The sequence below is a fragment of the Martes martes genome (genome assembly GCF_963455335.1).
Source record: "Martes martes genome assembly, chromosome: 11".
NCBI lineage: Eukaryota > Metazoa > Chordata > Mammalia > Carnivora > Mustelidae > Martes > Martes martes.
This window is the reverse complement of record NC_137899.1, coordinates 77,512,576-77,584,664: the sequence shown is the minus strand read 5'-3', so window position 1 is coordinate 77,584,664 and position 72,089 is coordinate 77,512,576.

Below are 72,089 nucleotides of genomic sequence, written 5' to 3'. Positions count from 1 at the left end.
TTACAGTAACAGTTGAATCTGGGCTTAAATTTTTTTTTAAGATTTTATTCATTTATTTGACCGAGAAAGATCACAAGTAGGCAGAGGCAGGCAGAGAGAGAGAGAGAAGCAGACTCCCTGCTGAGCAAAGAGCCCGATGCGGGGCTCAATCCCAGGACCTGAGATCATGACCTGAGCCAAAGGCTGGGTTTGAATTTTAACAATACATCGAATAGAAATGGAAGATAAAAAATTTAGCTTGTAGAATGCAGTTATTTCTGGAAGAGGGAAGAAAAATTCTTATAAATCAATGCACTTTCATTGAGGCAATTAATGGTTGATGTTATGACAACTGAGCATGAGAGTTTGCAACAGCCAACTCCTTGGATGTTCTGTCTAGTAAATTCATTTATAAAATTTACATTTCACTTATGAAATAGTGAAGAAAAAAAGCAAAGAAAATTTTAAACAAAGTTGAAAGGGACTTGGAAATGATAGGATGATTTCTCTTATTTTAACTATGAAGAAAACTATATCAAGAAAGGTCAGAGAACTTAACCAAGTTTACCACTAATCGTCCATACTGTTTACAGAATAAAAGCTAAACTCCAATTTTCTGATTCTTAATTGAAAATACTATCCAACTAAAAAAAATCAGTATTAAGAAGTACATTTTTGAAATGAGGTATAATTGACATATAACATTATATAAGTTTCAAGTATACAACAAAAAGATTCAGTATTTGTATAAATATTGCAAAATGATCACCACAGTAAGTCTGACTAACATCCATCACTATTCATACTTAGAAATTTGTTTTCCTTGTGTTGAGGACTTAAGATCTACTTTCTTAAGAAATGCCTTTTGATTTAAATACTAATTTTTGATATTAAGTATTAATTATAAATAAATTATAAATAGAGAGGTTTGTCCACCATCTCAAGACTTAGAGCCAAGTCTCTGCCCAGGATAAATAATCTAGGAATCAGAAAAATGTAGTCCTCAAGTTTAGAACTCCCACAGAATTATAGAAGGTTATGAATAGCTGAGGCTTTGTTGAAAACCTGCCTCAATGTCCCAAGTACTCTATTTATGTCTTGAATACTCTATTCATGTCTTTCATATATAAAATCAGATGATTTTTGAGATTCCTTAAATCACTGACACCTTAAGAAATCTATGAGTATTTTAATAATCTTTATTATCTGTGAAATTATGTTCTTTTTATTATTTTTAGAAGTTCAAAAAGAATGACCTTTTTGAAGAGTAAAACCACACAACATTTAAAGTTCCCACCAATGTCAAATTACCCAGTCCTGTTAGAAGCTACTGCAACTATCAGCATTATTCTGGAGTCTGCCTTTACACTTCTCTGGAGGCACTTATCATTTCATCCTGTATCACTGTTATTTATTTTCACGTCTCTCTCCTACTAGTTTTTAAACTCCTTGAGGGTAGAGTCTCTATTTTATTCATTTATATATAGCCCCAGTACCCCCATGGTGTCATGCACATAGAAGGTATACCTTGTCAAATTAATGAATGAATTGCCATTAAAAAGTCTGTGCATCAAAACACAAAGAATAAAAAGATAAATCAATCTGTCATATATGCAATTCTAGGACAGTATTATCTTTTCCTGTAACACTTGAGTTATATATGATGGATCATGATATAAACTGTCCATCCTTTTGGGAACATAATTTCATGGTTCATTTATTTATTAAGCCCTAAATTTGTGTAAGAATGAAATTAAACATAACTGCTAAAGTAGCCAAAAAATATGGCAGTAGTCTGGTTCTATTAATATAGTCTGGATACACTATATAGATCCTTTTTATTCTAATTTAAGAAAAAGGTAAAGCTTACAGAAATTATATATAATTAACACTCATTTATATTGTGGAACTACAGAACAATGTTTTGGGAAGTAAGCTGGTATCTGAGTGACAATTTAGCAGAACCATAAACATTTTTGTATAATTCAATTCCTCCATTTGTATCTAGAAATATATCATAAGGAAACAATTTGTATTAAATGTAGATGCTTTATCTTCAGCATTCTTTTATCATAGTAATAAAACTGAAAACAACCTATGGACCCAGAAATTGAAAATGCTTTTAAAATTACAGCACACCTATAAAATGAGAGCCCAATATGTCCTGGAAAACTCAGCCCTTAGAAATCGATACAGTTGGACACCTTAGTTATACGTAGACTTAGGAGAGACCATAATTAACAAATTACCCAGTTAGGATTCACAACTGGTTTCACCTACTGCTGAGATGAAGAATCTTTGAAATAACTTTGTTAGTTATTTTTCAGGTTGTATAACTGTTATAGATATTCAGCACTACTCAAGTCCAGTATTAGAGGGCTAATGCACTGGGTGTGTATGCTTATTTTAATCCCCGTGAGTGGCCACTATAATGGTAGATTCTGCACACTTTTAAAGTCACTTTACTTCCAGAGCTTTCCAGGATTGTGCAACTGAAAATACATACTCTGAAATCATTTTGTCACACAGGACATAACACAGAGACTATGGTATTTTATTGTCCAGTTTAACAGTCCTACCCAGTTAATGAAAAAAGCCAGTAGTGCTTAATGCTTCACTGTGCAAAATTACAACCTAAGTAAAGAAGTAAACTTTTTTTTTGCATCCACAATGCCTGATATTTTAACAGTGATTATGCTATTACTACTTGGTGTACGTCCTTTAAGAAAGTCAAATATTAGGCTGTTTTCACCTAGTAGGAAATGCAGTATACCTGAACCATCCTCATTTGGAGGTATTTCAAGTTCCACAGTAATATGCTATCAGTGAATCTGACAAACACTATTATAATAGACATTTCAACTGTGGTCCAAATATTTCTTTTTATTAATGATCATCTGATAGTGGCTTCCTGATAGACCCTATTATAATAGACACTTCAACTGTGGTCCAAATATTTCTCTCTATTAATGATCATCTGATAGTGGCTTCCATTAAAGAAATTATTTGTCTTATATGAGGTGTTACCCAACTATAAAAAAGAAAAAATTTGGCAAGCTATGAACTGGGATAAAATATCAGGCCAATCTCCCCAGATGATTATCTTGTATAATCACAAAGAAAATGTCATTGCCTATTAAGAATAACCACTGACCATAGGCTCATCTGTTCCTATAATGAAGGAGGCTCAACAACCAATATCATCTTTGGATATTAGAGACAACACAGTCAATACCTGGATGTGGCTAATTCTATATGATGCACCCAGGTAAGCAGACAAATTTGAGTAGAATTCTGCACCACAGGAAGCCTTGGGGTAAACCAGTAAGTGATAAATAAACTCTTCATTGGGGTCCCCATCAAACTATCAGTGACCAGTGTCACAGTTGATTAATGTGAATTTTGGGGTATGAGCTCTTGTTGGGTTTTTGGACCTGAAGACTTCCAATTCTACTGAAACAGATTTATATTTTAGTAGTAACTCTCAACATATTCATAGATTCTGAAGGAAAATGTTGTCTCATCAAAGGAAGAGTCAAAATTTTTAGGAATGGTGTTTTCATTTTGTAAAAAATTTCCCTTAACCATAGTCCTAGAAGCTGGGACAAACCCAAGAAAATCATGAAAAGAACTGGTTTACTAATAAAGTGTGATGCTTGTCCTCATTAATTAATGTTTGCTGGAGGTGATGTCTATAAGCATTATAATGTGATAAGGAAGCAAAATTCACTAAAAGAACATACCGCCAAATGGATTTTGTTCAATACAGTCATACAGCCAGTGTTTATACAAGCAAATGACTTCTTACCAACTACACTGACCACTGAGCACAATGGTAGCTCCTCATGTGATTCTCTTCACCAGCAAGCATTCTACTCCCGAAATAACTAAATGATAAATTTACATAGTCTTGTAGGCTGTTGCTAATTAACTTATGTAGTTAGAGCATTGGCAGATTCAAGGCAAAAAGCCTCAGTACCTGGTGTCCCAGCACTAATGTGGAATATTTCCTTTATTAAAAATTGGTCTTTCCAAAACTAAAGTTTACATATTTATCAAGCTATTCCTATCAAAATAAGAGAAAAATCAAGTAATCCTAGGCACTTCCTACAGGGAATAAGAGAAAAGCTAAGATACTAAAGATACAGTAAATTTCATCTTAGAATCCAGTCTTAGATCATTTTAATTCTCTAACATTACAGCTGCCAACTAAGTATAACTTCAATAGCCTATCTCTGAAACACTCCACTGAGCCATCTAAATGTTCTCATTCAAATGTCTCTTTCATTATTAATAGACCCTGACTTTGCATTCACACTGTGTACAGTATTGTTCAATAACTTTTTTTCTGGTAAACTCAAAGAAATAAAAATTTTCTTCTGTATGCTAAGTTTGAAATCTTGAAGGTTGTTAAAACATGGCTTCAATATTCTCCAGCAATAGGAAGTGCATTTAATTATTAGGTTACTCTCTCTTGATTTAAGGATCCATTTTTTTTTCTCTATAAATACAAAAGTTTTTCCCCATTTGTTGAAGTCTCTTGCAATCTGCTCTGGTCTAAGACTCTACCCAAAGAAACTTGGTTTTTTGTCTCTGGTGTAAATAACAGCCAAATATTAATATTTAGTTCTCATTATTCTCACTTCACCTATGGCATTGTGACTTAGTGAAAAAAGAAAGAAAGAAAGAAAGAAAGAAAGAAAGAAAGAAAGAAAGAAAGAAAAAGAAAACACTTCTATCTGCGATTACAAAACTTCACTGTGTATCAAAATCTGCTTGGGAACTTGACAAAAATATTGAGTCTTTTCTTATATCCCAAAGATTTAAAATGATAGATACTAGACATCTGTATTTTCATCAAGATTGGCAGCTGATTTGAAGCACATCAAGCCACATATATTTTAGGAATAATCCTGAATAATTTAATAAGTCCATGATGTATGATATAGGATTTCAGCATTTTATAGAATCTTTATGGAAATTACCAACACTATATGGTATTTGAGTTTTCATAGGTTTTATTAATGATGGATACACAATTTAATCTTTAAAAATATCATCTTAAGAGGTAGATATAATAGAGAAGCCACTGAATTCATTTTCTCATCTGAAAGTTTTTGTTTTGAAAATTCTCTAGGTAGATTTGATAAATACAAACTCTGGGTATCTTCTTTCAAAGTTACAGGATGCCCACAGCTTAGTAACTGAATCTGTTCTCCAAACAGCCATCCATTTATTAATGAATACTTTTGGAAAACTATTTTTTTAACATGTGGTGGGTTTTTTTGCTTTGAAAAATACATAACTCTGCTGCCCTTAAATCTATATTCTCCATTTTATTAGCAAAAAGATATTGCATCCTATTCTTTACATGAATCAGCATGAAATAAACTATTTTAGGATACAGAAAAAAAATCAAGAATAAAATTCTGCCTTCAGAGATTAGAATCTATTAGTAGGAGAGAAAGTTTGTGTGTGGTGGTGGGGGGCAACTGTGTATTCTTTCATTAAAAGTTACACATAAATCACCAGGGGATAATTTAAAAAAAATAGAAACCATTTCCAAGTGAGATAGATTAGAAAGAAACTTTAAAGAAGAGAGTTTTATATTTAAGATATAATTTTAAAAACATAAAGGAACTGTGGTAAAGTTATACATGGAAAAAAGCAAGAACAATGTCATAACAATGCAGAATGCTACCGATTACCATGATTGTACATCCTAATTCACATACTCAGCTAACAAATCAAATCCATTTCACTACACAGTTCAAGTTTTCCATCATACTTATTCCCTTTTATATTTCTCATCCTATAACAACTTAAATAAGCATGAGCTTACATTTCTTTTTTATAAGTCAGAGTTTTAACACAACTATAATTGCATGCATTTGTACAAAGATATCTAAAAACATGGATATTTTTCCAGATTATCTTCCTCATTTTCTCAGTTTACATCACACTTTGTTAATTCTCATACTCCATAGTGTGGCAATTTAAAATTTTTCTTAGAATTTTTCTCTAACAATTCTAAAATACAGGAACAAGTCTCATAGTGTCAATCTTACCATATCTTTCTGATGGGCAAGGAATACACTCGATTTTTGTTTGCATTGCAATGTGTTTTTCTAACACAATTTATTTCTTTGTAAACTTATGCCACATAAATTCAAAGACTACAGAGTTCAGAGTTTTGTAGTTCAAAGCTTTATAATTAGGAATGGTGATATTTTTCTCTGTATCATTTTATTATAAAAGCCTTTCAGTCTATTTAAAACAAGGGAAACAAAATTATTGAAATCACTTCATTTAGTTTTTATTTATATAAAGCCAAACGATAGTAATCATATAACTTATGTCTCCAAGAAACTTCTATATTTTACCTTCCACTATGCTCCAGCATAAACTTTTAATTTAATCTTGCCATAATTTTAATTCTTCTACAAAGATCTTGTGTTAGAGACTATTGTTTCTACTCCTTCATTTTTATTGATAACAGAACCTGGACATATTTTCTGATGTTGGAAGAATGCTTTGATTTCATGTAAGGCAAGTCCAAACCAAGGAACAGGCTGTCTCATGAGCCAGTGAGAAATTAAAGTTTGCTAAAAACTTTTGGTAGTGATTTTATTTCCTAGAGTTATCTGAGGGAAAAATAGTAAGACACACCTCACAGTATTTTGGAAAGAATTAAATGTAAAAAAATAAACATAAATAAACAAAAAATCTGGCACATAGTAAGTGCTTAATGGGAACTAAATGTAAATTCTACATACTAAGGTAATGTAAGATGATGGCCCAAGTTCTTAGACATTAAACCCAAGCCAGCAAAATCTGTCCTCTAGATATTTTATGGGCTGAGAAGATGAAGTCTCAATTAAGACATTATTCATTTGATGTCTTTCACAAACAGCTAAAAAGACACTTAACATGTAAATACTTACAGTTTTATAGTTATTCCACCTATTTCTATTAATACCTTTTAAAATTTTTCTTGTCATTGGCTCCTAAAACAATGTTAATTTCAAAAACATACTAAATTCCTAACTCCTTCTCACATACCTAGGACCCTAGAGATAAAAGAAGCCAAAGAGAAAAACGTGATATTCTCTTAAGCCTTTCACATTGTAGAAAATTAGAAAAGTATGATTTTTTTTTTAAGATTTTATTTATTTATTTGACAGACAGATCACAGGTAGGCAGAGAGGCAGGCAGAGAGAGAGAGAGGGAAGCAGGCTCCCTGCCGAGCAGAGACCCCGATGCGGGGCTTGATCCCAGGACCCTGAGATCATGACCTGAGCCGAAGGCAGCGGCTTAACCCACTGAGCCACCCAGGTGCCCCGAAAAGTATGATTAATAAATTCAAATAGAGCTAAAGAATATTTCCTTAGAGAAGACTGATAATACAAATTGCTCCAAGAAAACTTGATATTTTACACAAGAAAGAATGTAAGAGTAAACAAATTATAGAACTTAAAATTAATTTAGACAAAATATAGTATATGTTTATATACACACACAATGCATATATAAATGAATATATGTCAATGCGTGCTATGTGCACGTATCCATATTTGTTTGTACACACATGCACACAATCACATGCCAATACATTTGCAAACCTAAACAAAATACAGTCTTCTGGAAAAATACAATGTGTCAAATCTGGTGAAGTACACAAGAATAAGCATGGTAGTAACTGACACACTACTCAGAGACCTCTCACAGCCCCCACCTCACATACCCCCCACACAATTTTTATCCCTTTACAAGACTGTTTTACATGAATAGTCTACCAAATTACCAACAAATTCTCTATCTTCTATAAGTTTTACCAGAAAAAAAAAAAAAGAGAGAAATGCCTTACTTGCTTGTTAAATATACTTGATTCCAAAAATTTGTAGAGATGGTACAATAAAAGAGAAGGTATCTCTCTAGTGATCAAAGATGTTGCAAATCCAAATGATTATATTATTTGAGTCCATCTTTAAATTTTTAAAATGCATACATATATTTTATCCCAGCAACTCGAAAGTAATTTAGGTAAGAAAAACTTTTGTCAGTGTCTTATCATGAATGAAGATGTAAATTGTAAAGTAATGTAGAAAAAGCATTTGATAATGTTCAACATTTCAAAATGTTTAAAAATCCTCAGAATTAGTAATAAGTGGGAATTCTTCTTACCGAATATAGATCACATACCAACATCATCTAGGAAACAACACAGATAAATGTATATGTAATCCCTTTAAAAACCAGGCAAACACCAGTGTGCCTACTGTCTTTCAACCCTGAACAGATAAACTACAGTTCTTCGACATAATATCAGATGAAGAAGAGAGAAGAAAGTGAGGCATGATTCTGATAATGATAAAACTGCACAGAGAAATTGGGTATCAAGAGCAACCCATAACAAACAGAAGACTTCAACAAGGTCATCAGATTTAAACTCAACTAACAAAAATCAATAGCATTACCATATATCAGCAATACTCATCTAGAAAATATAATAGAAATCAAGATACTATCTACAATAGCAATATACACTTTGGGGTATTCAGTACGATTCTCTTAAAGGATATAAAGAAATGCAAGGATAATTGGGAGATTAATAGATTGAACTACTTACTATCATAAGGCTGCCAATTTTCCACAGTCCATTTTAAACATCTACTGAAAGTTCAATTACATTTGTAGAGGGACTTTTAAGGAGCTTACTCTAATACATGTATTGGTCAGGGTCCAGAATTCATATAGATTGGAAAATTGAACATATTTCCTTTCTCCTTTCAGAATTCATTCAAAAGTTATACAGATAAGAAAAATAAAAACTTAAACAGATTTTTGATAAAATGATAATACTGATAAGGACTGCTAAAAGCAATGATATTACTGATATAAGGAAGAAAAAAGAAATTTAACATGGGTTCCAGGTACTGAACCCAGCTGTAGCAGATCACAAAATATATTTTCTGAGGAGAAAATATAGGCTAAATAAAGGCAATAAGCATTTAGATATAAGAAAACATAAAATGAGTTGAATGTTGCCATTGGAACCCAGTTAATTTTGGAGAAAAAGAGTAAGAGTGCACTAAAATCATATAAACAAGCCATATTTGCAGGAACCAGTATGTGTTTGCAGTTACTAAGAAAGAGAGGACTTTTGTATTGTGAAAATAAGCTATTCAGAAATGTTGAAATTATCAATCTCTAACAGCAAGGGAGACCTAATAAACACCTGGACTAGGAAAAACAAACTCATTCAGTGAGAAATTTAAAAAAATAAATAAATAAATAAAAAACTTGCAAAGTATTTGTAAAAAGATATGAAGAAAAAGAAAAAAAAATTAGCAAAATGAATTACCTAACAAAGAAAAACTGCCAGAAAAATGTTGCCAAATTGTGTCAGTATGTGTGTGTGATTATAGACAAAAGAAATCCAACATATTTGAAATGAATACATTGAAATGTTTTCCATATCTCCCTTTATGTATGGCTTGTTGCCCCAGCTAATGGGATTGTCACCAGAAAATAACTCTCAACTGTCAGTTCCTTTAGAAATTGCCTCAAAAATATCAAATATCAAAAAATAACTGATATCCTCAAAGCCTTGCTTATTCCAGAGAAGCCTATATCTAACAATGAATCAAGATAAGAATAAAAAGGCACAGCCCCTTTGCCCAACTCAGGATAACATTGAAGGGCCTTTCCACCTACAGAGCTCCTCATTAGATAATAATCCCTTCACTGGGATGGTAGAATGACATTTCTCCACCTACCCAAACCTGCTTCATCCATTTCCCTTCCATTACTGAGTACACTCTGATAAAAATCTTTTATATTAATTACTATCTACTCCTGAGATATTGAAATTTTGGCAATTGTTACCAGAAGTGGAGTGGTTTAAGAAAGCAAATGTTAATATTGGATTTTGTGCCTGAATCATCTTCCTTCCAGCTGGCAATGATGATTCCATTATCTCTGGTAGATGGACCACAGATAGTTTCTGTCATTAAGACGGTGGAATGGTTCTTCAAACATTTATCAATGTAAACTGGGATTTTAAACTCTTGGAAAGGAATAAACGGGCGGGGGGGGGGGGCCGAAATAGTAAGGAGAATTATAATGCAGACCAGCAGATGTCCAAACAAGGCCATGCCATCTGCAATGGTGAAGTATGCACTTTTTGAAATACAGCTCCTGGCATGTTGCTAGATGCTGTCAGAGACAGAGCTCTTGACATGCAACAACAAGGGATAATGCAGAAAGTACTATTTATCATGAACTGGATTCCTCAGACTCACTGGGTCATAAAGTTAGGCAAGGCCAACAATATTCCATCATAATACGGGAGTGTAAATGTGGAATCCAACATGAACAGGACTGAAGAATACAAACACACTGCATGAGAAGGCAGTCTGGATAGACAGGACATCCACCAGTATTGCAAAAGAAGCATTCCTTCAGTGCAGTTACAGCCCCTTAAGGACATCCCTTACCACCAGATAACAAGAAAAAAATCCTAACTTGGTTCATGAATAAGTCATCACAGTAAAGCTGCACTAAAGCCCCATTCAGGAGTGGCCTTTAGAGACAGTGGTAAAGAAAATCTTTCCTGTGGGCAGAGAGTTTTGCAGTGTACCTCATTTTCTTCTTTGAGTAAAATGAGTAGCTAAGGCTTTTATTAAATATGTATTTATGAACATGAATGAATTAATTGGCAAACTAGTTCAAGACCTGGAAGGAGGAGGAATGAAAGGTCTAGGGAAAAAAGAACTGGAATTGAGGCATGTGATGGGCATACAAGAGTGAAACATAGTGTGGGGATCTTTAGATTGCATATTAACACCCACCAGAGTGTACCCAGGACAGAACAGATGCAGAATAACCACATAGATGAAAATCGCTCAACCAATTGACCTCAACCTCAGTCCCAATATAATAGCTGCATGAATGAAATACTCATGAAAGGAGGAATGAAGATGATACATGGGACAACTTACCATGTTTCCGAGGTGCCACTACCAAATGTGCAACTTGCCAGCAAGAGCAATCAATGCTGATTCCCACAACTGTTCTCTTTGAGGACCTGTCTCACCACTGGTAGAACATGGACTAAACTGGAGTCCTTCCACCCTGAAAAGTAGAGCAAATCACTCTGTCAGAAAAACACACATTTTGGATACAGGTTTTCCTTTCATGGTTATAGGACCATAGTAAGCCCTATTATCAGAGGAGTTACCAGGAGTTTAGTCCATGGATACAGGGTTTCTCATGGTATCACTTCAAATCAATAGACTTAATTTACAGAAATGAAGAGTAGGAGTGTTTCTATGAGATTCATTTGTCATATCACATATCATATAATCTAAAAGCTGTCAGTCAGGTAAAGCAATGACACAGACTGTTGAATGCATAGCTATAGTGACAGCAAGGAGGTATATCTTACATGGATAGTGTCATCTTCCAGTTCTTACATCAATGACATTCACACACACACACACACACACAGACACATGTATATACATATGTATATACATACACATATATACATATACACATATTCAAATCCCACCTCTTCCCCTTGCTATTTCTGTGACCTAAGGGAAATTACTTAATATCTCTTCTCCCCAGTATTATCATTGATAAAATATTTAATAGTTGAATTATTACTAAAGAAGATAACACTTCCATAACATTGAATATAGCTCCTGACACATGGCATATATGTTATATATGTAAAAACAAAGTAATAAAATAAAATATATTATTAGTTGGGCTATTTGTTGAACTAGTTGTTTAATTGGTGATAATGTGATAAAGATTAAGAACACTAGTTTTTGTGATCCTCCCTGGCATCTCGGACTCTACTGTCTATGCCTTTTGAGGTTGGGATCCTAATAAAGTATAAATGCTATAAATGGAGTTCTATATTTTCACTGAATTCAGGAAATCTTGAGGTACCAACATTTACCTTAGCCATGGTTTTAAAGACATCAGAAGAATCTTTGTTAAAATAAAATAAAATGGAGGCCAGGCTTGACAATCTCTTGGGCAGACAAAACCATTTAAGCCACATAAGCAAAACATAGTCTAGCTTATTTCATGACCATAAAGTGAAAGATAACTTAGATTTTATTGTAAATACCTCGGATAATTGTAAATAAATCTTAACTCATCTTCCTAAAGTGGTATAAATAATCAATTTCAATACTGCTGCCTGGAAACTCCCATTGTTATAACCAATCACGGTAAAGGTGAAAGACTTTCCTCATTTCCACTTTATAAGCCATCCTGAAACACCAGGTGATAGATATTAAGGAGGGTACGTGTGGTGATAAGCACTGGGTGTTACACACAACCAATAAATCGCTGAATGCTACATCAAAAACTAATGATGTGCTCATTATAATATACTGGCTAATAATAATAAAAAACAAAACAAAACAAAAGGCAAAAAAAAAAAAAAAAAAAACATGTTACACCTCCGAGAGTCATACCAGTTTCAGGTTTGAAGCATCCCTATTTCTGAACAGTTTGTTTCTTGCTCAATAAAATATTTATATCAGATAAAGCTCTCTGAATTTTCATTGGTACTTTCCACTGGTATAAGCGTGAATGTTACTGCAGTAAAGTAGCTGAAGCAAGACTATGTTCCTCAGTTCCATATTCAATTTACTAGTCATCTATGATCTTGAAAATACTGCAATGTGGGAAGTTATCAACAGTGCTTGAGAAGAAAATGGAAAATACAGATATAAACATACATAAAATAGAATCCTATTCAGCCATAAAGAAAAAAGAAAATCCTGCCATTTGTGACAACATGATGTACCTGGAGGACATTATTTAAGACACATGTAAAATAAGCCAGACCGTAAGACAAATACTGTATGATCTCACTAATTTGGGGGCATATGAAAAAGTTGAACTCTAGAAACAGTCAAATGATGGCTTCCAGGGTCTGGGAGGTGGGAAAAATGGAGAGATGTTATTCAAGGGGTATACACAAACTTTCCATTATAAGTTCTGAGATTCTAAAATACAAGAAGGTAATTGTAGTTAATAGTATTGTATGGTACACTTGAAATTTGCTAAGGGAGTAGATCTAAAGTGTTCTCAACAACAGAAAGATAATTAAGTGAAGTGATGGCTATGTTAACTGGATTGCAGTAATTATTTCACAATGTATAAAAACATTAAGTAATCATGTTGTATACCTTAGAAATTTCCCTGAAAAATATAAATAAATATACTTTTTAAAAAATTTGTCAGTCATATTTCATTAAGCTATAAAAAAGAGTACATTAATTATTTATCTAAATATATATTTTTAAAAAGGCAGTTAGGTACAGAATTTAATTCAGAAAGACACAACTTTTATAGTTCTGGCATATAGTAATATACATGAAAGGTAAACTAATTTGGAAGAAAAGCCAAAATATGGGCTTTTGGAGGAAAACATGGTTTCAGAATTCAGATAGCAAATGAAAACTGGTTGGAGGAAAAGACGATCAGGCCCTTGCACTAAGAAGAGAAGAGAATTCATCCAGCTAACATGCAAATTCTTCTTCAGTATGTGCTATCTTTACCTGTCTACAGATAAATATGAATCATCCAATAGGTTCCTAATAAATTCTTCAAAACCTGTGTCATAGGAAGAATAACATTCCTATAAATGCTTGCAAAATGCCAAGGGAGGTAGTTTCACCATGGAAATCTGACTTTGTGGCCTCACTGGTTGAATCAACAAACCACTGCATAAATGGAATGAAAATCTAAAATACAATTCTCTCTTTTCATATCCAATAGACAAGAGAAGGTAAGTGTATTTTCATTGAGAATCTGTTAAGAATTCAGCACCTTATAATTGGTAATGCAGTCCACTGGCCTCACTCTGAACCAAAAGTCATGAATGAATATATCTCCTTTTACCTATAAGTAATGACATAAAAATAAATAAATACATAAAGCAAAGTGAAATATTTAGTTTGCAATCACGTAAGTCATAGACATGAAACTTTACTCTAAGAAGCTGGTGGTAGACAGAGTACAAATGGTCCCATGGGTATGTGCAGACATCACCAGGGTATGGATCTGCGCAGGTAATACTGGATAGAAATTATAGCAACCAAAAAAGATACAGCAGCTCAGATTTTGTTCTGCACACAGTCCTAAAGATGGAGGATGAAGAAGCTGAAGGAGAGTAGTACTTTACCTGAAACCAGATGCTATATGGATACAAAGATTGTTTGACACATTAGCATGACATTAGATCTGTTCTGAATATAATAATGCCTGAGATACACACATCAGTAAACAACAACATTACCTGGAAGTTTATAGTTTCCTAGTAAACAGCATACATTTTTTTTTAAAGATTTTTTATTTCTTTATGTAACAGAGAGAGAGATCACAAGTAGGCAGAGAGGCGGGGGGTGGGGGGGAAGCAGGCTCCCTGCTGTGTAGAGAGCCCGACGCGGGGCTCATCCCAGGACCCTGAGGTCATGACCTGAGCCGAAGGCAGAGGCTCAACCCACTGAGCTACCCAGGCGCCCCAACAGCATACATTTTTTAAGTTAAAAATCAATGTTGGAGGAAAAAAGGTATTCTAGAAGAGAGAATCAATTTCAGGAATATCTACTTTAAGTAACTTGATGGCATTACCCTATAGAATTTTTTAATCTATTTGATTACCAATTAAAAATAAATGGTATTCAGTAGGATGATTCTTCCAGTATATAAATAAATCTCTGAAAGTGACGACAACATTTTTTGCAGAAAAACCAATATTTGAATTCACGGAAACGCCCAGTTTTAACACATCACTGTATTGGATTAGTTGGTTTATCCTGATACTTGCTTCAATGCTCCAAGTGGCAAAAGTTGAAATACCTGGCATGCCAAATACTTAAACTGCTCCATTCTTTTTGAAAGAGGTAGGTTAAAGCATTTTACTTCTATTTTTTCTACACATAGTAACTCCAGAGAGCAACATTCACAATCTATTCAGTCAATGAACATGACACAAATGAATAGGAAGCTTTTCCAGAAGAACTAGCCTTAATAATAAAACATATTCAAATGGACTTCTAAAAAGATATGTTCATTAAATGTTCTATAAATTTGGAGCAGTTTCCAGATTTCCAAATCTATAAGATTTATGTTAGCAAAACCTATCAGTGGTCCTCAAATATTGGCAAGCATTAGAACCACCTTAGAGATCATCTGGAATCAGCTTGCTGGGCAAAAAATCCGGATTTCTCACTCAGGAGGTCTGGGATAAAGGCAAGGACTTGCTTTCTAGAAAGTTCCGAGGTGATGCTAATATTGCTGGTCCTGGGACCACAATCTGAGAACTTCTGTATTAACAGGATATGGCTGCACAGAAAAATAATGCAAAAATCCTCACATTCTAAGCAGTTCTCAGAATTTAACAGCATTTGTTTAAGAGATATCCTTTCAGAAAATTAATCATACTGGTTCTAAGTTTCAGACACAGTCTTTCAGAGAAAGCAATTTTTGTGGAGAAAACAATGGGTTGGTTATATTAATTTTCACTAATTTTGTGGATCAGATTTGGAGACTACTGACACAGTTGAAAATAATTTTACTTTCCCAGTCATGAAATACTCTATCCTACTTTTTTCAAATGACATTTATGTTATTAAATTTTATTTCATAGAAAACCTAACTGATGTGGTAGTTCTCCTTAGTTTCTCACTTCTTTTTAAATTGTCAAAAAAAATCACTTTTACTGTCCCATTAATTTCCTGTACTAAAAAATATACCATTTATAACATTTTGTAATATATTTTTCAGTTTCCTATACGCCAAAATACTTTATATCTCTATTTATCTATAGGTCCATCCATATGTAATCCTTCCAGATTTTATACTTTTTCCATAATAAAGTTGGCACGCCAGTTATTACTTTACTGCCTTTCAGCTCCAAATCCATTTTTATTGCCTTTCTGAACTCTCCAAGTAGTTCTCCAGAGCCAACCGGCACAATAGTTGAGCTTGTCACTAGATGGCGCCAGAGGGACATTGGAGCTGGCGGGGACCTTGGAATGTGGAGTGCTGTTTTCCTTTCTTCCTCTGCCATGTACCAGCTGCATGGGAGGCAGCCAGCAGATTCCAGGAGCACCATCCTTGGGAATAGCTTCCCAGTCAGTGTGGAAGCTACCTTACAGGGCACTCCTGATTGCCAGCTTTGGGCTGTAGTTCTTCAGTAAACTTCTCTACCCTCCAGGGCCAAAGCTGTACTCTCTGCAATGAGGCTTGGTTCGCAGCTGTGGGGAGGGGATCTTCCAAATTTGTACCTTTCTTGGGGTCTATGCCTCAGTCCTAAAGATAATGCCCGTTGCTTATCTATATTCTTTATTGTTTTTTATAGCTAATCCCTTCTTGCTACTTAATAATGCTCCATATTATTTATTCCAATTACTGTGTAGTTCTTTTCTCCTCATTAAACACTGACGAAGACAATGGAATTCTGGATTTTCTGCATACCAATGTACGTGTATATTGTATGATTTTTCCATATCATTATATATTACAGGGCATATTTGTAACAAATACATTATAATTAGATATAGAAGTCAACAAATATTTTGATTTGTCAAATTCTGTATTTTCAAATATACTAAATATATCAAATAATTTTAAACTAGCTATATGATTTACAAACTTCAGGAGAATCTATGATAATTTGAGTTAAATCCATGTCCTTTTCTGCCTCCATAGTTTTAAAAATAGGTGCGTTAGCCAAATATGTCAAATGTTCAACTCAATTCTCTGTTTTGATTTTAAAGACCTAGTACCTCTGAGAAAAGATAGTATATAAAAGATATATAATTATAAATGCTCAAATTCCAATTATTATTGTGAATTATAACTTCTGAAAAAGTGATTGCTTCGACACTGTCAGTTGTGTAACAGCTTTAGTCTGTAAGTTGGACTCAATAGGGTACAAACAGAACTTCCCTCTCAATCTTCCCTACCACTCACCATTCAGTTCTCTCTGGATCCATCTTTTCCCACCCCTGGATGAAATGACAGAGTACTTCTGTAAACTTTGCAGCTTTTTAAAGTCATATAAACATATTTCATTAGTTAATGGAATTCAAAGTAATGTCAAAATTTCCAATTTTTTTCCAATTTAAATCTTTCCTGTCCACACAGCTAGGACACTTGCTTGGGAGACTATAGCTAGTCCAGTCTCTTCTCTTAATCCCTGACTCACTGACTGGTGTTTCTGAAACTTCCAGTGTCTGGGTGAGGGATACGAGGTGAGGCTGGGGAAGGAATGTGATGCAAGGGATCCAGTGCTGTATTTGATATCTGGTGGCTGTGCCCCACTTGGTGGGTGACTTCTGGAGATTCCTCTACCATCCCAGCTGAAAAATATCTGAATGTATTTATTTCCTTTGGAGCAAATAATACTTTTTGCCCTCATTCTAGTGCCCTAACCAGTTACAATTCTTATTGTATCCTCTTGGCTTTCAGTCTTCCACCACTCCATTAGGAAACCTTTGTCCTCTTGGATGAGATCCTTTTGAGAATAAGTCACTGCTGGTTCTTTCTCCCCTCTGCAGGGACTAACCCATAGAAAGAGTATTTTGCCCAGTGAAAAGACAACTTGCAAGAACTTCATTTTGCTCTACCTGTAGGCAGAAGTAGGTCTACCCATAGCTTCTGGCCCTTTAACTGTTCGTATTTAAGTTGAACATGAAATCCTTTAATCCTCAGACTCCAGGGTGCATATGCAGATCGCATATGCAATCTTTATAAGTATTTCATTTGAAGCACCTTACAGAATTCAAGAGATGGGAGGAATCATCATTTCCTTGCCTGTTGGAAGAGAAGAATCTAGAACATTAACAATTCCCTCCAAAGGACATTCCCCTGGCCTCATCAACCTTCTGTATAAATTGTAAGTGGTGACTGGCTAATCCTACTAGAACCAATTCTGTTTACCTCCTTTATATGTTAATGGATGGGATGGACCTCCATCTCACTTTATCATGTGAAATTCCTTGTAATCTATTGATTTGTTCTCCATTTATGGAGCCTCTGTCAACACAGAAAATTGGAAGAATTACATTTAACAAACTGTTGAATCTACATAATCAAAATGATTCCATATTCCTGTGATTATGCCAATGGAACTGAAATTCTGCACAAGAATAATAGGCAAAATAATTTAACCTCCTTGTACTACACATGGAATCTGCAACCCAAAGCATAAACTTATTCTCAGATGACTTTGTAGGACAGAGCTGAATTATTAAAGAATATGTCTATACTCTCACTGGGAAGGGCTATGATTTGTAAGTGGCAGGCTTCATCATTAGATTCCCCAATAGTAAAAATACAGTGTTTGATAGTCACAACCTAATGAGTTAAATTTACCACTATAAATAAGTCTGATCCTTAAAAATGTAAGCCACTTTCACAGAACTTTCTTCAAGTTTTTAGGGACAATTTTCCTGAAACTAATGCTACCAGAATTCAACAGTATCCTACCTGTTTATGATAAGCCTAATGTAAGATAAGGGTTTTATTAAGGTTGTTATTTCAGTCCCTTAGTGTCTAATCAAAAATATAAAATTGTGATATAGCAAACAACACAGAAGTAAAAATCTATTGCCTTCAATACTTATGAGGCTGTTTTTATTAGAGTTTAGAATATTCCCAAGGCCAAACTCATTAGCCTCTTAGTGATTTAGAAATAAAATGTGGTTTGTTTTATACAATGAAATATATAAATTTTATTTGATTTCAAATAAATTTATCAATGTTTTGCATATGTACGTGTAACCATTCAACAGTGCACAGTCTATGAGGGCCAAATGACATATAGATATATCAACAGCAAGTCAGATAATTAAATAATTTAACAGAGGTGAACATGAAGAGCTATAAATCATACAAAAAATTATTTCTGTTCAAAGAAATTGAGTAATGCTTCATGATCTGAATTTTGCTATTGTGTGGTTCTTTAGTGTTCCAACTACAAGCTCCGTGACTGCAGGGACCAACTTTGTTTCCTCCATCTTTGTATACACAGCACTTGGTATTAAAAGCATAAAACAATGAATATGTATTATATTTTTCATTGTAATGATGTTGTATCATTTATGACTGTTGAATATGTATGTTCTATAGAGAGGGTCTCATAGAACAATACAAGTCTGGTAAATGATTAGGGTTGGAGGTACAGACATGGGAATCAAAAAATCATTTTTATAGTTTTAGTCCTCCATCTTATCCTCTAAGAGATGAGTTACTTCACCTAAAATTACTTGACTTATATTTTAGGACTATAGGGGGCCCATAAATGACAAAATGGAGGGCATAAACAAGGTGGCATATTTTTATTCTCTATCAATCCTGGAAACATTGCTAGAAGACAGGTCAAATTTCTGGGGAGCACATTAGATTGCCAAAAATGCTATAATATTCATGGAGCTATAGCAGATAGTTTTCAACATGATGCCTTCTGGATTTGAAAGATAAGTGAAAAGACAATTCTGTGGAGCCCTTAATGGGTATGTTTCTGTGTACACATGTGCTTCTCCATTACAAATGTGTGTATGATACACAGTTCTACACGGGACCTGGAACAGGGCGTTCTTCCATAAATATTTGTTAAAGTAAGATTTATAGCTTCAAACACAAACCCTAGTAAACAAAGATATTCTACTTTACACCCTCTCACTTCTAGTTGCCACCCATTGTTTTAGTTTATTCCTTCCCCCAAATTTCTTGAATCAGTTTCACTTTAATCTCTCACATTATACCCAAACTTTTACTGTCATATAATTGTCCTCTTTAAGCTCACCAATGAAAGTCAAGTTGACAAAATTTGGGGGATATTTATTCTGTGCAAAGCATTTAATATTCAATAAAGCAGACCTTTTTGAGTTTTGTATATATTGTTAACCTCTTCAAGGCACTTGACGTGCTATCTTTTAAAGTGAAGCACATGGGTTCTTTGACCTTATCAAAATTTTAGGATATGTTCCGTTCCTGTTTCTCTTTCCTCTCTTTTCTTTGATGTCCAATATTTTACTGTTCTTCTATTCAGTGCATCAGTTCTTGAAAAGCTGAAATATGTTATCTTCTCTTCATCACTGACCTTTACCATGGTTGTCTCATATCCTCAAAGAACAGAGCTGCATTTACATTTAGACAGAATATTTTTCAAATAATTCTATAGTCTTTTCATGCTTCATGTATTTTTTTTCACCTTTAAATGCCTACAAATCACTCAAATAGAATAATACTGATGAAAAAATATCACCCTAGACATTGTGCCAGCATTGGAAATGCAGAATTTAAAAAAATGAATCCAACTTTGATTTCTCCCATCATATTACATTAACTTGTTCTAAAGAATCTTCATCTATTATATTTGCCTCTTTATATTTCTGCCATCACACAGTGTTTCCCAATGTTGTTATTACTGGTGGTTAGGATGGATACTTTTGCAAGTATGTGACTCTTCCACATATTTAACATACCTGCCTTTTTTGTGTGCGGGTGGTAAAAAATACATGACTTGAGATCTACCCTCAGTACATTCCTAAGTGTGCAGTATTGTTTAACTATAAGATTAATGTTGTATAGCAGATCTCTAGGACTTACTCATTTTGCACACACTGAACTTTATACCCATTAAATAGCCAACTCCCTATTTTCTCCTTCCTCCAGTCCCTGGTAACCACCATTATACTTTCTGTTTCTATGAAAATACATATTTTTGATAACTCATAAGTGGAATAATGCACTATTTGTCCTTATGTAACTAGCTAATTTCAATTAGCATAATGTTCTCCAAGTTCATCCATGTCATAGCATATGACAGGATTTCCTTCCTTTTAAAAGTTGAATATTTCAGGGGCACCTGGGTGGCTCAGTGGGTTAAGCCTCTGCCTTCAGCTCGGGTCATGATCCCAGGGTCCTAGGATCGAGCCCCGCATTGGGCTCTCTGCTCAGCAGGGAGCCTGCTTCCTCCTCTCTCTCTCTGCCTGCCTCTCTGCCTACTTGTGATCTCTCTCTGTCAAATAAATAAATAAAATATAAAAAAAAAAAGTTGAATATTTCAGTGTGTGTGTGTGTGTGTGTGTGTGTGTGTGTGTGTGTGACATTTTCCTTATCAATTTTCCTTACCAATCCAACAGCTGATGGACACTTGAGGTTATTTCTACTTCTTGACTACTGTGAATAATGCTGCAAAACATGAGAGTGCAGATATCTCTTCAAGATCCTGATTTCAATTTTGGATAAATACCTAGAAGTAAGATTGCTGGGTCATGTGGTAGTTCTATTTTTAATATTTTTTGAGGAACCTCCATATGGTTTTCCACAGCAACTACAAGCAAAAGTACAAGCAACAAAAGTGAAAATAGACAAGTTGAACTACATCACACTTTGCTTCTGTACAGCAAAGGAAACAATAGGGTGAGGAGGCAATGTACAAAATGGGAAAAAAAAAGTATCTGCAAACCACATATCTTATAAGAGATTAATATTGGAAAATCTACTTGGTATGAGTTCAGTCTTCACAAATTTATAATATTTGGGGTTTTTTTTAATGTGATTTAACCAGGGGATTATTATATATGCTTGAGGAAAGCAAGTATTCTATTTTTCTTGGGTGGAATGTTTTTTATATATCTTTTAAAACTATGTATTCTGAAATATACATTAAGTAAAAAATGTCCTTGTTGATTTTGCATCAGGATAATGAAATTTGTTGAGAAAAAATACATGGAATTCCTACAACTCAAGAGCAAAACAAACAAAAAAATGATTTTAAAATGGCCAAAGGACTTGAATAAACATACTTCAAAGAAGACATACAAATGGTCAACAAGTGTACAAAAAGATGCTCAACATCACTAATCATCAGATAAATGCAAATCAAAACTGCAAGTTTACACTTCATACCTGTTAGGATGACCATTATCAATTAAAAATAACAAAAAATTACAAGTGGAAGAACTGGAACCATTATGTACTGCTGGTGGTAATGCTAACATTCTTGATATCTGAACACTAAATGCCATCTCCTAGATGTTGTGACATCCAAAAATGACATCACATTTCCAAACACATCTCATGGAGGGAATACCAACCCAAGCTGAGAAACACTGGCATACACAGTATTGCCGTTTGTAAGGGTTATGATTTTTATCTTGAAGACAATAGAGATACACTAATGGTTTTAACTGAGGAAAAACCATGATCATTACATTTAACAAAGTCTATGATTTTGGCTTATTAAGAAATTGCTTCAAAGGGTTCTTCTTAAAGCTGGCATTTATTTGCAGGTTACTATAATAATCTAGGGAAGGGGTTATGTGGTAGTCTGAACCCAAGGAACAACGTAGAAAGTGTTAGGGCCTTAAGAATTTAAATCTATAATATATAATTTTTGATGTGATGTGAACCTGAAGGAGATGCTGGAATCAAGTGGGATCCCTGATTTCTAGGTCAGGTATGGGTAAAGATAAGGACCACTTTCACTAATTTAAAAACACAGATTCTGATGGAGCAGATCCTATCAGAATAAGAAACAGATGTACAGAGATACTATCTGTTACATGTGGTCAGATTACTTTTTTTTCATGTATTGAATGAATTTTATGAAGTTCTTAGAATTTCCCATCTTAACATAAGTTGGGAGTCACCCACTGAAGCCTTAAAACATAAAAATGTCAAAGAAACTAGAGCTTGAGAATATTTAGATGAAGGCTATTTTTTAGAAGACTATTAAAGGAAAAGAAGGAACAGGTGGGGAAGGAAGGAGGAAGAAGGGAAAAGAGAGAAGGAGGAAAAAAAGAGGGAGAGAGAGAGGAAAGAAGGGATCTCTGGAGAGAGGGAGAAAGGGACAGAGGAAGAGAGTGGCAGAGGGAGAGTCACTGCATAAGGAGACTGAACAGGAAAGTGGATATCCAGTACCACTTTTCTGTCTGCCTCATAAATTGTGCCTACTATGCTCAAAATGTATTCTTGAAAATACCCCCTAGTAACTTAGCTTCCTGCTGTAATTTTATAATTTATGACTGATAATAAACCACAGTTTACAATTCCCACACTTCCTAAATAAAACTTTTAAAACAGAAGTAACAGTACTGAAATGAAAATATGTGTCCTGAAATCTATTTTGAACACATGATAAAATTAATTCTGGATGATCTAATAGAACATGTGGCTTTTATCAGAAAAAGAACTCAATTCCTTTTCTGCTTCAAGATTTTGTTGAGTTCTATGTGAATACATAAATCATAAGTAAAAACAATATCTGCTATATAACATAAGGTATATCACTTTGAGCTCATTTATAATGATTAACTATATAAAAATTGAGTCAAAATAATAGTTTATAATAGTTAATATCAAAATAATAGTTTATAGTCAAAATAATAGTTTACAAATATAGATATAGATACAGATATAGATATAGATGTATCTGATTATCTGTATATTGAAATGCACATACAGATAAACTGTAGTTTACCTTCACACACATGATTTTGGAGCAGCTATATATTTGTATATAGTAAGGCATACTGTAATAAGGTGAACAAAAATATCTTAAAAGCTGCATGGAGAATCAAGCAAGATGGCAGAGGAGTAGGAAACCTAAATATCATTGGGTCCCAGGAGTTCAGCTAGATAGTTATCAACCCATTCTGAAGACCAACAAACTCAACAGGAGATACAAGAGAAGAAGAACAGCAATTCTAGGAACAGAAAATTGACCATTTTCCAGAAGGTAGGACGTGTGAAAAGTGAATCTGAGGCAATACATGGGATGCTAGACTGCAGGGGGAGTGGCCTACTCCTGGCAAGCAGCAGATCAGAGGAGCAAAAATCGGAACTTTTAGAAGTCTGTTCCACTGAGAGATGTTGCTCCAGAGGCTAAGGGGGGTGGGGGGAAGAGGGGAGGAGATGAAGCCCTCACGGGGACAGTGTGGTCCCAGGATCCACGGGGTCACTAAATGACCAGAGATGTCTAAGTGTGGCAGAGTTCCCAGGTATTGGAGAGGGGAAGCTGCAGAGATGGAGCTGAGGAGTGGGCTCTTAGCTCAGGCTTCCCATAAACTGTGATCTGAGGCACAGTGGGACCACTGCTCTTCGAGCAGGGACCCCACAAGCAGCAGATCAGGAAAGAGCCCCCTCCTTCCTCCTCCAGGAGGAGCAGCGCAGGAGTGCGCTGCAGGAATCTGCTGGGTTTGGAAACTCGAAATGGGGTGGGGTACCAGAGATATAAATGTTCAGTCACAGGCTGGCTGAGCTTGGAGTGGGGCCGGAGACCGAGGAGATAGGAGGGATTGACTGCTTTTCTCTGAGGGCACATTGAGGAGCGGGGCCCTGAGCTCTTGGCCCCTAGGAGGCTGGACATTGGGACACCACCATTTTCATTTCCGTCCTCCAAAGCTCTACAGAAATTGTTCAGAGAACAAAAGATACCAAGATCAAAACCAAGCAGATGCTTTAGCCTGGCCCCTGGCAAAGGTGGTGCAATTCCAACTTGGGCAAAGACATTTGAGAATCAATTCAACAGTCCCCTCCCCCAGAAAATCAACAAGAACACCCAGCCAAGACCAAGTTCACTGAACAATGAGGACTGTGGAACTCCAGAGCTAGGGGAAAGCAACACATAAAGTTCATGGCTTTTTTCACATGATCCTTTAGTCTTCCAAAGTTAAATTTCTCAAATTTTATTTTTTTCTTATTCTATCTTTTAAAATTTTTCTTCTTTTTAAATTTTCTTCTATTTTAACATTTTTAATTTATCTTATTATTTTAATTTTATCTTATCCATATCTTTTTAAAAATCTTTCTTAATTTTCATTGTTATATTTTATCCCTTCAATATATTTGACCATATACTTTGTATACATAGAGGTCTTTTATCTTAAAATTTTTGGATACAGTATCTTCTAACAGTATCTTCTAATAGATCAAAATATACCCTAAATCTAATACATGGCTTTGTTCTAGTCTCCAGGCTGATCACATTCTTTCCACTTTTTTTTTTTCCAACCAAACTCTTATCTTATCCCATTCCTTTTTTAGAATCTTTTTAAATTTTCATCTTTACAGTCATATTCCAACCCTTCATCATATTTACACTTCTTTTTGTATATATATAAGTGTTTCTTTCTTTAAAATTTTGGAAGGTAGTTTCTTCTAACAGACCAAAATTCACCCAAAATCAAGTGGGTGGCTCTGCTCTATTCATATATGTATGTATGTATGTGTGTGTGTGTGTGTGTGTGTGTGTATATATATATATTTTTTTTCCCCTTCTTCTCCCCCTGGTTTTAGGTCTCTTCTGATTTGGTTAATGTATATTTTTTCTGGAGTCATTGCTAACCTTTTAGGATTTTGTTCTTTCATTCATATATTCTTATTTGAATAAAATGGCAAGGCTGAAAAACTCACCACAAAAAAAAAGAAAAAAAAAAAAAAGAACATCAGGCAGCACCGACGGCTAGGGACCAAATCAATATGTACATTAGTAATATGTTAGAACTGGTGTTCAGAATGACAATTATCAAGGTGTTAGCTGAGCTCAAATAAAGAATGGAAGATACTAGAGAATCCCTTTCTGGAGAAATAAAAGAATTAAAATCTAACCAAGTTGAAATTTAAAAAGCTATTAACTAGGTGCAATAAAAAATGGAGGCTCTTACTGCTAGGATAAATGAGGCAAAAGAGAGAATTAGTAATACAGAAGACCAAATGATGGAGAATAGAAAGCTGAGCAAAAGAGAGACACAATTACTGGACCACAAGGGAAGAATTTGAGAGATAAGTGATACCATAAGGCAAAATAATATTAAATAATTGGGATCCCAGAAGAAGAAGAAAGAGAGAGGGGGGCAGAAGGTATATTGGAGCAAATTATAGCAGAGAATTTCCCTAATGCAGTGAAGGAAACAGGCATCAAAATCCAGGAGGTACAGAAAACCCCCTCAAAATCAATAAAAATAGGTCTACACCCCATCATCTAATAGTAAAACTTACAAGTCTCAGTGACAAAGAGAAAATTCTGAAAGCAGCTTGGGACAAGAGGTCTGTAATATACAATGGTAGAAATATTAGATTGACAACAGACCTATCCACAGAGACCTGGCAGGCCAGAGGAAACTGAAATGATATATTCAGAGCACTAAACAAGAAAAATAAGCTGCCAAGAATACTATATCCAGCTAGGCGTTCATTGAAAATAGAAGGAGACATAAAAGCCAGGTCCAGACAGCTTCCCAGGGGAATTCTACCAAACATTTAAAGAAGAAGTAATACCTATTCTCCTGAAACTGTTTCAAAAAACTGAAATGGAAGGAAAACTTCCAAACTCATTTTATGAGGCCAGCATTACCTTGATCCCAAAACCAGACAAAGACCACATCAAAAAGGATAATTACAGACCAATATCCTTGATGAACACAGATATGAAATTTCTTACCAAAATACTAGCCAATAGGATCCAACAGTACATTAAAAAATTATGCAACAGGACAAAGTGGGATTAAGGTTGCAAGGTTGGTTAACATCCATAGATAGCTCAATGTGAAACAATATATTAATAAAAGAAAGAACAAGAACCATATGATATTCTCAAAAGATGCAGAAAAAACATTAGACAATGTACAGCATCCTTTCTTGATCAAAACTCTTCACAGTGTAGGGATAGAGGGTACATACCTCAATCATCAAAACCATCTATGAAAAACCCACAGTGAATATCTTCTCAAAGGGGAAAAACAGAAAGCTTTTCCCCTAAGGTCAGGAACTCAGCAGGGATATCCAGTATCACCATTGCTATTCAACGTAGTACTAGAAGTCCTAGCCTCAGCAATCAGACAAAAAAAAAAAAAAAAAAAAAAGAAAGAAAGAAAGAAAAGAAAGAAAGAAATAAAACGCATCCAGATCAGCAGAGATGAAGTCAAACTCTCACTCTCTATAGATGATATAATACTGTATGTGGAAAACCCAAAAGATTCCACTCCAAAACTGCTAGAACTCATATAGGAATTCAGTAAAGTGTCAGGATATAAAATCAATGCACAGGAATCAGTTGCATTTCTATACACCAACAGCAAGACAGAAGAAAGAGAAATTAAGGAGTCAATCCCATTTACAATTGAACCCAAAACTATAAGATACCTAGGAATAAACCTAACCAAAGAGGCAAACAATCTGTACTCAGAAAAATACAAAGTAATCATGAAAGAAACTGAGGAAGACACAAAGAAATTGAAAAACATTCCATGCTCAAGGATTGGAAGAACAAATATTGTGAAAATGTCTATGCTACCTAAAGCAATCTACAAATTTAATGCAATCCCTATCAAAATACCATCCATTTTTTTTCAAAGAAATGAAACAAATAATCCTAAAATTTATATGGTACCAGCAAAGACCCCGAATAGCCAGAGGAATGTTGAAAAAGAAAACCAAAGTTGATTTTCAAGGTTGGCATCACAATTCCAGACTTGAAGCTCTATTACAAAGCTGTAATCAGGACAGTATGACACTGGCACAAAAACAGACACATAGATCAATGGAATAGAAGAGAGAGCCCAGAAATGGACCCTCAACTCTGTGGTCCACTAATCTTTGACAAAGCAGGAAAGAAGGTCCAACAGAAAAATTACAGTCTCTTCTTTTTTCTATTGGACCTTCTTTCCTGCTTTGCCAAAAGCAAGAAAATGGTGTTGGGAAAATTGGACAGTCACATGCAGAAGAATGAAACTGGACCATTTCCTTACACCACCCAAAAATAGACTCAAAATGGATGAAAAATCTCAATGTGAGACAGCAATCCATCAAAACCCTTGAGGAGAACACAGGCAGCAACCCTTTTGACCTAGCTGCAGCAACTTCTTCCTAGAAACATCACCAAAGGCAAGGGAAGCAAGGGCAAAAATGAACTTTTGGAACTTCATCAAGATAAAAAGGTTTTGTACAGCAAAGGAAATAGTCAATAAAAACAAAAGACAACTGACAGAATGGGAGAAGATATTCACAAATGACATATCAGATAAAGGGCTAGTATTCAAAATCTATAAAGAACTTATCAAACTCAACATTCAAAGAACAAATAATCCAATCAAGAAATGGGTGGAAGACCTGAACACACATTTCTGCAAGGAAGACATTCAAACGGCCAACAGTCACATGAAATAGTGCTCAGCATCATTTGGCATCAGGGAAATACAAATCAAAACTACAGTGAGATACCACCTCACACCAGTCAGAATGGCTAAAATTAGCAACTCAGGCAATGAAGGATATTGGCGAGGATGTGGAAAAAGAGGAACCCTCCTACACTATTGGTGGGAATGCAAGCTGATGCAGCCACTCTGGAAAACAGCATGGAGGTTCCTCAAAAAGTTGACAATAGAGCTACCCTAAGATCCAGCAACTGCACTACGAGGGGTTTACCCCAAAGATACAAATGTAGTGATCCGAAGGGGCACATGCACCAAATGTTTATAGCAGCAAGGTCCACAATAGCCAAACTATGGAAAGAATCTAGATGTCCATCAATAGATAAATGGATAAAGATGTGGTATATATATACAATGAAATACTATGCAGCCATCAAAACCCCTGAAATCTTGCCATTTGCAACGATGTGGATGGAACTAGAGGGTATTATGCTAAGCGAAATAAGTCAATCAGAGAAAGAAAATTATCATATGATCTCTCTGATACGAGGAATTTAAGAGGCAGGGTGGGGGGGTGTGGGGTTAGGGAGGGAAATATGAAACAAGATGGGATCAGGAGGGAGACAAACCATAAGAGACTCTTAATCTCATGAAAAAACTGAGGGTTGCTGGGGGTGGGGGGAAGGAAAGGGTGTATGGGCTATGGACATTGAGGAGGGTATGTGCTATGGTGAGTGCTATGAAATGTGTAAGCCTGATGATTCACAGACCTCTACCTCTGGGGCAAATAACATATTATATGTTAATAAAGAAAAAAAAAGCAGTGTGAAATTCATGTAAGTTTAAACTCCTTTTCCAAAAAAGTACATTGTAAGAGGGCATACATTAGTTGTTACCCTAAGATCAATTAATTCCACAAGTAAAGAAGTTTTATCTTTGAAAACAAAGTGATACAAAATCAAAGCAAACATGCATTCCCAATTTTACATGTATTATCAAATTGCCAATTAAGAAAAATCTACTTATAATAAATTGAATCTAGAAAAACATTTGCTTTGTGATTTTTATCACAATTTTGCCAAAATTAAGAAAATACAATGAAGGAGTGACTTCAGGAGTACTGACTTCAGTTTTTCTTTTGAAAATTTATCTGACTTCAGTTTTTCTTTTGAAAATTTATCAATTAATTATGAATTTCTTTGATTTTTGTCAACTTTTAAGTCATTGAAACTAGTTTTCAATGCATTTGTCAATAAACACAATACAAGAGAAAAAGTTTTTATATATCTTTAATCAAATAATCATATCATAGAAATAATTTTATCAAGAAATTCTTATATTTAGAAAATATATTTAACATGACTATATCCTCAATCTACACTTATGCAGAAACACACACCATATACTGTGGTAGAAAGTATGATGGAGTTTGGAGTCACTTGTACTTTGTCCCAACTTTGCCCCTTATTAGCTGTTCAATTTAGGAAAATTACTTATTATCCCTGAATCTGTCTCCTTGTCTATAACTCAGGATTATTAGAGAGACCACATACATTTGGAAAAAATTTTCAACATAAGGCATAACAAGAAAAAATAAAAACCAAAGACCTAAATCCAGACTGTGGACTTCTAATCCAAGCTCAACCATGTTATCAACTGTGTAAACTCATGCAAGAATCTCATGCAGACTCTCTATATTTAATTTTCCTCCTCTGAGAGAAGGGAATATTATACAAATTATAGGGCTACCCTGCATATTAAAAAAGCTAACTTACTTAATGCATTAAAAACATATTTTGGGGGCACCTGGGTGGCTCAGTGGGTTGAGGCCTCTGCCTTCGGCTCGGGTCATGATCCCAGGGTCCTAGGATCGAGCCCCGCTCTGCTCAGCGGGGAGCCTGCTTTCCCCTCTCTCTCTCTGCCTGCCTCTTTGCCTACTTGTGATCTCTCTCTCTGTGTCAAATGAATAAATAAAAAATCTAAAAAAAAATAAAATAAAATAAAGTATTTTGATTCATGGTGAGCATTCTATATCTGTGAACTCCTATTATTACTACAGTAATAGTAAGAGATGTAACTAAACTGCATTCATTTATTCACTAGCTCTTCAAGGTTAAGGAATCTAAAACTATTACACAGAATTCAGTGTTCTTGCATATTTAACTGTCCAATATAGTTAAAATTTCTGAGCGTGGACATTCCTTAAAAGCACCTTTCAAATTTATTAAACCCCAAGTTAAAAAAATAAAGCCCCCAAGTTTAAAAATAAAATCACCATTCTAGAAGTCAAGATTCTGGTATCCAAGTTGAAAAAAAAGCAGGTAACCCAAACATTTACAACCTATCAAGGCATCATTCTATCACTATCAGTAATTCTTAAAAATTCTTTAATTTTTTTAAAAAAGTACTTAATTTACTTATTTTCCAGATTATTGATATGTAATTGACATATATCATTGTATAAGTTCAAGGTATATCACATGATGACTAGATACTGTATATATTGTGAAATAATTACCATCATATAATTAGTTGACATATTTATTATCTCAGAGTTACCTTTTTTTTTTTCCTGGTGAGAACACTTAAGACCTACTTTCATAGAAACTTTCATATGTACAATACAGTATTGGTAACTATGGTCACAATGATGTACATTAGAGCCATAGAACTTACTCATCTTATAACTGGAAATTTCTACCCTTCGACCACCTTCACCTACCCCCACTCCATAATTACCAATCTATTTTCTGTTCCTATGAGTTCATCTTACATTCCACATATACGTGAGATCATACATTTCTGACTTAATTTATTTAGCGTATTGCCATGAAGTTTCACCCATGTTTCACAAGTGGCAAAAATTCCTACTTTTTAAATAAAAGGTACAGCATGGGGAGTATAATCTAGGGTATTATAACGTTGTATGGTGACAGATGGCAGCTACACTTGTGGTGAGCATAGTATATTGTATGGAGTTGATTCACTATATTGTACACCTGAAAACAGAGTCACACTGGGTGTCAACTATGCTCAGAAAAACAAAACCTGTACCCTCTTTTTTATGGCTGAACAATGTTTACCACCTTTTTAAAAAATTCACTCATCCATTCATGCACATTTGGGTTGTTTCCATGTCTTGTCTTCTGTAAACATTTCCTTTTTAGCTTTTTTTTCTTTTTTATTTAATAAAGATGGGATCAAAAATATTTGCTATATAAAAGGCAGACTTAATATGAGTTCATTTAGAATGATAAATAGCAGAATACTCATTATGCTCGACCTATGTATTAGTGATTTTCAAACCTGGCTATATTAAAGTCAAACTTGGGAGTTTGGTTTTAATTTGGTCTTCCCTTTTAAAAAAAATTTAATTCCAAAACCTAGGCCAGGTCTCCTCTCAGTTTAATCAAAATATCTGGGTTGGGCCAAGTATTTGTATATTTAAAAAACTCCTCATGCAATTCTACCTTTCCTCTAAGATTGAATACGATTGGTTCACATGATCACACAGATGCAGCAAAGGAGTAAATTAGTGAAAGAGAAAACAATAGAAGGAGTGTAAAAAGTACAGGAAAGCAACTTTTCCTACTACTGCATATTCTAAAACAATCTATATTTTTAAAACAATATACAGATAGAATAATACAACTGGGAGATAGAGCTTATAGAATGTGATTCTAACAGAATATTCAATACATGTATTAAAGTCTACTTTTATTTTTCCAGGACATACCTATGATATATGGATTAAAGTATAGGTACTTTCCTGTATGATAAGTAAGAGATGCTTTACATTCCACTAGTACTTTTTAAAAAAAAACTTTATAGTCAAGTGAATACTAATTATTAATTCTTTAAATTACATAAAAGCATAGGGTTTGATTCCAGACAATTATAGTGCCTTATATAAAATGAAATCTTAGTAATTCTAAGAACAATCCAAATTAATTCATTTAAGGAAAAGTTCATTTCTTCCTGTGAAGAACCTATAGCAAATAGTCATCATTAGTCAAGTGTTAAATAATAGAGATTCATTTGGTTTTTAAATAATGAACAAAAAAAATTACTTGTAATATTTAAGGCTTATATGTAGTCAAACTTTGTGCTAACTCTGGAAAATAATCTATTATCTTTCAAGTATTATTCAGGAATACTACATCTTTCTGCATGTTTCATTTTATTAGTTATCATTTTGGGAACAGCATAGTCTGTGTAAAATAATTATAAATTCTGAATAGTGGAAACTTCATATTTTTTATCTTAACTTATTAAGATCTTAGAAGTTCAAAATAAGATGGCTACCACACATGGGGTGCCTGGGTGACATAGTCAAGTTAAGTGACCAACTCTTGGTTTCGGCTCAGGTAGTGATCTCAGAGTGTGACCTTAGACTTGTGAGACTGAGCCCCCCATCAGTCTCTGGGCTCTGCACAGAGTCTGCTTGGGATTCTCTTTCTCCCGCTCTCCCTCTACCCCTCCATTCACTTACACTCTCTCTCTCTCTTCAAATAAAGAAAGAAAAAGAAATCTTTTAAAAATGGCTACTATAAATTTACATGTTATTTTATTTATTTATAAATGTATATATAAAACACACTGAGCCATATGTGACATTTTGCTATGGCAACATTGCTCTGTGTTCAATTAAAAAGTCTAACTGATAGGGTGCAAATAGTCATAATCAAAGATTCATCAACTCTTAGTAAATACTCATGGTGTTGGTCAACAAACATTTCATTTACCATATTAATCTTAATCTTACTGAATGAATGAATGAATGAATGAATGAATGAATGAATCTTACTGAATTAATCTTAATCTTACTGATTACAGAAGCCCCATGAAATGTCTGATCTGTGAATAGAAGCCAAAAATAGATACTAGTAAGTTTCAGGTTAGTGCCAATAAAACCAATTTTCCAGATTGGCTTCATTCTACTGTGTTCTCAGAAAGACTACCACTTTAGCAATGTTAAAGTCATCAAATGGAAATATAGCTGGAATAGTGATTCCAGATACTCAAAATGGCCTTTAAAGTAAATTACATTATAGATAACCTTTATTGCTATTTAGGCACAATGTCAAAGTTTTTCCCTCAGGGCCTCCATTAGGATGTTCTATCCTGTCAGTACAAACAAGTTAGCTTTAAAATTGCATGTACCATCATGAAGTACTCTAACTTGCTCTCATACACCTCTCTAGAAAGAGCATTTACTTTCAGAACTTGCACTTGCACTACTGACTTCTGCCCTGACGACAGGATTATAGAATTAACCAAGTACCAGCATCATTTCATAACCTTTTAGCCCTGAACATTTCAAAATGCAGCCAGCAGATGATTCCATTTTTCAAATGACAATTGAGTGAATATGCAGATAATTCGGAAAGGGAGTGCTAGTTTGTAATGCTATCTTTCAGAAAGTCTCCGCACAAAGTTACCTTTTCCTGTAAAATTCTCACTTTTAAGCATTTTCATTTCTTATAAAATCTGATTCATACAAGAAAGTCAGTTCATATGAAAATATGCCCCATCATACACTGAAGCTGTCATTAGGGGATCATTAGTAGGAACTAAATGAATATTTCCCAGCCTGGAACACCAGCCTGTTAATTTTAATTTTGCTCATATGCTTCTGGTCTGCTGCAGTAGATTTTAATGTAAGGTAATACCCATTTTATGTACTCACATAGGACCTTTTGTCTTGCTTTTTGTTTAACTACATAGTCTATTATTGATATTTTTCTGTTGTTCAGCTTTAGCTACCAAAATAATTTTGATTAACGCAACTCCCAGAAAAAAATAGGCCATAAAAGGCACTGGTTATTAGAACTGTTTTGTCATTAATGAAAACTTGCAAGTATTAAAAAATGTACAAAGTCTTAAGTATTTTTCTACTCTTTCAATATTTTCAATGAGCTTCTGCTTGACTACTAAGTACAAACTGCATATGAACACTTAGTTAATCCTTGAAGAAGCACATTGAGTTTGAAGTTATTTAATGCTGCCATATAAATTTCTATTTGAAGGTATTTTCAGTTCCACCTTGAAGTGGAAATAATATAAAATAATGTGGGTGAGCTAGCAGCATGATTTAATGCCTTCCTCCAGAAGCAGCTCTGTTTCTAGCAGGAAAACTAGATTTTTAAAAAAGAAAAAGAAAATGGATAGAAATTGCTACAGCATTTTTGCTTATTGCAAACTCCTACAAAGGAAAGGGTTTTATTTGTAAAGCAAAGTGCAGAAAAATAAAATACTAAAATAAATTTACAATAATATCCCCTAAGATGTTTTTTTGATGATATTTTATGCAAAGTATCTGTTTTGATAATAAGACTTGTTCTTGCCCTTAAAGTACTTTAAGCCTGTCAAGTTAACAATTGTTCCTGATACACTTCTATTTTTATTGTTTTATTCTTAATTCAAAAGGGAAATTTAAAAGGAATGATTATATCCCGTGCAGGTTTCTTAGAGTTAATTTTTTTGATTAATAATCATTTCCTTGTCTTTAATATAAAAAGACCATCAAAACTTCATGGCGGTTTTTAGGAAGTGTTCCTAAACTATGTTATATATATATATATATATATATATATATATATATACACACATACATACACACACATACACACACATATATATATATATATACATATATATATATATATATATATAAAATATTTGGCTACTCTAAGTCAATAATAGTTCCTGAACTATTTTTAGGAATAATAGTTCCTAAACTATTTTATATATATAGATAGATATTTGGCTACTCTAAGTCAATCCATTAAATTAAATTAGAGCATAAGGAGTTCCAGAAAACCAAGCAGAGATTTTATGTTATCTTCTCCCAAGGGAAAACATTACAGGTCAATTGTCAGTAAATGTCACTAAAGTGGTATCCAAAAAGTGCCTGAATTTGTTTGAACACAGGAGTTCAGAGTAAAGTGATACCTTGAAACAGAAGGATAGCACATAGAACAGAAAAGCATTCTTTCAGAAATGTGTTTTTAGTACAACGGCATGAGTTGTACTTTTACCACCAACCTGATTTTAAGAATTGTACTTATTAGCAATACTGATAAGTTTCATGTTTGAAAACACTAAAATTAAATAGAAGTGAAAAAAGGAGCTTGATATGGTTCTTCAAATGGTACTTGAAACTCTTCTCCTAAATATGTTTATGCTTACATTCTGGTCTCAATGTCAATATTACTCCATACTTTTGGAAGATGAATAGCCTATATAATTCATATAATTCATTCATATATTCAACAACTCATCTTTTACACCCTTTCCTCAGGGGAGCACTATGTAATCTAAATTCATTTTTTATACTATATGTTCTCACTCTCTTTGCACAGTATTTCATCTGTAAAAGGATATGAAACAAAATGAATCAATGTTGAATATGCTTTTTCAGAAGATGAAAACCAAATATTTAAGGATGTTTTGCTTGTTTGGCTTAGTTTTTTTTTTTTTTTTTTTAACCCAAATATCATTTTAAACAACTTTGGACTACCAAAGATTTCTGTTTCACTGTGCCACTGGAATTTTCTTCATTTCTAAACTGTGGGACCACATACAACCAGTAAAATACACAAATATTAAGTATGTATCCCAATGAACATTTATATAACTATGTATGTTTGTGAATATGTATATAATAGAGATCTAGGAATAGAGGTATAGATAGTGATAGAAATAGGTTATGTGTCTGTGAAAGCACTAATTATATCAACACATAACCTTTCCAATACCCATCCTACTCATACTGCCTATGGGTAATTATTAGGTCGACTTCTACCACCTAGCACCATAGTTTTGTCTGTTCTAAATTTTTTTGTTATAAACTTTATATAAATAGTGTCATACGATATATTTTGCCTAAATTCTTTAATATCTTATTATGTGATATTCACATGTAGTATTGCATTGTATTAATATAAAACAATTTCCCTATACATTTTATTGTTGATGAGTTATTCTAATATTTGGCCTCTATGAATAAAGATTCTGTGAGCTTTCTTGTGTATGCCCCTTGGTAGAAATATGTATTTATTAATCTTGAGCATACACCCCAGAGCAGTGCTGATTTTAGTAGATGTGTGTGTGTGTGTGTGTGTATGTGTGTGTGCATTTTTAAAAATTGGTTTAAGTTTGATAAATACTGATAGTCTTCTGAAGTGATTATTTCATCTGGTTTAAATATATGGTTAAATGGCATCACTGAATTTTCCTACATTAGGATCTTCATATTATTATATTTGCATCATTTTTACTTTAAATATATTAAAAGTAGAAAAGCCTTTACTCTGCACCATACTCTTTCTTAGTGAAGTAAGTCATAACACCAAGACATGGGTAGGACCATGATATCAGAAAGAGAATGCTCTGCAAAGGGCTGTGATACATCGCAAGTGGTTGTTGATAATCTGATGCTCAGGCAGGACTTCACACTGTTCTAGAGCTGGGGTCAGCAAAGTTTCTTTAACAGATTATATAGTAAACATTTTTAGCTATGTCGTTTTAACACAAACTACTTAACTTCAGATACAGACAACACATGTGAGTTTCACACAATGTTCATGTGTCACAAAATATTATTCTACTTTTGATTTTTGCATAGTCATTTTAAAAATGTATTAACCATCCTTATCTCTGAAGCCATACAAACAACAGCAAGAAAAACATAGTTTGCCAGCCTTAATCCATAAGCTATAGTTTGCTGACCTGGAGAAAGAATCTTTGTAAACAACTCTTGGCTAACAAAGACTTGCCTCTTACGCTATATCATCCGACTTCCCTTCATTTTGTAAATGGAGAACTAATATACAAAGAAAAGAAAAGAAGAATATAGTTTGTTAAAGTCATTTTATAATTATGGTTGGTAAGGGGAAAATTCAAACACATTTAAGAGATAATAGATACTTTTAGATAGTGAAACCCAAGTTTTAATAAGTAAGACTTAGAGCCCTTTCACACCAAAGTAGTGTAATATAAGGAATCGAGATGGTCCATGATGTACTTAATTAGTCATTCCTGTTTTTCTTACTAGTATTTTCTTTTCTCAAAACACTAAGCCAAGAACATTGTAAAATGACATATATACCATACGTTTTCAGATGTCTCTTCATATTTTCTTTTAACTTACATATATTCTATATTCTCTGTATAGAATTCTCTAGAGGATCTTTACATTATTTTCTATAAACTGAGTTATATTCTCTAAAAACTGAGAGTTAATTTTAGAGGCTTGATAAAATTCAGGTTCATTTATGGCAAGAATACTTCATAGGTAATGTTTTGAACTTTGTATCTCATTACTTTAAAAAAAAAAAAAAAAACAGGGAGGGTCGGGGCACCTGGATGGCTCAGTGGGTTAAGCCTCTGCCTTCAGCTCAGGTCACGGTCTCAGAGTCCTGGGATTGAGCCCTGCATCAGGCTCCCTGCTCTGCAGGGAATCTGCTTCCCCCCTCTCTCGGCCTGCCTCTCTGCTTACTTGTGATCTCTCTCTCTCTGTGAAATAAATAAATAAAATCTTAAAAAACAAAACAAAACAAAAACAAAAACAGGGAGGGGAAATGGGGTATTGAGGAGGGCACATATTGCAGGGAGCACTGGGTGTGGTACATAAACAATTAAACTTGGAATAGTGAAAAAATAAAATTAAATAAAAAATAAATAAATAAATAAGAAATAAAAAAATAAAAAACTTGGGGCTATCCGAGAGGCTCAGTCAGTTAAGCATCTGATTCTTGATTTCAGCTCAGGTCATGATTTCATGAGATCAAGCCCTACATCAGGCTCCATGCTCAGCACAGAGTCTACTTATCCCTCTCCCTTTGTTCCTCTCCCCACTTGTATATTCTCTCTCTTAAACAAATAAATAAATAAATAAAATCTTTAAAAAACACACAATGTTAGGTTTGCCCATTAATTAATAATGCTGTATTTAATCATTTGGTCTAATATAAGGTTTCTGTGAGGTCAGTTTTTGTAAATCATATTTTTCTAGGAAATCATTCAATTAACACAGCTTATTTAAAAAATACGTATATAGAAAGTTACACAAATTTGTCTCATAGATTTTTAAAATATCTCATGTCTCAATAGCTAATTCCCCCTTGACATGTTTAGTTTGGTATTTTTTGAATAGTTTCCTTTTTTGTTCATTAGGTTAGCAATTATCTTATTTGACTATATATCTTCTATTGAAAAATCATTTAAAATCAGTTACTTCCAAAATAAAATAAAATTAGTTCCACTATTTTCTGCTGATTAATTTTTCATTTTATCTTTGCTAATTTTCCTTCTGCTTCCTTTCAGTTCATTTGTTGTATACTTTATACATTTTCATATTGAAAATTTAGTCTAATCATCTTTAGTTTGCTACATCTTTGTATATACATATTTAAAGCTTTCATATCCATATGATCACCACTTTAATTGGAACTCACAGATATTAAATATTCAGCATTTTCATTATTACTGTGCTTCAGAAATCTTGCAAATTTGGATTGATTTCCAGTTTGACCCAAGAGTTGCTTAACAGAGTTTTTAATTTTTTGATGAAATGATTCTTTTGTAAGTAAGACATTTTAATCATGGTAAAGTAATTTCAGAAATAGATTTCTAAGCATACATTTTACTTTACAATAGAATTAGATCAACAGAAAAGTTGTGAAGATAGTACAGGGAATCCCTATAAACACAATACATAGTTTCCCTATCATTAACATCTTTTATTATATAGTACATTTGTTACAATCAAGGAACAAATGTTAACACATTAATACAAACTAAAATCAATACTTCATTTAGATCCTTGGTTTTTTACCCAGCATCTTTTTTTTTCTTTTTTTTTTTAAATTTTAGGATACCATCTAGACTACTAAATTGCCTTTGTAGTCCTATCTCCATAAGCATCTCTTGGAGGCTGTTTCTCTCAGACTTTCTCTGTTTTTGATTGCCTTGACAATTCTGAGGAATATTGATCAGGTATTTTGCAGGATGTGGCTCTACTGGAATTTGTATATTATGTAGTCATGATTGGCTAGGGTTATGGATTTGGGGGAGGAAGATCATGCAAATAAAGTACCATTTTTATCGTATCTATCAAGGGTACATACTATTAACATGATATATCACGGTTGATGTTAACACTGATCAACTGGCTGAGGCAATGTTTTATAGGTCTCTCCTTCTCCATTCTGTATTCTTTGGAAAGAAATTACTAGGCAGAGACCAATATAAAGAGTGGGAAGTTATACTCCATCTTCTTGAAGGCAAAATATGTATATAAATTATTTGGAATTATTCTTCATGAGAGATTTATCTCTTCCACTCCATCTACTAATTTATTCAATCATTTACTTATATCAATATAGATACATGAATATTTATTTTATGCATTTGTGTATAGTATGATACTATTTTATTTATTTTTCTGCTGAGTTGTTTCATCTTTGGCCATTAGGAGTCTTTTTAGTTGGGTTTCTATATCTCTTTGGCATACTCTCATCATAGTGATTTTTTTTTTTTTTTGAGTACTGCTTTATTTTCTAGCACTATAGGATACTCCAGATTCATGTTGTATATACACCACCCAGTTTTAAATTCAGATATTTTCCCAAAGACATCTATCTTTACCCATAGAGAACAGGACCTTGTTATGTAAAAGGTACTGGTATATTTAAAAATGATCGTTCCTTCCTTTCTCATTCCAAACCCAGAAGGGGATATTTCTTGAATGTTCTTCATGAGCATTTGCCAGAGGTTCCTGGAGGGAAAACCTAATATTATGATGTCCCCCCTAATATTGAAGTCCCAAGAATTTCTCAGTGGCATTCTGTCATACACTGAATCAATAGTAATTCAACAAATTTACAAGTGTTCCTACCAGTTTATGGCTCCAGGGGCTTCAGTTCTAAGTAGTACATCTATGTTATGACTGTCTGGATTTTCCTGTATTTCAAGATTTCTGGATGGTAGTTTGCCCTGCAAACTCAGTTCTGTTATGTGTCCATGAAATATCACTGATTTTCAGCTTAGGGTTTTCTTCTTGTTTTTATAATGGCAGCTGTAAATGTCCTGTACATGTCAGATCTGAAACTGGAAATTCAGTAAGGTTTTTTAAAATTATTTTTTTAAATATACACAACATATTTAAACATATATAAACTTTGGAAATATGATAAATACCAAAAAATTCCTCCTGAATTACTTGAAAATAGCTTGACATGTTGACTCCTGATCCCCTTTCTAGGTTTGGAACTCTTTTCTGAGAAAATGAGAAACCTGTCTCCAAGTATCCTTAATGTAATACACTATTCCATTACCTCATCCTCTCCTTCTGTAACTGATCTCCTATCTCTGCTACGACATACTCCTCTGTAAGGACATCTTCTCTCTGCTTCGACTCTATGTGTTATGTCCATATCTTGCACTTGAACGCCCTCTGCCCCTGAGTTACATTATACCATGCTAACCAATCCCTTCATAAAAACCAGTTTCTAATTGTGATTGGGCTTTGACATCCCTGTTGGACTACACCAATGCATGCGTGCCATTCTGCCTATTTATATCTTTTGATAAATAGGCAGGCCAGACCACTGCTGTCTAGGAACACTCTCTTCACCCTGCTTTTGTGCCGTCTCCTCTCCACAATACATCACCCTCTCATATTTTGGCTTTTGCTGACTGTGGGTTTTTGCAGAATGTGTCACAAGATTCAGATCATGTTCTTCCATTACTTTTGTAATATATTCTTTGAGAGCAATTCTAAATGTTAATATTTAAGAATTGTGCTGCAGGTGTGGTTGTAGATCATCTATTGTACATATCTTATGCAGACAGCAAATGCATATACCAGAGACACTGAAGAATTTATGAAAGTAGGCAGAAAGCAGAAGGAAGACAACATTTTAAAGAAGGAATCAACATTAGTCGAATATCTTGTTTTTATGGCTTTCACCCTATGGAATGACCCATTCTGTGCCATGGAGATGACTAAAATTCCAATAAACACACCTGCTGGCTTAAAGAAGTAGAGGAAAAAGTCCAGGAAAACCATATCCACATCTGTTGGAAATTGAGAAGTTAAAGAAGGAGAACCCAAATTCCGTAAATTCTATAGAATCTCTAAAGCTATGGCTTACATCTGAAATAAACAAGCACAAAGAAGACATCAACATTCTTCAACTCCCATTGGGAATTCTCCAAGCTATACCCAATGTAGGTTATCAGTAGCCAAATTATTCCTTGAAAATAAAAAATCCAACTATGCCAATAATATGCAAAGCTAATTTACACTTCCAGAGTCCATATCTACCAATGAGAATAATACATGAGGGACAAAGAATAATTATTTCAACATGTATTATTCCTGCCCAACACCAGCCTCAAAGTAAGAGACAAGATAGGTAATCCATCCTGATATGCTTCCCAACTCTCAAATAATGTGGTTTAGGTACATTCCTTTCTGCCATCTGTAACCACAGTATTGTGACAATTAACAGATACCACATAGCATATAATATGAGTTACTTTTTGTAGTAAGCTGAATCATGGTTCTGTATTTTCAATAACATTTTTATTTTTGTAGACCGAGGCTTTTCTTAGAATTAAACACTTTCATTTACTGCCACTTACTTCTCATTAAAAATTAAAGATAAATTGTAGGACACTATTGGGTTAAATTGCTTGTAGTTGTACTGATACACAGTATTTCTGTCTCTTCTAATCACAAAGTAGGATTGCATTTTACTCTAATAGCTAATGAGATATGAGTATAAAGGACACGTAAAATCTCTGGAGTGAAGCCTTCAAGAGTCAATGTACACTCTTTTCCCTTCCCCCTCCCATTTCCATAGTTACTAGCAATAGTAGTAGAAGTAGTAGACATGTGTGTCTCACTGACAGGAGATAACACAAGGAGAGAGTAAGGTATAAGAAAAAGGAAACAGAGAACAGCATATTCTTTATCTTCATATAGACACACAGAGACAAATACTTCTATAAACTTTGACCGGAAGAGAAAATAATGCAGGTCATCAAGAAAAAGAATAAGCTATAAAATAAGAAAGGGATGATAAAGTGGTTCATCTGGTAAGTGTTGACTGATTCCAAATAATTAAACAGAAATTCACTAAATTCTCCACTCCTGAGTGTAAAAAAAAGACATGCTGAAATGGTCTTTATGAAGAAGTCTCTATATAGCCATATATGTATGTCAGTTTAAAAAGTGGCTCTCTCATAGCACTCAGTCATACAGAGAGTATAGATAACAAATTGAATTATTTATCGAGCAAACCATGAATGCTGAAGAACACCACTTTTCGAGATGGTTGCATATTATTCAGATACAAGAAAACACTCCCTATGTGGTAGCTGTAATGCTTATGGAAGAGTTCTATATCTGGCATTTTAAAAGGCAGTCAAGGTCTCTTTCAGTTTCTTTACAATCCCCTCAATATAGCACAAAAATGAAGACAGCAGAAATGAGTAAGGATTTCATTTGACTCAAAAGTATTTCTGACCCTAAAATATTTACAATACTGTCTACCCTTCACCCTTAGAAAATCAGGTGTTTTGGATAGCATAGAAAAGTTCACCAATATTTCAACAATATGCTTCTTCTCTCCATAACAGGACAGAAAATGATTTCCCAAGTTCAAAGAAAAATGAAAATCACTGATGTTCTCTAAATAATTCAGACCCCATATGCAAAATAGATCATCAATGTGCTTATACTAGGAAATGAACAAATCTAAATGTAAGAGAGCTCTGATGATATAAATTGAAGCAGTCCTACTTCACTGAATATGGAACTGAGGAAACATGTAAAAATACGAGAAAATGTGAGCAATAAATATAGCAGTGACAAATATGCTCAAAAGTTCCCTAAAATTTTCAATTATTCATCTTAGCTTTTCATTTTGTGTATGTGAGGAAACAGATCTTGAGTATAAAATTCTAAAACATATAAGCCTCTTACTACCTGTTTGACTATTCACCCATATAATGGGATGTGACGGAAAAGCTATTTTTCTAGGCATATTTAGCTTGGTTGGACATTCACAGAGCATAATTTTCTATTTTCTATGGGCCAACAAGTAGGAGCTTTATGTATCAGAATTCTATAAGAGCACAAGTCTTCACTTTAAGTAAAATGTGTTTGCCTCCCTTGCTGCTCTATCAAGTTTAATTATGCAAACACTGTTGAATAAAACTAGACTTCTAGACTCCCTGTGTAGTCCTGTCTATTACTATTGTCTTTCTCTAAAATGTTCTAAAGACACCTGTTGAAATGTTTAGAGTGTAATGACATTTAAAAAAAAAAAAAAAAAAAGGAAAGAACCAGAAATGCCTTCCACCTACACAAGTGCTTATTAAGTTTGCTATTTGCCTAGTCCTGTTTCATATATTATAGGATATTTAAAAATATTTCTGCCGGGGCACCTGAGTAGCTCAGTGGGTTAAGCCTCTGCCTTCGGCTCAGGTCATGATCTTGGGGTCCTGGGATCGAGCCCCACATTGGGCTCTCTGCTCAGTGGGGAGTCTGCTTCCCCCTCTCTCTCTCTGCCTGCCTCTCTGCCTACTTGTGATCTCTCTCTCTGTCACATAAATAAATAAAAATCTTTAAAAAAATATTTGTGCCTTGAACACTTTGCCTATAAGCATTTATGAAGAAGAAACAAAGTGTCCAAAAATGTGTTTCAGACAATGAACACTAAGAATGCTAGAAGGGAAAATAATTAGGAAAACTTCATTTAAAATATGGGCTCTCATCATTTGTCAGTCACCACATACCTCATATGATCAAAACAAAGCACTAAGTGTGAGAGTGACAAAAATTCTATAAATAAACTATAGAATAACTTGGATCTGAATACATTCTATAATTGAGATATAACTCAAGAGGTCTGGGAATACAGATGAAAGATCAGTATAAAATTTAACTCTCTAGAAGGCATGTAAAGGAGGTTATATTTAGGTAAAATACAGCTTTAACATTCAGCAACCATGACAGATGAGTATGATTTTGACTAGAAGAGAAGACAATGAAATGACATACAGAGAGATTAAAATAATATCGCTTAAGGGGTTAAAATACAAGTAGAGAATTGCTCTGGGGGGAATCATTTAGTATGACTGAAATTTAGGGGGATTTATGCATGTGTCATGCATCAGGAATACTGAATATAGACTATAGTAATCATAGCATACATGAATATTTAATAAAACATACTTTAAACTTGATTTTATAAACCAAAGTGTCTTTTTCAGTTTTTTTCTCAGAAGACTAAAAAATGAGCTCTGAAACTAGTATAATAGATAAACCAGAAAGAGAAGAGTTAATAATTATTTTGAGGTGTTTGAAGGAAGCCTAATTACCTGGTATGTTAGTAAGTGTTATGTTAGAAGAAAACAAAATCCAAGATAGAATACAAGGATGTTAAGAGTTGTTCTATAATGAATATAAATATAAATCAATTCTGTTGTGGTCAAATAAGTTTAGTTAATATTGAATTCCAGAACATTAAACAGAATTCTTCACTAGAGGATACAGGATGAAATAAAGCACATAATTTTTTTCAAAAGATTACTTCAGACAGAAGTCCTAAAATGTTTACACTTCCAAAAACAGTTTTAAAGGAGCATCTTAAGGGAATAGTGTTCTAAGGAACACATTTTGGAAGCATAGCTTTTAAATTATTAATTTCTATTACCCAAAACTTCCTATAAATGCTAAGTCAAAAGAGATGAGTCCAATTAAAGAAAAAGAGTGAGATGGAAAGTGACTATCATATGATACTTCTACCCTATCTTCTACCCTCCATCAATGTCACAAGAGGCTATCTTAACTCCTAAATATTTTAGGAAGCTCCTAAAGTCAGTATGCTTTAACTCTCAAGACCTCCTCCTCAGAGGCTGCTGAATTAATCTGCAAAAGCCAAGAGCTACTCTTGCCTACAAATTTTTGATAATATATCAAGTGTGGTATAATAGAGAATCCGTTACATTTCTTCTCACTGAAAGAGTTTAAGTGTTTCCTTTCATTATTATTTTTCTTTTTTTAACAAGTTTATTGAAATATAATTGATATTAGACACACTGAATATATTTAATGTGTACAATTTTGTGATTTTGGGGTTATTACAAATATTTTTTATATTATCACCACAGTAAAGGCAAATATTCAACATATTTTCAAACTTCCTTGTGTCCCTTTGTTTTCTCTTGTGGTAAGAACACTTAAATTTTGAAGTGTTAATTATAGATACCATGTTGCACAGATTTCTAGAACTTAATCCATCTAGCATAACTGAAAGCAACAATTCTCCATTTACCACCCCCCCCCAGCACTGACAAGTACTGTTGTATTTTCTGTTTTGTGAGTCTATTTTATTCACTTTTTAAAATAAAGATTTTATTTATTTATTTGTCAGAGAGAGAGAGAGAGAGAGACACCACAAGCAGGGGGAGTGGCTGGCAGAGAGAGAAGCAGGCTTCCGCTGAGCAAGGAGCCCAGTGTGCTGGGATCATGACCTGAACTGAAGGGAGATGCTTAACCCACTGAGCCATCACCTAGGCGTTCCAAATCTGGCTATTTGAAATACCTCATATAAGTGGAATCATAAAGAATTTGTCCTGTTACTGGTTTATTTCACTTAGCATAATGTCCTCAAGTTTCATCTATTTTGACAAAAATGGCAAAATTTCCTTTTAAGGTTGAATAGTATTTATATATATTTATATATACATTTATATATATTTATATATAATTTTATATACTATATATAGTATATTTATACATAAATTTAAATATATGTGTAAATTTATATGTTTAATAAATATAAAAATATATATAAATATATATTACAGATTTATGTTATATATATAATTCTGTTTATCCATTCATCTGTTGATGAAAATTTAGGTTGTTTACATACTTTGACCATTGCAAAAATGTTGCAGTAACCTGGGAGTTGGGCTATCTCTCTGAGATTCTGCTTCAGTGCTAGATATATATACTCAGAAGTAGGGATGTAGACAAACTGGAATCCTTGTACTTTGGGTGGCAATATAAAATGGTATAAGTAGTTATAAAAAACAGTACATAGGGTTCCTCAAAAAAATTAAATTCAATTAAATATGGAACTATCACATGCCCCTTCTTTATTGAAGAAAACTGAATATGGCAAAGGGAACACAGGAGGAAAAAAAATCAAAAATTAAAAACAAAACAGGGAATAGGGTGTTAAAAAATGGAGTGATTAGATAATTTCTTAGGCCCACATTGAAAGTAGAGGGGCAGCATTTGCAGAACATAGTAAGTGTGAGGGAAAGACAACACTACCTATAGAAACTGACTGATAAAGACCAGGTATTGAAAGGTTATTTTTCTTAAACTACTTCAAAAGTCCAAATATGCCATATTCCTTTTTTTCCCTGTATTACTGCATATAGCCCCCTCAGCTAGGTAAATCTGACCTGTCTGGAAAAATTCAGGTTAGCATCACCCTTTTCAGAATGCCATGTCAATGAATATGAGTTCTGTTTTTGTGTGCAATAATTTAAACTATAATAACAAGAATCTGATCAGTTGGATGGGATGAACTAGATAACCCGTGCACTGGAAACTGTTTTAGTGGATGTTCATTGAACACATGAAGAAGTGCACATTAGTTCAAGATACAGTTACTTTGACATCTCTTCAGAGAAGACAAGGTTGAGATCAGGGTTGCACATATTTTACTAAGAATATAAAAAGAATATATAATTTCTCTACTCAGAAACATTTTAGTTGTATCTGAGTTTGTGACTCAGTCCTTCTCTTCACACATTCTGAGAAGGGTTTCATTTTTTATTCACATAAGCTACATTGGAAGACAGAAAAGTAAAATCTCCAGTAAGTCACTGTGGAGGAAAACTGCTCATAATTCACCCATACTGAGCTTTTTTCTCTCTAAAGAATTTTACCTGAATGTTAAATCTGAGAAAGTAGAATGACCTAAAAAAGGAGACTTGTATAAAAGGCAGACAGGATTAATTCTTCAGGGATGCACACAGCATAATATAAAGCAATGTGGCATAAATGTCAAAGGCAGGGAGAAGCAGACACAGACTGCGATAGAATAAAGCAATCAGCAGCAGCATGACTCTGAAGGAACACATGGTGTGGCTGCAAGGGTAAGAAGCAGCATTTCTGGAGACAGATACAGACTCTACTGGCAGAATCTAAAATAATAATTTGTCAAATGGCTCACAAGAGTGTCAGAACAGAAGGGGCAGCTGGTCACTGGGTATTTTATTGCAGTTGTACATATGGGACACAATAATAGCAACCAAAACCATCAGTTAAAGGACAAATACATAATTATAATATAAACAAGATACATAGGGGTGCCTGGGTGGCAAAGTGGGTTAAAGCCTCTGCCTTCAGATCAGATCATGATCTCAGGGTCCTGGGATCAAGCCCCGCATCGGGCTCTCTGCTCAGCAAGGAGACGGCTTCCTCCTTTCTCTGCCTGCCTCTCTGCCTACTTGTGATCACTGTCTGTCAAATAAATAAGTAAAATCTTAAAAAAAAATAAATAAGATACATATTCATGTAAACGTACATTAAATCATCCCTAGCTATCCTAGCTAATGTTTCCTTATATTTTTACTCTCTCCATATCATATATTGTGTAATATGATATACTTAATAAAAGCCTGTCTTGGACTAGATGAATAAACTCCGTAATTTACAGAGTCCATGACTATTTGCCTAGTCTATGAAAATGTTCAATTAATATTTATTGAATGAATGAATACAGATTTGTGTATTTTAACTCTCACGCAATTCTCCTCTAGTCAGAGGTTAGAAGAAAATCCAAAACAAAGAATTCTTCACAAAATGTACACCTTCTCCCCCAAACTACTTTTTAAACTATTTTAAACATAAAATTAAAATAATTATAGAACATGTTTGGAATAAAAGGAAATGTTAGCTTTCTTTAACTCTAGAAAAGAAACATCTCGTTGTTACTTTTGTTTAGTAAATATGATACAGTATTTTGAGCAAATAGCATTAAGACCTATGATTTTCTAAAGGAAAATACCCCAAAGCTAGGCAAAATATGTGTGTGTGTATGTGTGTATACATATATTATATATTATATTTATGTAGTTGTGCAATCATCACCACTGTTAAATGTAGAACATTTCATTTCCCCAAAAAGAAATCATTCACTTCACTGTCCACCTAATTTCCCAACTCCTGGGAAACACAAATCTACCTTCTGCTTCTATGTGTTTGCCTCTTCTGATGGCAATCATCAATATGTGGCCTTTTAAAATATCTAGCTTCTTTCACTTAGCATCATGTTTTCAGTGCTCATCTGTGTTCCAGCATGTATCAGTTCTTCATTACTCTTTATTGCTAAATTATATTCTTTGTCTATGGCTTTGGCAATTTCACTATGAGGTGGTTAAGTGTGATTTCTTTTCTCTACTTGGGGTTAGTTGACCTTCCTGGATATATGGATTAATGCTTTCAATCAAAATTTGAGTGTTTTTGAGCATTACTTCTTTGAATATTTTTTTTGCACCTCTGTCTTTTTCTCTCTCTCCTTTTCTCCTAATAGGACTCTCATTATGTACACTGGTACATTTGATATTGCTTCATATATCTCTGATATTTTGTTCATTTTTTAAAAGATTTTATTTATTTATTTATTTATTTGAGAGAGAGAGAAAGCACAAACGGGGAGTGGCAGTCAGAGGGAGAAGCAGGCTCCCTACTGAGCAGGGTACCTACATGGGGCTTGATCCAAAGATCATGACCTGAGCTGAAGGCAGACACTTAACTGACTGAGCCGCCCAGATAGCCCAGATATTTTGTTCATTTTTAAAAAATTCCTTTTTCCTTTTTTTTTCTACTCTGAAGATTAATCTATCATCAATATTACTCTCTTTTCTGCCTAATCAAATCTGCTATTCATATTCTCTAATAATTTTTTCACTCAATTATTTTACCTTTCAACTCCAGAATTTCTATACAATTATTTTTTTATGATCTCTTTATTATTTTAACTTAGTAAGGTACTTAATTACTTTCCCTTAATTATTTAAGATGGATTTCTTTAGTTCTTTGATCATATTTATAATTGGAGATTTAAAGTCTTTGTCTAGTAGTTAAAAGTCTGGGCAGTCTCTATTGTCATACAGACATATGTATTATATATATAATATCTGTATATTATATATAATAGATATATAAAAAGAGACATGTATACAGACACACACTATACATTACCAAAATTTCACATTTTAGATATCTTAAAACTTCTTCTGAATACTGGACATTAAATTAGTATAACATGGCATTGCTGCAAATCAGATTCTGCCTCCCTCTAACAGCTCTTGTTCTGCCCTTTGTCATTTTTGTTGTTCTGTTTATTTAATGAATTTCTTGTACTAATTCTATAATGTCTGTATTCCTTATCATTCGAGGATACTGAAGTCTCTGCTCAATGCTCAGCTAACGTTCAGACAGAAATTTACTTAAATTTCTTGAACTAACACATCTCCCAGCCTTTGTCAAGTACTCACTGTTATGTCAGAGTATGCCTTCAAAACTGTTGTAGGTAATTTACATTTCTCCCTTAGTGCTCCATTTATGATTGTACAGACTCTGACCAGCCAGATGAAAATTTATGAGCTCTTCAGGTATTTCCTGGACAGCACTGAGCCCTGTATATGTATCTGGTCTTCTAGATTCCCAGAAGTATGTGGGAAGTTCTAAAGATCTCCTAAGAACATATTATACTCCAGATTTTCCTTTTAAGTTTTTTGGTCACCTTCTTGTTAGTCCTAACTAGTAGTTCGTCTCAGGCACTTGTGATGTTAATTAGTTGATGACTGTTTCAACAATGAGTGATCTCCAAATCTCCAGATGTTAAAGTTACTATAAATAATAACATTCACATAAATAAATATAAGAGAAATAAAAAATCAGGTATGTGTTTACATCTCAAGGAGGAATGAGGTCCAAGGCCTTGGAGATAACTTTAGATCCCCAAATATGGAGGCACCAGAGCTCATCTGACCCTTAAAGAGCTGCATTTACATTTCAAAAGTTAAACAGGAGAACTCAGAATTCTTCCTACCCCATTTCCAAGGACTAAAGTTTTATCTCTTTTTCTGAGAGGAGAGAGGAGCTGCCACTTTTTCCCATATATAGGATGAGAAAATGAAAGTTCTTTGCAAGCTCTGGCCTCTTACATAGAAAATTTTTACATCTGGTTTCCATTGTGTTAATCCAGTAGTAAACACTGGGGAAAGAGAGCTAATACATTGTTACGTAAATAATAATAGCTAATCTTCTATGTGTATGTGCATATGTGTACATTTTGTATAAAATTAAAGAAGATAAAGTTAAAAATGCTACACAATTTGGTTACCTTTTCATACATTTATAACCCTTTATATCCTAATATTTGAAGTGCCCACTTTGGTATTTTGCTCATTTTTCTATTGAGTTCATGTCAATTTTAACTATATGTTTTAGGTACAAGGGGTTACACTTTAATAACAGGAGAGGAATTCATAGGAAAGAGAACAAAATTAAAGATGAAAGACACAAAATAAGTAGGAACATAAATGGAATAAACCCTACATGAACCAACTCAAAAAGTTCCAGGTTTATTAAAAGATATGTCAATAACAGCCAGTGACTCTTATTTGTGAGTTTGGGAAAAGAAGAATGACTTCAAAGCCATTTTTTGAAAGCCGTTTCAACTGGCTTTCATCAAATGAATTTAAAAGCTATTACTTGAAAGTTTTTTTAGTAAATAATTAGAAAAATAAAGAACAACTGATTTCTTTTTTGATTATCAATGAATACATGAGTCATAAAAACCTACAAATGAGGGATATTTCTGTGAAGTTAGACATTTGTAATGCTGTTTGTTTCTTAGCTTTACTATTTACATTCTGGATAAACTTAGAATATATTAAATAAATAAAATTAATCATTGTCTTAAATCTATTATTTATAGCAAAAAGTCTTTTTTTTTTTTTTAAGATTTTATTTATTTATTTGACAGACAGAGATCACAAGTAGGCAGAGGGGCAGGCAGAGAGAGAGGAGGAAGCAGGCTCTCCACCGGGCAGAGAGCCTGATGTGGGGCTCGATCCCAGGACCCTGGGATCACGACCTGAAATGAAGGCGGAGGCTTTAACCCACTGAGCCACCCAGGCACCCCTATATTAGAAAGTCTTAAAACACTGTGTTTTTTGTTTTGTTTTGTATTTCTTAATACAATTGCTTTTGTTATTTGAGATTCACTGTGCTGTTGCAATTTCATCTTTCTGAGGGGAAAAAAATAGTCTTACTCTTATACAGGACAGAGGTTGCAAATAAACTAAATGAATGGTAATTCCCTAGAGCAAGTATTTCAACAGTAAACTTTAACAGCATAACTGAAAAAGAGTGAACTAGTCCATTAAATTTGTTTTATTACTGTAAAATCTTTCATTCCAAATAGGAGCAGTTGCCACCATTCCCCATACAGTGATGAAGTCTAATTTAAGTAATTCCCTCTTCCTCTCATGGAATCATGAACTCCACTTTGAATTATATGGACCTTCTTAGAGAAAAAATCATCTGGGCAGTTGACATTCTTTAACTAATGCATCTGATAATTCTATCCCTGCTGTGAAATACAAGACCCTCTTCTGTGAACTACATTCAACTATATTACACTATTTTGGAATTTTTTTAATTTTCAAATAATCCTATTGTTTCCCCCATTTTGAAAACTAGACTGTTATTTTACCATTTAAACTTTGCTTTTTATATTCAGGATATGAATACTTAGATTCATGTGATGTAAATATCTTCTTCCTTATTATCTTTGGTTTTTCTCTCTTGGTAGTGTTTTTCTGAAGAGCAGAAGTTCTTAATTTTAACAAGTTAATTTAGCAATCTTTTAGTTACATATTAGATTTTCTGTATCTTGTATAAGACATATTTTGCTATCCTAACTTATAAAGTTATCCCCAGAAGCTTGTTTCATCTTTCACATTTAGGTAAACAATTCTGCTCAAGTTAATTTTGTGCCTGGTGTGAGGCAGAATTTAAAGATTTTGTTTATGTTTTTTGTTTGTTTATTTTCTGTTCATTATTATTTATGTTGTTTAAAAAGGTGAGATGACTTGATGAGATATAAAACCTTATGATGAATTTACTCATAAAATATAAGGCCTAAATCTACTTCTTGTGATGACTTAGATGTTACCTCGTTGTCAACTCTATAATAATTAATCTATATAGTATATTTTATATACTTGTACATATTCCCAGTAGTAAAAATGAGGATAAAAAGATAATTTCCACATTGGAAAAATTTAGCTTCAAATTGGCATAGATGTCTAACAAAATAATTCAATACAATCAAATAAGTTAGACAATGTAGGTAGATTATTTATCTCCAAAATTAAAGAGTTAAAACTTCAAAAATGATGGTTCAAAATTTGTGTTCATCTTAAAAGATGATGCCATGATTGTAACTGAAGAGTAATTAACTGAAAAATTCAGTGTAGCACTATCAATCAGTAACATACTTGAGTTCTGATAATTCCCAGAATTTTGCACACTGTGTTAGAAAGGAAGGTAGTGCTTTTCAATGGGTCAAAATATTTCATCTGTTAGATCAAATTATTTAAACTCTCAAAATATTGCTAATTAGAAAGTTTACAATATTATGTTTAACTGATCTTCCTATAATATGCCTAGAATGCCATCAGAGAACTAGGGCAGATTAAAGAAAGCTTCATCCACAAACACAGATATGTCCTATTCTCACCCTCATCCCTACCCCCCACATACGGAAAAGGAATAGGGCAATTACATGAGTGGAAGAAAAGAGAAAGTTTTCTGTGGGTATTTCAATGGGCTAAGGTACTCTGAGTTACATATGGATTGACTATTGGTTTTAACTTCAGAAAATTTGCAATCATTGGACTAGTGATTGGGATGTCTATTTTTCTAACTTCTCTAATAGATGCTTAAAATAATTGCCATTTTGCCCAGTCCAAAGGTTTTGGCCCAGTTCAAACAAGGGTAGGTATGGCAATTTCTCTACAGTGGCATCTCCTATTTTTTAAATTTAAATTCAAATTAATTAACATAGAGTGTAGTATTAGTTTCAGGACTAAAATTTAGTGATTCATCACTTACATATAACACCCAATGGTTACCTCAAACAAATGCTTTCTTTAATACTGATCACCTATTTAGCCCATTCCCCCCTACCTCCCCTATGGTAACCATCAATTTGTTCTTTATAGTTAATAGTCTGTTTCTTGGTTTGCCTCTTTTTGTTTTTTGTCCTCTATGTTCATTTATTTTGTTTCTTAAATTCCACATATGAGTGAAGTAATATGGTATTTGTCTTTCTTTGACTGACTTACTTTGCTTAGCATAATACACGTTAGTTCCAACCACAATGTTGCAAAAGGCAAGGTTTCATTCTTTTTGATGTCTGAGTAATATTGCATTATATATACCACTTCTTTTTTATCCATTCAACAGTTGATGGATATTTGGACTCTTTCTATAATTTGGCTATTGTTGATAGTGCTGCTATAAACATTGGGGTGAATGTGCTCTTTCGTATCAGCATTTTTGTATCCTTTTGATAAATACCTAGTAGTGCAATTGCTGGGTCATAGGGTGGTTCTATTTTTATCTTTTTGAGGAACTTCCATACTGTTTTCCAGAGTGACTGTACCAGTTTCCATTTCTGCCAACAGTGTAAGAGGACTACATTTTCTCTGCATCCTCACCAACATCTGTTGTTTCCTGAGTTGTTAATCTTAGTTAATCTGACGAGTATGAGGTGGTATCTCATTGTGGTTTTGATTTATATTTCCCTGATGATGAATGATGCTGAACATTTTTTCATGTGTCTGTTAGTCATTTATAGGTCTTTGGATAAATGTCTTTTCTTGTCTTCTGCCCATTTCTTAACTGGATTATTTATTTTGGGGGTTTTGATTTTGATGAGTTCTTTACAGATTCTGGGTACTAGCCCTTTATCTGATATGTCATTTGCAAATGTCCTCTCCCATTCTTATCACCTGCCTTATAGTTTTGTTAATTGTTTCCTTTGCTGTGCAGAAGTTTTTTTTTTTTTCTTTTAATATTTTGATGAGGTTCATCAAGAAATTGGTCTGGTTTCATTCTTCTGCATGTTTCTGTCCAGTTTTCCCAATACCATTTGTTGAAGAGAGTGCCTTTTTCCCATTGGATATTATTTTCTGCTTTATCGAAGATGACTTGACCATATAATTGTGGGTCCATCTGGGCTCTCTATTCTGTTCTATTGATCTATGTGTCTGTTTTTATGCCAATACCCTACTGTCTTGATGATTACAGTTTTGTAATACGGCTTGAAGTCTGGGATTGTGGTGCCTATCATTCTGCTTTTCTTTTTCAACTCTACTTTGCTCATCTGGGGTCTTTTCTGGTTCCATACAGATTTAGGTTTGTTTGTTCCAGCTCTGTGAAAAATGTTGGTGTTATTTTGATAGGGATTCCTACACATTGAATCTGTAGATTGCTTTGGGTAGTATATACATTTTAGCAATATTTGTTTTCCAATCCATGAACATGAAAAGTTTTTCCATTTCTTTGTGTCTTCTTCAATTTCTTTCATAAGTGCTACAGAGTTTCAGGGCATAGATTTTTCACTTCCAGTTAGGTTTATTCCTAAGTACCTATGGTTTTTGGTGCAATTGTAAATGGGACTAATTCCTTGATTTCTCTTTCTACTGCTTCATTATTGCTGTATAGAAATGCAACAGATTTCTGTTCATCTGTTCATTGATTTTATATCCTATGACTTTCATGAATTCATGTGTCAGTTCTAGCAATGTTTTCGTGGAGTCTTTTGGGTTTTCTACATAGAATACCACGTTGTCCGCAAAGAGTGAAAGTTTGACTTCTTCCTTGTCAGTTCACATGCATTTTATTTCTTTGTGTTGTCTGATAGCTGAGGTTAGGACTTCCAGCACTATGTTGAACAACAACCGTGAGAGTAGAGATCCTGGTCATGTTCCTGACCTTAGAGAAAAAGCTCTCTGTTTTTCCCCATTGAGAAGAATATTAGATGTGCATCTTTTGTATATGGCCTTTTTGATGTTGAGGTATATTCCTTCTGTCCCTACTTTCTTGAGAATTTTTATCAAGAAATTTTGATAAAAATCAAAATTTTTATCAATTTTTATGTTGTATTTTCTCAAATGCCTTTTCTGTATCTATTGAGAGGATTATATGGTTCTTATCCTTTCTTTTATTAGTATGACATATCACATTGATTGTTTAGCAGATACTGAACCACCCTGCAGCCCATGAATAAACTCCACTTGATCATGGTGAATAATCCTTTTAATGTATTGTTGGATTAGATTAACTAGTATCTTGTTGAGAATATTTGCATCCATGTTCATCAAGAGTATTGGTAATTCTTTTTAGTGGGTTTTACTCTGTTTTTGGAATCAATATGGCCTTGTAGAATGAGTTTGGAAGTTTTCCTTCATTTCCATTTTTTGGAATAGCTTTGGAAGAATAGGTCTTTATTCTTCTTTAAAAGTTTGGTAGAACTCCCCTAGGAAGCCATCCAGTCTCAGACTCTTTTGTTGGGAGATTGTTCATTACTGATTCACTTTCTTTGCTGGTTTTGGGTTCATTCGAATTTTCTATTTCTTCTTGTTTCAGTTTTGGTAGTTTATATGTTCCTAGAAATTTATCCATTTCTTCCAGATTGCCCAAGTTATTGGCATATAGTTGCTCATATTAGTCTCCTATAATTGTATTTCTGCAGTGCTGGTTGTGATCTCTTCTCTTTCATTCATGATTTTATTTATTTGGGTCCTTTCTCTTTTCATTTGATAAGTTTACCTACGGGCTTGTCAATTTTGTTAATTGTCCCAAAGAACCAGCTCTTAGTTTCATCTTTTCTATTTTTCTTTGATTTCTATATCATTTATTTCCACTTTATTATTTCCCTTCTCCTGCCTGTGTTAGGCTTTATTTGCTGTTCTTTTCCCAGTTCCTTTAGGTGTAAAGATTCCAGTGTGTTTTTGAGACTTTTGTTTTCTTTTTTTTTTTTTTTTTTTGCATGGAGCACTGGGTATGGTGCATAAACAATGAATTCTGGAACACTGAAAAGAAATTTTAAAAACAAATAAAAATTTTTAAAAAATTCCACATGTGAATAAAATTTAAAAAAAAATATATTTACTTATTTGACAGTGAGAGAGAGACACAGCGAGAGAGGGAACAGAAGCAGGAGGTGTGGGGGAGGGAGAAGCAGGCCTCTCACTGAGAAGGGAGCCCGATGTAAGACTCGATCCCAAGACCCTGGAATCATGACCTGAGCCGAAAGCAGACGCTTAACTACTGAGTCACCCAGGCACCCCAGACTTTTCTTGTTTCTTGAGGAAAACCTGCATTGCTATATACTTCCCTGTTAGGACCACCTTTGCTGCATCCCAAAGGTTTTGGACTGTCATGTTTTCATTTTCATTTGCTTCTATGTATTTTTTAAATTTCTTCTTTAATTTCCTGGTTAACACATTCATTCTTTGGTAAGGTGTTCTTTAACTTCCATGTATATGTGGTCTTTCCAAAAATTTCCTTGTGGTTAAATCCTGGTTTCATAGTGTTGTGGTCTGAAAATAAGTATGGTATGATCTCAATCTTTTTTTGTACTTGTCGATGCCTGATTTGTGACCTAGTATGTGATTTATTCTGGAGAATGCTCCATGTGCCCTTGAAAGAATGTATATTCTTATGTTTTAGGATGAAATGCTCTGAATATTCCTGTTAAGTCCATCTGATCCAGTGTGTCATTCAAAGTCATTGTTTCCTCGTTAATCTTCTGCTTAGATGATCTGTCCATTGCTGTGAGCAGAATGTTAATATTCCTTACTATTACTGTATTATTATCAATGAGTTTCTTTAAGTATGTTATTAATTGACTTTATATTTGGTTGCTCCCAAGTTGGGGGCATAAATATTTATAATTGTTAGATCTTCTTGTTGGATACACCCCTTATTATGACATAATGTCCTTCTTCATCTCTTATTACAGTCTTTGGTTTAAAATCTAGTTTTCCTGACATAGGATGGGTACTCCAGCTTCCTTCTGATGTCCATTAGCATGATAGATGGTTCTCCAACCCCTCACTTTCAATCTGGAGGTGTGTTTGGGTCTAAAATAAAGCTCTTGTGAGCAGCATATCAATAAGTCTTTTTTTTTTTTTTAATCCGTTCTGCAAATGAAACAAGATGGGATTGGGAGGGAGACACCATAAGTGACTCTTAATCTCACAAAACAACCTGAGGGTTGCTGGGGGGAGAGGGGCCGGGAGAGGAGGGTGGGGTTATGGACATTGGGGAGGGTATGTGCTATGGTGAGTGCTGTGAAGTGTGTAAAGCTGGCGATTCACAGACCTGTACCCCTGGGGATAAAAATATATTATATGTTGGGGCACCTGGGTGGCTCAGTGGGTTAAAGCCTCTGCCTTCAGCTCAGGTCGTGATCCCAGGGTCCTGGGATCAAGCCCCGCATCGGGCTCTCTGCTTGGCGGGGAGCCTGCTCCCTCCTCTCTCTCTGCCTGCCTCTCTGCCTACTTGTGATCTCTGTCTGTCAAATAAATAAATAAAAATTTTTAAAAAAAATATATATGTTTATTAAAAAAATTTAATAAAATTTTACAAATGAAAACAACAACAACAACAACAAAAATCCATTCTGATATTCTGTCTTTTGATTGGACATTTAGTCCATTTACATTCAGAATAATTATTGATAGATATGAATTTAGTACCATTGTATTACCTGTAAAGTTGCTATTCCTTTAGAATGTCTCTGTTCCTTTCTAGTCTTTGTTACTTCTGGTCTCTTTTTCCCATTCGAAGTGTCCTCTTTAATATTTTTTTTACAGAGCTAGTTTAGTGTTCATGAATTCCTTTAGTTTTTCCTTGTCTGGGAAACTTTATCTTTCCTTCTATTCGGAATGACAGCCTTGCTGGATATAGTATTCTTGGCTGCATTTTTTTCCCCCATTAAGCACTGTGAATATATCATGCCACTTTTATTTGGTCTGCTATGTTTCTGTGGATAGGTCTGCTGCTAAACTTATGTATCTACCCCTGTAAGTTAAGGACCTTTTGTCACTAGCTGCTTTCAGAATTTTCTTTATCTATGTATTGTGCAATTTTCATTATGCCATATCTTGATGTTGACCTGTTTTTCATTTTGAGGGGAGTTCTCTGCCTCTGGGAAGTGAATGCCTGTTTCCTTCCCCAGATTAGGGAAGTTTTCAGCTATAATTTATTCAAATAGACCTTCTGCCTCCTTCTCCTGCTCTTCTTCTTGGACTCCTATGGTATGGATATTATTGTACTTTGTGGAATTGCTGAGTTCCCTTAGTCTATATTTGTGATCTAATAATTTTCATTCCCTCTTCTTTTAACTTCATTATTTTCCATAATTTTATCATCCATATTCTTTCTTCTGCTTCTTCCATCCTTATTGTGATTACATCCAGTCAATTTTGTATCTCAGTTATAGCTTTTTCATTTTGGCCTGATTAGTTTTTAGGTCTTTTATCTCTGCAGTCAGGGTTTTTCTGGTGTCTTCTATATTTCTTCCAAGCCCAGCTAATAGTCTTATGATTGTTGTTATAAATTCTTGTTCAGATATATTGCTTATATCTGTTTTGAGTCAATCCTGGGCTGTGATTTCTTCTTGATCTTTCTTTTGGGGAGAATCTCTCCAACTTATCATTATGTCTAGGTTTCTGTCTTTTTTGTGTTATGAAAACTCATTATCCTCCCTGCTCCTGAGAGTAATACTATATTAAGAAAGGGTCCTACACTGTCCAAGATGTGCTTAGGGAAGTGTTTCTTGTGAATGCTGTGTGCACCCTGCTGTTGTGTTTTGGGTGTTCTTTCCTACAGGTTCAGTCCTCTGTAGAGATCTTCCTTGCTTGCAGTGTGGAATGTTTGGACCTTTAACTAGGTGTGCTTTGATTTGTTTGTTAAGATACCCTGATTTTTAGGGGCGCCTGGGTGGCTCAGTGGGTTAAAGCCTCTGCCTTCGGCTCAGGTCATGATCTCAGAGTCCTGGGATCGAGCCCCGCATCGGGCTCTCTGCTCGGCAGGGAGCCAGCTTCCTTCTCTCTCTCTGTCTGCCTCTCTGCCTACTTGTGATCTCTGTCAAATAAATAAATAAAATCTTTAAAAAAAATAAGAAATAAAAAAAAAAATAAAAGATACCCTGATTTTTAAAAAAATAAGGCTGACCCAAGAAAAGAGAAAAGGAAAAGGAACAAGAAAGCAAACAGAGAAACAAAAATGTATAAGCCTGATTCCAAAGGAAAAGAAAGAAAGAAAGACCTGCTCCAAAAAAGGAGAAAGCGAAACAAGCCAACAAATGAACAAAAACCATAAGCCTAATGTCAGAGAAAAAAAATAAAAATAAATAAAATAAATAAACACAAAATTATAAATGAAGGGAAAAAAACGCATCCTATTTCCAGTGGAACTGAAGCTAATGCTTTGGAGCATTCTAGGATCAGCAGTCTTGAAGCATGCAGAGGGTCTGTGTTGGTCTTCTAAGGGAGAGGTCTGCTGCCCTGGCTCCACAATCAGACCTGCCTGAATAAAGATGCCCTTGCTGGATCCAGTGGGGTGGGTCTTGGTGTAAGGGATTCCAGCCTCTGATGGAGGCACTGTGTTTCTCTCTGAAGTCCAATGGTGCTGATGGTGAGGGGATGGTGGAAGGTGGTGTCATCCCACCCTCTCATCCAAGGGAGGGGAACTCTTGGAGTTACTATTCAGGAGGCTTTCACAGAAAAGTGAACAGTCTTCTCATCTGTGCCCCAGGCTTTCATCTGATCCCAGCCCTCAATTTGTCTGTGCCTGGCTATCTGCATGCCCAGTATCACAGTTCTCCTGTGTTTTATCTCTAGTCAGCTTCTGGAATTCAAAACAATATTCTTAAACTAACTGGCAGGGGGCAGACCCATTCCCTTCCCCCAGAGGATAGCCTTCCAGCATTGTGCTGGTACCATTCCATCCCAGAAAAAGAGTAGCATGCCTGTGTGAGTGCCTGAGTCTATGCTGTAGCACAGCAAAAAGCTACAACCAGGTTATCTGCCTTCTGCATGTGTCTCTGTCTCCTGCAGTTGGATGGCTGCTCAACGCTGCCCCGGTAAGTCTTTTGTCCTTAGACAGTCAAAAAAAATCCCTCTTTCAAATGCACTCCAGGAAAGGGAATGTTCTCTCCCTATGTGACCCAGGGGATCCCCACACCATGGGACCTTGCAGGAACCCTTATATGCTGTGCTCATTCCCACTCTCTCCCTCTCTCCCGACTTCTCTCTGTGTAAAAGGCTCCCACCCCTCTGTAGCACTGTAGCTTTTCTTTCTCCCAATTCATGTCTCTGAACCTCACATCTGCCATATTCTCTCCCTCCAACTGTGCAGACTGTTTTCTTAATCCTCAGATCAATTTCCTAGTTGTTCCAAATGATTTGATGTTGATCTACCTGTGTTCGAGGGACAAGGCAAGCCCAGGGACCTCTATTACTCTGCCATCTTAAATTACTCCTCCTCTCTCTCTCCTATTTTTTCTTTTCTTTAATTGTTGTTGACAACACATGTTATATTAGTTTTAGGTGCACAACATCATGATTCTGTATTTTATGCTATGTCCACTACAAGTGTTCACTACAAATGTAGCTACCATCTGTCACCATAAAATACTATTACAGTATCATTGACTATATTCTCTATGCTGTACTTTTTATTCTCATGAGTTATTCATTCCACAGGTGGAAGCCTATACCTCATTCTAAAATATCATCAGGATCTCTCCCATTCATCCAGTTCTTTACTTAGGCAATACTAAGAGCCCACTATGTGCATGGACACTTTGGAGTCATTGCTAAAAATTCTTAAGAAAACAAATGCCAGGCACCTGAGTCACTCAGTCAGTTAAGCATCTGCCTTTGGCTCAGGTCATGATTGCAGGGTCCTGGGGTCAAGTTGCGCCTTGGGCTCCTTACTTAGCGGGAAGTCTGCTTCTCCCTCTGCCCATTCCCCTGCTTGTGCTTGCTTGGTCTTTCTTTCACTCGCCCTCTCAAAAAAAAAAAAAAAAAAAAGAAAAAGAAAAAAAATCTTAAAAAAAAAAAAAAGAAATGCCATCCCCCAATTTCCATGTTAAATAAGTTATTAAATGAATAATAGCAATAAAATATTTAATAATCTATTATTAGATTATTTATTATTATTACTATTCTTTCCTCCCTTCTCCTCCTCTTTGTTATTAGTGTTTTTTCTATGTTCCAAAGATCATTTCCAGGAAAACCACCTCTTTCATTAAGTCCCCACAACAAACCCAATTTGCAAATGTAGAGACTGAGTCTCAGAAAGGTTTAGAAATTTGACTAAAATACTGTAGCTAGTAGAGTTGGAATCACAAAACTAGTGTGTGACTAAAATATACTGTACTTCCTCCTTTCAAATAGATTTGAATGAAGAAATAAGGAAATAATGTAGTTTTGTGGATGTTGTGGGAGTTTAACTGTCTTTGGCATAAATAGATAATTGAATGGAGTAAGACATCTCTTTCTTAGAAACATCCATTTAGACTTAATCTGCTGTCCAGATTTTATACACTACAGTTTATTTCTAAACAGACCAGGCATATTTCAAAGAAAAACCATACCATACCTGACTGGTGAGTAAAGTGTCTAACTAATTTTTAAGTGTACAGCTAAGTAATAATAATTATTATTATTATAATAGAGAGCTTACTATATGTCAGACAGTATAATACTCATTTCATCATCTTTAAGAACCCTATAAGGTAGGCGACATTACTATCCTGGTTTTATAGATAAGGAAACTGAGGCACAATGTGGCTAATTATCTCCACAAGGTCACAGAGCTATTAAATGATACACCAAAATTCTCATTGGTGCAGTTTGGCTCCAGAGTCTACATGTATGATTTCTACAGGCTCCTCCAGTCTTTCTAGAGTAAATGCGTGCAATATACAATCTCTTCATATGACTTTTCCCTCTGTAAACTAGATTTACACATTGGGAAATACAGTTTATTTAGGATTTCTCAAGATAACATGCATTTAAAATTAAACCATTCACCATCTCTGGATTTACCATTTTACCTCACATAGTCAATATGAACTATTACTCACCCTGACTTTGCTTTCCATGTAATAGGACAAGTACCTAAGAAGCAGGCAACCCAGACAACATGACCTCTATTTCAAATATTAGGAAATGACACTCATGGAAGCAAAAAAAAAAAAAAAAGAATGTATAGGAAGTAATTAATACATGACAGAGAATACATGACAGAGATATTACTAAATCTAAATTCTTCTGAATGCTAATTACCATAATCTAATGCAACAAAACTTCTCTGAGAGTGCAATGTATCTTTTATGTTATATGGGCAAAAATGTTATTATTCTCAAAGAACTAGTGCCTTTGGCAAGGCAGGTGCACTTTTTCTAATGGTTCAATGAAACGAACATCTGACTGACTCATTTTTGTTCTGCAATCTCAGCTGTTGCATGTAAATAACAATTATGCAAACATCTAAAATAAAAAGGATGTCCTTTCCAATGGGCCTCATTTGGTAATTCCCAACTCTATAAAGAGAATGTTTTAAAGACATTCATTTGTGCAGATGTCTAAGGTGGAGACCAAAAACTCTAAAGTCACTGACATTCTATTTGAAAAATAAAGGTCTGTTAAAATCTATTCAAGGAGGGAGTTATTTTGAATGTTTTCATTGACAAATACAATATATGAGACATGTATTCTATTGTAATTTTTGGAAACTGGAATAAAAGTTACAGAAGCTGAATGCCAGGCATGAAAAAGAGGGAAGACATACACACTCAGAGTTTTTGGACTTTGGAATAGATTTAATAAAATTTAGGCAAAGGACTGACAAACATGCACCATATTCCCAGCAGTTACTCATGTACCCATCTTATTAACCCAGTTAATTTGATATTCTGTAAAAACTAAATTATATTTATAACAGAGATATTTTATATAAACTAGAAGAGTGAGATTAATGTTGGAAAACTGAAGTGGATTGCCATAAACTAATAGGGTAAGAACTGAATCACATAAATAAAAGCATTTAAAAAACACTTTCCAGGGGCACCTGGGCGGCTCAGTGGGTTAAAGCCTCTGCCTTCGACTCAGATCATGATTTCAGGGTCCTGGGATCAAGCCCCACATCGGGCTCTCTGCTCAGCAGGGAGCCTGCATCCCCCTCTCTCTGCCTGCATCTCTGGCTAACTTGTGATCTCTCTCTGTCAAATAAATAAATAAAATCTTAAAAAAAAAAATAAAAAACACTTTCCAGAGCACTAAAAGTGCAATTTGTTAACTAACTATACAGTAGAAGTGAAAATGTGGTTCTCCTTATGTTTCGGACTATGAACCACATCAGTTGAACAAAAACATAACCAACATAAAAAAACCAAACATGTCATTTAATCTCTTTTTGGAAAATTGATTTCTATCACTAAGAAGAGTCCTATTATGATTCATCTTTTAAGTAGTACTACTTTAAATAGAGCATGATTGAGTAAATGTAATATAAATTATTCCACCAAATTGCAAAAAATAATTAAATTCACTGTCAATAAAGGTTAAGAGAATACTGCTCAAACCACCTTTGCTAATAGAAGTGTGGGAAATGTCTTAATGTAAGTACCTATATAAGGAAAATTTATATATCTTTTTACTGGCCACAGAAAACAGGTTACACAAAGATATCTTCTCCTTTCAGGCAATCACAGCATCCACATGAAATACTTTCATCATGTAGCATAGCATAAGAGAAAAATTAATTTAACTGGTGCATTTCGCCATTTCTGTTATCAATCCCATAGGAGCAATAAATATTATTCTATTTTTTCATAACAAAGAAAACATTAGTTGATTTCTTAAAAATTATACAACACACAATACTTTTAAGGCCTAGCTCTAAAGAAACTACCATAATCTGAAAATTCTAAATGAATATGGATGGACCATATATTCTCCACCTGTCCACAACTTCTGTAATAGAGAAGGTCTTTCTTTACCCTGCTGATTATTTTATAGAAGAATATGAACTAGAGACATTTAATATATTCACACAAAGATTGAAATATAATTAGAAAATAAAGTGATGGATGTTTATCACATAGTATCTGTCTACTTAATTAAATATAAGAAACATTTATTTTACTTAATTATTCTTCTTCCTTTTATTAAAAAAAAAATTATGGGGTTGTGAAAGTAGATGCAGCCCAAGGACCAGATATCATTGGGTATTACAGGTAGACCATCTGCTCTCAAATCCATAATGAACTTTGCACAAATCAGATTGATGAAACATACCCATGTTAGTTTCCAGAATTCAAAACAGGTCAGCACAGCCAAATGGAAGCAAGGGATGGCACATTTATCTAAACATCTTTGCCCATCGCTCAGTCCAAAGAGGAATTTGAACAAATGGCCACTGAACATCTGCTCAGAACACAAAAGGTACTTCAATATTTCATTAAGTATACTTGGCTTTAGGAATCTGAAATTAATATAGTCCTAGGAAAAGGAAATTCCTTCTACCTTGAAGGTCATTATATGCTAAAAAATATCTCCTGAGCTATGTAGGAATCTGTTTCAAAGGTTTTCTGATTTATATTCTGAAGAAAGCATGAAAAGCTCCATGGACCAAGACTCATCCATTATGGTGAAATGTAAATATAGTGGGAAAAACTAGTTTTTACCCCTTAGATAAGGCAGTAGTGATAATTAGGATAGACTGTCAGGCTTTAGAAAAAGAAAAAAAATGTTTTTTTATTGCTTTTATTTGTTTTTCCACAAAGATCATTTACATCTGGATGTGCATTTAAATTTAAGTTCCTTCATATAATGGAAATTTACTTACTCAATTGTCCTTTTAGTAATTTAAAAAAATATATGACTAAGTCTCATTTACTTTGATTGAACTTATAAAACAGAGTTTCATTATATATAAAAACTTAACATGAAAAGCACAAACAAATATATTCTAATCACTTGAGCTTTTCACATAGGTAATACAGAAATTATACCAAGAACTGCCTCCCAGAAAAGCAACTCATCCGAGTGCTTTCCTAGAACTCAACCAAATCGTTAAGGTAGTAGTTCAAATGCTATTTAAATTATTTCAGAACTTAATTTGTGATTTAATTGTCCAAATGTTTTGAAGCAAATATAACACTAATACCAATATGTGACCAAAATTGCATAAAAAAATAAAGTTCACTTAAGCTATCAATGCAAAACTCCTAAATTAAATATTAACATCAGCATCTTAGCACAGGATATATAATGAAGAGAGCTCTAAATCAGAAAAAAAGACTAGAAAAAAAATTTTACAATTTGATAAATCATCTTGGCCAATCTGGGTAGAAACAGGTACTCTCTTACTAATGTTATCATAATACCCCTGTGAATAGCAATCTGCTAATGTTTATCAAAATTATAAATGCACTACTTTTGTACTTAGCAATTCTGCTTTGGGAAAAACAATGCAATATTTACTATACATGTGAGATAATATACGAACAAGATTGATGCCTTGTTATAGTAGTAACATACTTAAATGTCCATAAATACAGGACAGACTAAAAAAGTTGTTACATCCAGGGGCACATGGGTGGCTCAGTGGGTTAAAGCCTCTGCTTTTGGCTCAGGTCATGATCTCAGGGTTCTGGAATCGAGCCCTGCATCAGGCTCTCTGCTTAGCAGGAAGCCTGCTTCTTACTCTCTCTCTCTGCCTGCCTCTCTGCCTACTTGTGATCTCTGTCAAATAAATAAATAAATAAATAAAAATCTTAAAAAAAAAAAAAAAAGTTGTCACATCCAAAGGACACTTACCACAATATCACACTTAACACAATACCACACATCTTTACAAAAGAACAACAAGAACAAAAATATCTGTGTATTAGCAGAGAAAAAAACTCAATTATTCTGAAAGGTTAAAAATAAAGGTATTGAATACTGTGAAAGATATGATAATCTTTATCTTAAAAAGAAATATATGTATATACATATCTGCATACATACATGCATACGTATGTAGGTAATGTTTGTCACTTTTTAAGAGATGGTATTTAATAACAATGGATACCTGAGTAGGGGAAGGGACAGAGTATGGAAAAGCATATGCAAACTTTTTAACTTTATACATTTTTAACTTTTCCAACATTTGAAATATGCAACTGTATTCATCTTTTTTTTTAAATACTTTTTTTTTTTAATATTTTATTTATTTGACAGACAGAGATCACAAGTAGGCAGAGAGGCAGGCAGAGACAGAGAGGGAAGCAGGCTCCCTGCCGAGCAGAGAGCCCGATGCGGGGCTCGATCCCAGGACCCCGGGACCATGACCTGAGCTGAAAGCAGAGGCTTTAACCCACTGAGCCACCCAGACGCCCCGCAACTGTATTGATCTTTAATAATTAGACTTTTAATTTTGAAAAATAACATAAGCAGTCAATGATGTTAAACACTGTTGAAAGGGCAAGTGAATTTTTTAAGAAGCTTGAAATATTTTTATTGTCATTGATTCATTAGTGAGATTTATCAATGCATACATCAGACTCTGAGATGTTCCACAATCCCGAAACTCATCTAAAAGCGTTTAATTCATAGTTTTCCAAATTTACTTCATGATTTGTTTCTTCTTTCAATGGCACATCCCAAGAAACAACAGAATCAGTGTTTTACAGAATGCATTTTTGGAAAACATGAAATTATGATAATTATTCCCTAAAATTAAAGGAAAAAAGTCCTGAGTACTTTTATCAGACACTGAAAATTACTGCCTTAAATTTCCATAATCTGGAGGGCATATATAAAGCCTGTGTTTCTAATAATGTAATTACATATAATTTCATAAAAATGACATATAAAATTATAACCACTGTGAGAAGTGGTTTGTAATAGAATAAGATAAAAGGCTTGGATATAGGTGAGCTTGAAATCACTTCATGCTGAACTAGCACCATTAGTCCTTTGAATGACCTACATTTTTAATTTGGCATGAAACCATTTCAAGCTATGTAGTGAAACTAATGAGGCTGCTGCAACTGTGCGAAGCAATAATCAACACTACTTTATTGCAGAGAGTTTATTAAGTCCGTGCATGAGGTGAGCGGAGACAGCTTTTCTTTAAGAAAGGAGACATGTGTTTATACTCTTTGACTGAATAAAAATAAATATTCCAAATGTGTATGATGCCTGGAAGAAGTCCAACATCATTAGTTATTTTCAAACAAATGTGTGGCTCTAAGAATCACTCAATGCAATGATTACAGAGACAGTTTTAGTGTTTCTTGGAATGTTTCTTCAACTATTAAGGAAACAATGGCACTGTGGGAAAACTAATGATGGTAAAAGACAAAAGCAGTTACTCTAGCTTTAGATTGGGCATAAATATGCACATACACAAACTAAGCACAGATCTCCAACCAAAAGTCTTCCCAACAAAATGGTGTGTTTTTTCCAAAGCAATTTTGATTAATGATAGTAAATCTATTTTACCCTAATAGATCTGATAGCTAAAAATGAGCTCAGTGCCATTCAAGCTCTAGAATATGACAGAAGAAAGCAAAGCAAACCAAAACCTGCTAAATAGCATATTGATAATATATTATTCTTTCTTCTCTTTAATGCAATCAAAATCATAAACAGGAGCTTTTCAGGAAAAAGCACTTCTGTAATAATTGAAAAGTTGGGGTGAATTTCAAAATTAATACCAAATGAAATGAGTCTTCTTGCCACTTGATTTGCATCTTGCTTGATGTATCTTCTATACAAAGGTGATGAGATAAAGTCTAGGCAAGCAAAGCATGCCAAATGTACCTTCATTCATTCAACATCTAGTCATCCATCCATTCACTCACTGATTTCTCCAATAAATACTAAATGTAATGTGGTCTCAGCACTGAGATCGCATATAAAGCTAAGCACTAGCTCATGTCTTCAAAGAGCTCACAATCTGGTGAAGGAGAAGCATTATTCACGCTACTAAGCATACTTACCTTGGTAACTCTAAATACAGTGAGGCATCTAACTCAATTGGAGAATCAGGGAAGACTTCTTGCAGTGTTGACACTGAAGAAAGTCTTGAAGGTTGGCTACAAGTCAGGTGAAGCAAGCAAGTAAAGCCATCCCATATTCATGCACAAGGGCACATAAGGCACAAATGACCAGTTGTGTATAGGCAAATAAGTACCTGTCCATCATTAAGATCAAGGGAAGACTGGGGCACCTGGGTGGCTCAGTCAGTTAAGCATGGGACTCTTGATTTTAGCTCCAGTCATGATCTCTACACTGAGCTCCATGCTTAGTGGGGACCCTGCTTGTGATTCTCTCTCTTCCCCTGCTCTCCCCCCTTCCCCATTCAAGCATGCTCTTTTGCACTCTCTCCCTCTCTCTCTAAAATAAATAAATAAATCTTTTAAAAAAAAAGACCAAGGAAGGATCAAGGGAGAGATAGAGACTTTAAAAAAGTATATCTGAATTTGAGGGTTTCAGAAATAACTGAATTTATGGAGACCCTTAAAGTTAAAGAGATGGGAAGCAAGAGACATGTCTAGACACAATCTTTAAAACAGCACTTAGAGCACTTTGGGTTATATTTCGTGTTTAAATCTGTATAGTTGTTTCAACCATAGAAGGCATACTGTCTTCTATTACTTATTTTAGGTTAAATGATACTTAAAAAAGTTAAATCATGAACAAAATGATATTGGCTGATAAAAATCAGTATAGAATTATATATGACAAGAGAAAACCTGGAAATTCGGATTTAAAAGGGTAAGTCATACTACATATAATAAGTTGTTTCCCTTATTTAGTTTTTCATAAGACATAAAATTATTTTATTAGTCATTTTAGTCATACAGAAATAACAGTCTTTGATTAAAGGGTGTTAGAACATTATAATGTTCAGCTTTATGTACCTCTATGGATATACTTTTCTTGACCATATACTACATATTTCATATGTTTTCTAAACTGTTCATTTATTGTTCAGATATACGTGGGGGTGGGGGATGCCTGTGTGTGCATGCCTTACCATCAGGCGCTGGCATTTGTACTAAATTACTATCCATCTAATTTTACTGAATCCAAAACCAATTTTTTTAACAAGATAGCTTAGTGATGGGGCCCCTGGGTGGCTCAGTTGGTTAAGTGTCTGACTCTTAATTCAGCTCAGGTCATGATCTCAGGATTATGAAACAGAGCCCTGCCTCAGGCTCCATGCTCAGCAGGAAGTCCACTTGAGAGATTCTCTTTCTCCTTCTCCTTCTGCCCCTCATCCCTGCATGCTCTCAGTATCTTTCTAAAATAATAAATAAATCTTAAAAAAAAAAAAAGAGCTTAGTCATGTAGTCTACAAATGTACAGAAATGCTGGGCATATCTACTTAATCTATTTTTCTAAGACCAACCACATATAAGCTGGATACCAATATTAAAGACTACTTAGAATCAGTAAAAAATAGAAATGTAAAATAGCAAAACCAACAGTTAAAAAAATTCTCCAGAATCAAGCAGTCTGTAGGAAGTTAGTTATTCACTAAACATAACTTGTAGGCATGCTATAACCAAATTAATCAACCACACAGCTTTAATACACAGATTTATGGGTTATTCTAAGTATCCTTAGATTGTTCACTTCCTTTTAGCCAACTATTTTCTAAGATTGCTATGACTTCCTAATTAAAAGGATAACCCTATAACTGTGAAATCTACATTCTCTGCTATTTTCTCGATTTATTACAAAGCTAACTCCCTTAAATATTATTCTAAATTTTGTTTTAGGATAATAGACATTTTTACTGTGGAAATTCCAAAACTCTAGTGTACTTCAAGATCACTTGTTAAAAAAAAATCAAATTATCATCTGAAAGAAGATAATCTTTTTAGCATAGAGCCACAGTGGCATTAACCAAAAATTAGAGGTAATAAATTGGAAATAAAAGGAAAACACAGTTATTAAATTATACCAAAAGTAGCATCTATTGCTTACTTTAGCAAAAGAGATCTTTAATTTCCCTACATTTATATGCTTCCATTTCTCTGCATCGATCCTCTAGTGCAGGATCAAACTTGAGGATTTTTAATCAAGTTGTTCATCAGTAGCAGTTGAAAATTTAGGATAAATGGAAGTGCTATGCTCTTTGATATGGGAGTCATTACATTTATAGCTATTAGGCACTTGAAATAGAATTAGTCTAATCTGAGATGTCTATAAGTAATGAGTACACACTGGATTTCATAATTTAGTAAGAAAAAAAGAATGAAAAATGTCTCATTAATTTTATATTATATACATGGTAAAAATAAGTTTGACATATTGGTTTGAATAAATATGTATTAAAATTAATATCTTTATTTTTACTACTTAAATATGGCCACTTTCAGAAAATTAAAAATTACATATGTGGTTCATCTTGCATTTTATTTCTCCTAGACTAGGCTGATCTAGAGACTCATGAGAAAAGGGTGGACTTTTTTTTAATATTTTATTTATTTATTTGATAGAGAGAGAGAGAGAGATCACAAGTAGGCAGAGAGGCAGGCGGGGTGGGGGAGCAGGCTCCCTGCTGAGCAGAGAGCCTGATGCGGGGCTCGATCCCAGGACCCTGGGATTATGACCTGAACCGAAGGCAGAGGCTTTTTTTTTTTTTTTTAAAGATTTTATTTATTTATTTGACAGAGAGAGATCACAAGTAGGCAGAGAGGCAGGCAGAGAGAGTGAGAGTGAAGCAGCCGAGCAGAGAGCCCGATGCGGGACTCAATCCCAGGACCCTGAGATCACGACCCGAGCCGAAGGCAGCGGCTTAAACCACTGAGACACCCAGGTGCCCCCGAAGGCAGAGGCTTAATCCACTGAGCTACCCGGGGACCCCAAGGGTGGGTTTTAATGAAATCACTCTCAGTGTTTACTGGTTTATAATGGTACCTAGAATTCATATGTTCTATCATGAGTAGGTCAAATGCAAAGGTACATTTCCCGTATCAGGGATATATAAATTATTTTATTGCCTTTAAGTTATTTTCAAATAATAAGATGATTTTTTAAAAGGTTTATTTATTTGAGAGAGAGAGTGAGAGCACACAGGAACATGCACGGTGGGGTTGGGGGTGGGAAGAAGAGGAAGAGGGGGAAGAGACAGTCCCAGGCAGACTTTGCACTGAGGAGGAGTCAGAGGGACACTCCAATCCACCACCCCAAGACCATGACCTGAGTCAATAATGTGAGTTGGACACTTAAACAACTATATCACCCAGGAGCCCCATTCACATTATTTCTCACAAATAAGACATATACTTGTTAATCATTTAATTTAGATTAATTTAATTTTAAACTACCATATAATTCTCCAAGTGTGACATATAAACTAGTCTTGTTTGTGAGTCAGCAGAAAAATCAAATCACCAAAAATATGTAGGCTTTAATGAAATCTATTTTATCCACAAAAACATTAACATTTTATTTCTCTTTCTTTTTAGTAATGTTCCTAAATATTGTTATAGCCACAAGTGTTTATCTCTTCATTTTCATGTTTTTCATTTATTTAATGAAGTTTAAAGAAAATTTTCTTTGGGATAGTCTTTCTTTCACAGGAAATATAATTAAAGTTGCTTCTAGAGCACTGCACACCCACAACCATGGGTATATTTTACATGGAGCATTTTACATAAAAAGTTTAAAGGGTCCATAGTTTGACCACTT